This window comes from Brassica napus, chromosome C7 (genome assembly GCF_020379485.1).
Source record: "Brassica napus cultivar Da-Ae chromosome C7, Da-Ae, whole genome shotgun sequence".
In the NCBI taxonomy this organism is placed as follows: domain Eukaryota; kingdom Viridiplantae; phylum Streptophyta; class Magnoliopsida; order Brassicales; family Brassicaceae; genus Brassica; species Brassica napus.
The window spans coordinates 36,560,076-36,632,164 of NC_063450.1; the positions used below are offsets into that span (position 1 = coordinate 36,560,076).

Genomic DNA, 72,089 nt, shown 5'->3' on the forward strand with positions numbered 1-72,089 from the left:
AGTATTAGATTCTAGAGCTAGATGAATTTAAAATCGAAATTGATTTTTTATAAACACTATGAAAACTAGAGGCTCATGCTTTGTATTAAAGGTCCGCATTAGCCAAAAATAAATTGAAAATATGACCACTTGTTAGAAATATGAGAGAAGTGTTGTTGTGAAAGTTGTGTCTTTCTCATTAGCTCTCACTATCAATATATAGTGGAGGTTCCAAGGGTTTACAACAAAGGAGAGTATCTACACATTTATTACATATTGACCACAAATATCTAGACTTGGTCAAAGCTCATAAATGCTCCGGTTGAATGAGTCTTCATCTTGACTAGTCTTGGACGGATGAGACAAACCGGAGACGGGTGTAGACGGACCGGATAGTCGGGTCAGATGTAAACCTCCTTGATGGTTAATGGCAATCCACATATCCATATCATGGATTTATAACACTCCCCCTTGGATGCCATAACCATATCGGGCTTGTAATGTGCTAACGTTGCCTCATTAAAACCTCTCCCGGAAAACCCAAAACCCAATGTGGTAAAAAGGGAAACCAAGGACAGGAAAAAGAGTACAACACACATTACTCCCCCTGATTTGGACATCACTGAAGGTCCTTGAGTCTTCGCATGCCAATCTGCTGCGTAAGCTTCCTGAATGTGCTGGTGGGAAGTGACTTGGTGAAGAGGTCGGCTGAGTTCTCACTTGACCGGATTTGAGTGATGCTGACCTCCTTGGCTTTCTGCAACTCATGTGTGAAGAAGAACTTGGGTAGTATATGTTTGGTTCGGTCACCTTTGATATACCCATCTTTGAGTTGAGCAATGCAGGCTGCATTATCCTCATATATGATGGTCGGACCATTGTCCTCGACCATTCCACTATCTGATCGGATGTGTTGAGTCATAGACCTCAACCATACACACTCACGACTTGCCTCATGCATGGCTAAGATTTCTGAGTGATTTGATGATGTGGCTGCTATAGTTTGTTTCATGGAACGCCATGATATTGCAGTACCACCATGAGTGAACACATATCCGGTTTGGGACCGAGCATGGTGTGGATCAGATAAGTAGCCTGCATCAGCAAAGCCTACTAAACCATCTTTGGTTTCATTGGTATAAAATAGACCCAAATCCTTAGTTCCTTGAAGGTAACGTAGGATATGTTTAATTCCATTCCAGTGCCTCTGGGTCGGACATGAACTAAAACGGGCTAGGAGACTCACGGCAAAACATATATCTGGTCTAGTGTGGCTAGCCAAATACAGTAACGCTCCTATGGCACTGAGGTAAGGCACTTCTGGACCCAGGACATTTTCATTCTCGTCCTTAGGACGGAATGGGTCAGTGTCCACTCCAAGGGACCTCACGACCATTGGGCTGGTCAATGGGTGAGCCTGGTCCATGTTAAATCTCTTGAGTACTTTTTCAGTATATGCCTTTTGATGCACAAGGATTCCTCCTTTTATGTACTCAAGTTGTAACCCCAAACAGACTTTAGTTTTACCTAGGTCTTTCATTTCAAACTCTTTCTTGAGATATTCAACTGTTTGGGCGATTTCCCCAGGGGTTCCAATGATGTTCAAATCATCAACATACACTGCTATGATAACAAATCCATTGTTTGCAAACTTCTTTATAAAGATACATGGACTGATAGGGTCGTTCTTATAGCCAACTTTGGCAAGGTATTCGCTTAAGCGATTATACCACATTCGACCACTTTGCTTAAGTCCATATAAGGATTTGTTCAGCCTTATGCAGTGTTCTTCTCGAGAACCTTTATTAGCTTTGAGCTCAACACCCTCTGGTAATCTCATATATATTTCGTTATCCAGTGGACCATAAAGGTATGCGGTTACAACATCCATTAACCGCATATCCAAATTTTCTTTGATGGCCAGACTTATTAAAAATCAAAATGTAGTTGCATCCACCACAGGGGAGTATGTCTCCTCATAATCGATGCCTGGTATTTGTGAGAATCCTTGTGCAACAAGCCGTGCTTTGTATCTTACAATTTCACCATATTCATTTCTCTTCCTCACAAATACCCACTTATATCCCACTGGTTTAACATTATAAGGTGTCCGGATAATCGATCCAAAGACATTCCTTTTCTTAAAAGATTCTAACTCCACGTTTATGGCTTCTTTCCATTTGAGCCAATCTGATCTTTGAGTGCACTCTAGTATAGACGTGGGTTCATGATCCTCATCTAAGTCCATAACATCAAGCGCTACTTGGTATGCAAATATATCATTGATGTCGACATCTTTCCGGTTCCATCTTGTCCCAGACATTAAATAATTAATTGAGATCTCATCATTAGCACCTTCAGTACCATGAGGCTCGGCGTCCCGAGTCTCATTGGTTGGTACCTTAGGCATGGCCATTTCGGCCTTGTCTGGACAATCTATGACCTCAGTTTCTTTTGCACCTTTCTTTAGTTTCCGAGGTCTTTTATCTTTGGAACCAATTGGTCTACCACGCTTAAGACGTGCTTTAGACTCTGTAGCCACTTGATTGTGTCCATCTTGGACATCAATACTTATTGGTGCATTACAAGCTGGTATATAGGACTTAGTCACTCTTTTCGGGTCAGCAAAGGAATCAGGCAATTGATTAGCTAGCTTTTGCATATGAATTATTTTCTGGACCTCTAAATCACATGATTGAGTCCGAGGATCTTGCCATGATAAGGATGTTTGATTCCATACAATTTCTTTCCCCAGCTTGTTATTTTCTCCCCCTAATGTTGGGTACTCTGATTCATCAAAATGACAATCAGCATATCTGGCCTTAAATAAATCTCCAGTAGTAGGCTCAAGATATTTAATAATGGTTGGAGAATCAAAACCAACATATATTCCCATCCTCCTTTGAGGTCCCATTTTTGTTCTCTGTGGTGGTGCAATAGGGACGTACACAGAACATCCAAATGTTTTGATATGGGATACGTCTGGCTCATGACCCGAGAGTAATTGGGATGGAGAATATTTATGTTCACTGGATGGCCTTATGCGTATTAATTCAGCAGCATGTAATACCGCATGTCCCCAAGCTGATACTGGTAGCTTCGACCTCATGAGTAATGGTCGAGCAATCAACTGGATTCTTTTAATGAAGGATTCGGCCAATCCATTCTGTGTATGTACATGTGCCACGGAGTGTTCCACACTTACCCCCATGGACATACAGTAATCATTAAAAGCTTGGGAACTGAATTCACTTGCATTGTCAAGACGTATAGTCTTTAGTGGAAAATCTGGAAAATGGGCTCGCAGTCTTATGATCTGTGCCAATAGTCTTGCCAATGCTAAGTTTCTAGATGATAATAGACAAACATGCGACCATCTGGTCGATGCGTCAATGAGGACCATAAAATATCGAAATGTCCCACAAGGTGGGTGTATTGGTCCACATATATCACCATGTATTCTTTCCAGAAAGTTTAATGTTTCCTTACTCACTTTTCCAGGTGATGGCCTTATTATTAATTTTCCTTGTGAGCATGGAATACATGTAATGCTCATAGGGATAGTTATCCTATCTTTCAAGGAATGGCCAGTTGAGCTCGAGATTATTTTGCGCATCATGGATCTGCCAGGATGGCCAAGCCTTTCATGCCATTGTTTAAAGGCTTCTCTGAACTCATTAGGAATTGAAGTGTTAGCCTCACTCGATTTTATATTGGCACAATAGAGGCCTATTGATATAGCAGGGATAGTCTCTAGGACTTTCTTATGGCCTTGGGCATTTTCATAAATCAAGAGGAATTCTTTCTTTCCCTCGCCCCTAGTTTCAACATGTAGATCATTCATGCGAATGTCTTTGAAACTTAACAGATTTCTCTTTGATTTAGGAGAATATAATGCATTAGAATGCAAAGTCATAGAACATAGGAAAAAGACATGAAGCCAAATCAAGAATGCAAAGACAAAAGCAATATGATATCGAAATCTTCATATTCAGCCACTTGTAAGGAGGTCTGAAGTCTCAAAGTCCTCATGATCATCTTTGTCATGGGCTTGATCATCCTCATGATCCAGATCATTCTCATTATCATAATGGACCAAATTTGCCTCAAAGTTCTTGCCCTTTATGCTCTCCTGGTAGAGCTTAACAAGGTGTTGGGGAGTTTTGCATTTATTAGCCCAATGATTGGTCATCCCACAACGATGGCAAGCAGATTTGGTCGAGCTCGAGCCATGGGTTTTGAAGTCGGACTTATACCCACGGTTAGCTTGATGACCTCGGCTGTAGCCTCGGCCTCGGCTGCGACCAAGATGGTCTCGTGGTTGAAATCCACGGCCACGTGGTTGAAATCCACGGTTACGACCTTGCCATCTACCACGGCCTCTCATGCGACCATGGTATGACTCTCTTGGAGTCTCATCCTTTGGCTCTACGGCCGCATGTGCCTCAGGCAATGCTTTAGCACCAGGAGGCCTTAGCTCACTGTTCATCATGAGCAACTCATTGTTTTGCTCAGCTAGCAACAAACAAGAGATTAAGGCAGCATAAGTGGAGAAACCCTTCTCTCGGTACTGTTGCTGAAGCACAACATTGCTGGTGTGGAATGTGGAGAATGTTTTCTCCAACATATCAGCATCAGTAATAGTCTCACCACAAAGTTTCAACTTTGAGACTATTTTGAACAAAGCCGAGTTATACTCTTCCACAGACTTATAGTCTTGGATTCTCAGGTTTCTCCAATCATAAAGGGCTTTTGGCAATATCACAGTTTTCTGATGATTAAATCTGGTTTTCAACTCTGTCCAAAGTTCCAGAGGATTCTCAATTGTGAGATACTGGTCCTTGAGACCTTCAGCAAGGTGATGGCGAATGACAACAAGTGCCTTGTAATTATCCTTGTCTGATGGCTCAGTGCCTTCAGTGATAGTATCACCAAGGTTTCTGGACCTTAAGAGGATTTTGGTATCAAGCTCCCATTGGAGGTAATTATCTCCGGAGAGATTGAGGGAAGCATATTCAAGGTTGTTGATTTTCGACATCTGAATCAAATATCCATAAAGGAGTAAGGATTCATAATATAATTCAGGATTTGAATTTATATGCCAAGGAGTTTGATGATTTATAATAATGATGGTTTATTATGCATTTTATTTTCAGAAAATATTTTATATGCATTAAGATAAAAATTTTGTCAATCAATATGGATGGATTAAAATGCATCATGGACAAGACAAATAACTTTTATAATGTTCAAGATATTTGTAAACCAAAGTAGATTTTCAAAATCGGTTAAAACTTGGTTTATAATTTTGAATAAAGCAAATGTACTAGATTTTAAATGGAAACCGATTTTGTCTAACTATATGCAAACAGTGTGAATCATTTAGATGCAAACAACATGAACCACTTCAGACGCACTAGTATCATCATTGCTAAAGCTATGCGAACATGTATGTTTGGTTTCAATTATGTGATACCTATGTCCAGTTTTAACAATATGATAGTTGGATGCATGCAAAGGTCAGTTCATGGATGATTCAAGTTCGATCTAATGATTTACTAAATGATACTATCAGGTATGCAAATGATCCGTTCATAATTTAATCATAGAATCAGGTTCAAGGATGAAACTAGATCAAGTTTTATTTTAACTAGCAAACTATGTGATCAAAATTCAGTATGATATAAAATCAGTTCATGGTTGGTTTAATTAACAATATGATCAAATGATTTCAACCAGATTTTATTCTACCTTATGACATATCAAGACTATGGCTTATAAAACTTTAGAAATAATTTTCAGTCAAAGATATGCACTTAATAAATTCAAACAAGCATTTATAAAATCGATTATGCATTTATAAAAATCATAAAAGGTTTTTAAAACTTTGATAGTTACAAAGAAAATATTAATAGTCAAGGATATGCAATGAATGATTTTAATTTCGATTTTATTGATGGGTTGACTGATTTTTGGAGATCTGGCCGAAAATGGCACAGCAAGGGATTGATGGAATTTTGTTTTGGCCAGATTATACACTTATGTTTATCACATCTGGTAAAATGGCCAAACAAAAGGATTGAATCAAAAAGGTTTAAGCTTTCTCTAATAATTTTATGATTCATAAGTTTTTATAAACAAGATTCATGTAGATCTTTAGGTATTTTGATAAGTTTATAAGTTTTTAGAGAAACATAGAACCTTTAGAGAATTTTAAGTTTTATGGATTCAAGATACTTTTAGAATCAAGTTTCATATGGATCATATGGATCATAGAAACAAGATCAATATTTTAAATCCATAGATTGTTTATAAGTTATGGATTCATATAGATCCTAGATTTGTTTCAGACATAATGGTGTTCTATAGATTTCAAGGTTTTGATTTGTTTACCTTTTTCACCACAAGAATCTGAGAGGACCACCGTGAGAGTTGGCCGGAATTTGAGAGAGAGAGGAGTTTTCCGGCGGAGAGAGAGAGGTGGCCTGGTGGAGAGGAGGCTGAGCGCCGGTGGAGCAAAGGCTGAGCACCGGAGGAGCTGGCCGGAAAGAGGATCGCCGGCTGAGAGAGATTTCTCAGGTGGAGAGCACAATCGTGCTGATAACGTGTTAGAAATATGAGAGAAGTGTTGTTGTGAAAGTTGTGTCTTTCTCATTAGCTCTCACTATCAATATATAGTGGAGGTTCCAAGGGTTTACAACAAAGGAGAGTATCTACACATTTATTACATATTGACCACAAATATCTAGACTTGGTCAAAGCTCATAAATGCTCCGGTTGAATGAGTCTTCATCTTGACTAGTCTTGGACGGATGAGACAAACCGGAGACGGGTGTAGACGGACCGGATAGTCGGGTCAGATGTAAACCTCCTTGATGGTTAATGGCAATCCACATATCCATATCATGGATTTATAACACCACTACTGAATATCAAAATAAAAACGAATAATATATTCAATACAATTTCTATCTGGATATTGGGTAAAACACTTTGCATTTTGGGAAGAACTATTGCAGCTCAAAACTTGGTTATTGATAAGGTAACACACTATTAAAACGATTATATTAGAAACTTTAGTCTATAATCAGTTAAGTTTTGTAATTTTGAATGGTTGCAAACCAAAGGCTAGAGCACTCTATTTCATATGGAGAGTTGTATGGTCAAAATAAATGGGACCAGCATAATCATCATATGCATCGCATACGAAATGTGTTTTTATTTTCTTTTGTGAGATTTGTAATTGTTTCATCCAGGGCTCCCTGTCGAGGCAGAGGCGTGGGGGAATGAACAGAGAGATGTGACTTTTACAAATTACAATAACAAACTTTATGGTGTAACCATTATGCTGCTCACTTATTTGTACATTTTATATGCTTTCTCTTAGTTTAGTATCATATTATATGCCATAAATGTAGCCTTTATATAATGTTCCAAGTCACACACTCCATCCTTTTTAATTTTTATCATTACATCTCCATCTCCCACCAAGATTATGTGAGGAGTTTTACAAACTAAGCATAATATAAGGTTGAATATTTGATATCCACCTATGAAAGGATAATTTGGTAGACAACAATCGTCACAAGAAAAGACTTTTTATAGTTATTCTTCAAAAGGATAATTTTACAATCTTGTGAAGTAGTTAGTAGAAAATGTATTATGTTCATAAGTACAGTTTAGTTACATCTAGTAGTTTTTTGCAATAATATTTTTATATAATATTGTTTTTTGAATGACTGATTGTGGATCGTGGTAGTTATTCTACAATAGTATAAGTCATTGTCTTCTTATGAAAAAAATATACATGTTATTTACTACACTGATATATTAATATAACTTTGTTGTTTTGATATATATGTACTACATTACTGATTCTCCAAGAAAAAATAAAATTATAGGAAAAAAATTCCAAGAAAATCAAATGTTATATTATTGATAAATATTTATATTTCTAAATACTCCAGTTGGTTATTAATCTAGCTACTATTCCGTTGCACAAGAGAAGATTTCTCTAAGATCACTAGTTTTCTAGTAAGGAATAATTGTTCTTACAACTTTTACCATTACAATAAATATAGTGCAAATCTTATCACCATTATATGGTGTGATTTATGATTTAGCATATTTCACATTATTGATGACTATGGAGTATATATTATCGATTCTATTTATTTTTTAATAAATAAATAAAAAGGACCGAATAGTGGAGAGTAATCGTGGAAAAGGCCCACAAAAGGAACAACATCAATTAGCTCGTGGTTTAGTGCCATGAGAGGTTATGATTCCTTTGCCCCCAATATTGTTTAAATACTTCTTTACTCAATTTCTCTTTTCAGTTTTCAGTAGCACTAATGCTTATATATGTGTTTATATAGATATGAATTTTGTTCAATGTTTTCTCTTGAACATTTGTGTATTTGACCGCTCTAGCTGACAAACTATATATGTAGATAGATATTTTCGATATAGTATGAGACTTTTTGGGATTTGGATTTCTATACTATAGAGGGTTACTTGTCCTCGTAAATATGATTTTAATTTTACAAAAAACATGATTTTAACAAAAAGAAAAAGAATGAACCTGAACTATATATCCTTGTATGTAATCGAATTTTCAATATTCATAACCAATTCTACATTTAGCGCCCCCCCCCCCCCCCCCCCCCCCCCCCCCCCCCCTCAAGAAGAAAACAAATTGTAAATTGTACATGTATGTAAATGCAAAGAAGGCATCATCTAATATGCATGTATAAATAATAATTTATACGCACACGACCAAAAGTACTAATTTCTCTTTACAAATATCTTCTATTGACCATATCTTAAGAGGCGCATTTACACGTCGAGCTATTACAAATAATTGAACGATATATTGTTCTTTTTGAAAATATTTAAATCTAAAAACATGCTATCGTCTCGGTGGTGCAATTTGCATCATTGGCGTATAATATAATCTTAAACTTTCATTGCGTCTTAAGAGTAAAATCGCCAACCAGAGTGGCTTGCTTAAGACTTAGCTAAAAAATCCAATACTAAACAAAGCACAATTTGGATCTAACTTTGCACCCAAAAAAATAACTTTGATCTATTATGTGATATTACCAAGACTTTTATATTAACTATACATTATAATACATCGCCTAACAATTTAATTATTCAATTAATTTAATTAAATATTCAAATATTTTCTTAAAAAAATAACAAAAAGTTATTTATACAGATTTTTCTAAGATTGCAATCTAATAACACTTATCATATCTTTAAAATATATATAAATATACAGTTTAATAAAAATAACATTAAAATTTGATAAATAATATAAAATTAAAATCAATGATAACTAATTATTGTTTATAAAATAAATTAGATTTAGTTATTAAAATTAGATAAATAAGATAGATAATTCGGTAAAGTTGGAGATGCAAAAAGTGTCTCTGAAAGATATATATTATAGTACATCAGTGGAATATAAGCTACATATGGTATTTTATAAATATATTTTTTGATGGATTATTTCATCAATAATACTACATTAATCAAATACGAGATGGTTTTAAAAAACATATCAACTCATTTAATATTGAAATTTTATAAAACCAAATTTTGATAAGTGCAAGACAGGTCAAAAGATGTATTAACTCATTTTTATTTTATTTGTTAAGAAAACTAAAACAAATTCGAAACATGCTATGTGAAAAATTATTCTATTTTGAATCTTTAACTACTATAAATTTATATTTATATAAAATTTAATTTGACTATAGAAAATTTAAACAATAATATTTTTTTTATAAAGATATGTTATCATAAAATATTTGAAATCAATAAAATACATATTAAACTTACGAGGATTAATTAATATAATAACTATAATTTATTTCTGTTACAATTTACTGTTAAAATTTTTATATGACTATATTAACATTTCAAATTATCGTTTTTGCTTTATTTTATAAGTTTAAAATTGAAATCTAAACTTATACACATGTAATAAACCAAAAAAAAAAGAAACTTCTTATAATTATGTCATCTATTTTAAAAATATTTAAATTAAAAAAATCATTATGGTATAGTTTATAATGTTTCTTGAAATTTAAAATTAATTTTTAAAAATAATTAATTAAAAATAATTGACATAAGTTTTAACAAATAATATAAAAATTAAAATTGAAACAAATATGGATACAATTATAATTTATATGAAAATTGTAAAAAAAAGAAAAAAACTATGCTTTGAAAATGTGGATCAAAATCTAATATTCTTTTAAGTTTTAAAATCAAAACAAATTTCAATATTTAATATATTAAATAGATTAAAATAAAATACTAAATTATATAAACCATATACAAATTGTTTACTAATTGACGGCTCTTGTCACTAGCCTGATGTGTAGTGTCTTTTGTATGATAAATAGATGTATATATAGCTTATAAAATACCTTATCTTAATTGTAATAGTTCTCTGGGCTGGTGGTTTTCAGCTAACCTTACTAAATAGGCATGAAACGTCAAACTGCCTAATGTATGATGAAAATATGTGATAAGACCAAATATATTGAATATTGTAATAAATAAAAAATTCTAAACGAATGACAATAACATTGGAGTCCATTTCGCTCATACTTGTATAATTTTTGTTTTTGTTTCAGTTTCTTTCTAATATGTCATTTGCCTTATGACTATTTATACGTTGTGACCATGCTCAAACTAACCTGTGAATGAGAAAAAAACAATAACACTAAACAAAATTAAGCAGCTCATTTTACTCGTAATAAATTTTAAATGTAGATGTAGTGGCGAAATTGTTATTTTTAAATGGGTAAAAGTCAATGGTCAACCAAGCATGACTTGAAGTTCAAATGATTAAAAAACTATTTGAAGAATCAATAGTGTTTTAAATCATAGGTTAATAATAATTGGATAATACCTTTGAGAACGGAGACACAATAATTCTATGTATGATGTGCACTATGTCACAAGTCAAAGGAAATGCTGTATATCATGTAGATAATCGTTCGAATATAATTACCCGAACGAATTCAATACAATCAAAGAACCAAATCTATACAATATAATAAGGAAAATATAAATACAACAAGAGCGATTTTTAAGCCTTTGGTAGAAAAAACAAGAGAGATTTTTATATCAATGCATGTGATGTGCTGCGAAGAAATATTGGGTTTGAGATCAATTTATATTGCATTACTACGAAATTTACTGCCTAATCATAAAAGTAATATAAAATTTTGATATCAAAATCGGTAATTTCAAGTTTTCTATACGGTATAGACTATACCGTTATCTTTCATTGTTTTATTATTCATGTATCAGTTACTAGCTAGATACTCTTTATTATCGTTTACTGCTTTCTACCGCTAATCCGATGCGATGAGTTTTTCAGGTTATCTACAGTTAAAATGGGTGAAAGAAGAACACCGGCAAATCTATGCATGAAATAAAATATTAAACGTTTTTATTTTTATTATATACATAATTTTGTAATATTTTTTACTTAATCACGCCTCGCTCGAGAGGGACCAAAGATGTCGTGAATGGCACGCGTTTTCTTTTCTTGTTGTTTCTTACTGTGTTCAAATGATTGGTGAGTACTCTGTTTCGGTTTCCTGTTAAATCCTTGTCAATAACATTCAGCTTCTTAAACTTTTCGTACCAAACAGTCAACACACACTCTGTCTCTCTTTTTGCCAACGTGGCGTAGATTTTTACCGCGGCATCAGGCATGCAATGATGCAAGCCACTTTTTATTAAGCCATTTTTTTGCCATTGTTAGTTTGAATATGTAACGTCTATATATGGTATTATCTGTTTCTTCGAGATCCATAAGAACTAGATGTTTTTTTATCATCACAATGTATAGATTTGAAAAAGTATCGAGAACCATGAATTGTGTGAAAAAAAAACGTTCGTGTATTGTGTCCATATTAGAGAATGCTTTAACCAAGTGTGAAAAGCACTTTAGGCTTTAGTCCGTCAAAGCAATATCATGATTAATACCATAGATCCAAAGATAAAAGTGGTTTTAAAATAACATAAAGTTTGGAAATGAAGCGGAGAAATGATGATTTAGATCATCCCTATGAAACAGGCACGCCTATCTTTTGTTTAGTCTTCTAACTCCATCACGACGCCAGATTATTGTTCAATGGGCTTAAACAGCTCAATAACATTCTGACCAAGTTAACAAGTAAAACCGGAAACGGAGAAATTAGGCCCTTTAACGGGGTTCAAAGGCCATTTATTTAGAAGTAGAAAAATACAATCGCATTAATCTATTAAAAAAAAAAATCTGGCGTTCCAGTAATTTGTTAATTCTTTTGCTCTATTTGTTAGGGAAGTTTGTTATTATCTGTACTTTTTTTCTTCTAAAATTAAAAAAAAGATCTTTGATAAAGATGAAATTTATTCTAACGTATGCCAAAATAACATTCATCTATGTATAAAAAACATTCATCTATGTTTTACCTTAAATATAAAAAAATGTTATTTTGAGAGAGGAAAAAATAAAATAAAAATATTTTAGAACAAATAAAAGTGAGTAGGAGTAAATTTTCTTTAAAATGCTATTATAGTAAAAACATATGTAATTAAGTGGGTAGGAGATGATCTAAAGAATCTGATTATTTATAACATACAAAAATCAAATGTCCTTGGTGCATGCTCCAACAATGAGGTCACAAATCCACAAGTCGTGGAATCTAGTCGCCAGCATCTTCTTTCCGATCATCACTCTCCTCTTCTCCGCTCCTCTACTCGGCCACGCCTTGCATCTCTTCATCATGCATAACAACCACACGTACGACAACGCACCTGACTACCACAATTACCACACGAGGCCACGTGTCCAGACCCTAATCAGCCTCTCTCTCTCCTTGCCGTGTTCCTCCTCAGCAACGCCGCTACGTTTCTTAGGCCACGACGGCTCGGCTTCCCCAAGTACTTTCTAGTTATTGGTTTCATCATCTGCGTGGCTTACGCCGGGTTGAACGATCTGCGGTACAACCGATTGTTTTCTCCAGTACCAAAGTGTTTCAAGGCAGAATATCCTTCCGGACAACGCAAATGGGAACAATATCAAATGGTTAAGATAGAACAAAGTCAACGGTGTTTGCAAAGAGTTCAGTTACGTTTTGTCAGCAGCTAACTTCAGTGGGGGATGTAGAACTATTATTAATAGGGGGCACAAAATTCTAATCAACTCATTTAAAATATAAAAAAAAGTTTCATTACTAAAAAATTCCTTACAAAATTATCTTAGGAAATTTCATATTTTGGATATCCATTTATTCTTTTCTTATTTCCTGAATCACTAGATAAACTCTTTAAATCATCTCTAGAGTCTTTTTTTTTTTGGAGAAAACAAATCATCTTCGGAGTTTTCATATGTAAATGCAAATTTTTTTCTAGGTTTGATATATTTTCCATTATTTTTTTTATGAAAAAAAATTAGTACATTACTATAGTTTCTACGCTCTCATAATTTCTTATTACTTAAATCACACAAATCAAAATTTTATTTAGTTTTACGGTAAAAACCTTTACCTTTTAGTTTCTCTTTTGAACTTGTTAGACCATCTCCAATAGTTTACTCTAATTTTTACTCTAAAATATAGTAATTCTATAATAGATTTGAAGTTTGCTCTAATTGTATTCTATTTTACAGTAAAAAATAGAGTGACTAACAAAAAATAAACAATTTACTCTATATTTGGAGTAAACCTATTTTTACTCTATTATAGAATAAGAAATAAAATAATATTAGAATATTTTTACTCAAAACTCTATTTTAGAGTGAAAAATAAAGTGGGATTGGAAATGCCCTTAGGCACAATCTTTTTGTCTTCGGCGTTTAGATTTTTGTGATTAGGGAGAAGACAATGAAAAACGTGGATATAGCGTAATTAGGTAAATTTCAACTTCCATTATTATTTTCTTTACCATTTGATTGAGCTTTTTAAAACTGAACTTATATTTATTTTGGGCTACAATAGATTTGTCATATAATAATGTGTTATAGATTGTTTTAAGTTGAAAATATAAAGCTTTGTTTCTCGACCAATTACATAATTATATTTAATTAATATACATATAATTTTTTTTTTAAAGTAGTAGGGGGCATGTGCCCCCATAGTCACCTTATGTACATCCGCTCCTGACTAACTTACGACCCCTCGATAGAAGGGTGTTACCTTGCATCAAGTTACTTACGAATATTACTCAGTTTTTTTGTTAATTCTCTCGAATAAACATTTTTAAGTTTTTGTCATAAAAATAGTCTTCAAAAAAAGAAAATGACCAAAATGGCTTTTTTTATTTTGAAATTTTTAATATTTATTTTTTAAAATTTGAAACCATATCACCAAAACTTCATCCCTTACCTCTAAATCTTAAGTCTAGATTAGTTAACCATAGGGTAAAAATACATTTTTACTCTTTTATAAAACTTATTTTGGTCATTTTCTTCGTTGAAATCTGTTTTTGTGATAAAAACTTAAAAAAAACTATCTGAATTTCTCCTTTTTATTCTATAACCAAATTTAATATATACTCCTAGATATCAAAGTTTGACACGGTTTAAAATCGGCTTCAGATTTTGTTTGAATAGGTCGTTGTTGTTATTATTATTTTAAAATTTTTGGTTGGTTTTTATCCTCTCCGTTTGGTTTTTATCTTTCTTATAAAAAAATTACAGTATGAAGGCAATTTTGATACTTCGCATGTTTCAAACCACCTAAATGCTTCCTATGTTTCTGGATAATCCTTTATATGATTAACTATTTATAACAAACCAATGATCATCCAATGAATTCAACAGTTTTGAAACTTTGAAGTAAATATTGGAAAATATTGGAAACAAAATATCATATATGTTCAGTTGCCAAAAAAAACATATCATATATGTTTCTAACAGACCCAGAAAGCTACTCAATTTACCAGTCAAGTTAATTTTATGTGTTTTCCATCATTCAATGTTTATACTATTTCCGTTTCATTTTATTTGTCATTTCAGATTTGGATACACAAAATAAGAAAACATTTAATTTTGTATATTACTAAATAAAAACATCATTACCAATACACATAACCACGTTTCAACCAATAGAAAAATACATTAAAATATAAAGTCAATAAATTTTGCATCAAAATTATAAAACAACACTTATTTTAAACAAAAATTTTACTCTACAGGCGACGACTAAAATAAAACGGAGGGAATAATATTTTGTAAAACCTAAATGCATAATTCACAACAATTCTCCGTTTCTTTTGTACATAATTATTTTAAAACTGATAGTGTAATTATATGCAAGGCTTAATATATGGAAAATATGTTTTTACTTGATTTTTGCTGTTCTTTTGGTTAGACTGGATGCTGCATGCGACCGGGAAAATGCGAACTTGAGAGGGTGAACGCAACGTTGGGGATTATAAGAAACCGTGAAGGACCACCGTTGGATACGGCGGTGATATACGGTCGCCACGGTGGTGAGGCAACGATAAGAGATTATTACGATATGTGGAGGAACGAGTTAAGCGTGTTGTACTATGATTATATGACGTGTCAGCTCAAGATTATCAAATCTCCAATGCTGCGTAAATGGTGGCAGCTCGGTGTCTTCTTCTCGTCTATCACATGTCTGCTTAATTAGATCTCTATTCTGACATGATATTTTTAAGGAAAAATGATTGCCAGCTACCCGAAGTATCGGCCACTACATGAGTAACCATGCCAACTTTAAAAATGCACACTCAACTACACGAAGTATATGGATTGCATGCGAACATCCCTGGACTATATGTTGTTATGTTACTAACATCATTATCCTAATTTAATCTGTCGGAACCAGTCACGTGGACGTCAGAGATGGTAACGGCGTGTGATTTGCCGTTTGGTCAATTGAAACCCGACCCGACCCAATTAAAAAGAAAACCCGACCCAACCCAATTAAAAAAAACCGATTCAATTGCTTCTTCCTCATCCTTTTTGTCGAAGAAAAACTCATCCTCTTTGTAGCAGAAACCCAGAGGCCAAAATCAGCAGATATTAAAGTGAAGCGACATAATTGAACAGAGCTAAACATGTAAGATTCTTAGAACCCAGATGCTCGATGTTTAGTTTTTGATCGATTGTGATATGAGATTTGAGTTGTTGAATGGTTGTTCGATAGATGGATCTAAAATCAGGGTCATCAAGCAACAGTAGGAACATAGGTTATGGTGGTCGCAAATTGTGTTCTTGTCGGTTGCCAGCAAAGATTTTCACGGCTTGGACAGACAAGAATCCTGGCCGAAAGTTCTTTGGGTGTGAATTGTACAAGGTGAAAATCGAAAAAATGATTCTTGGATGTTTTAGTAGCAATGGGATGGGTTATAACATATTTTGTTGTGTCATTAGGAAGGAGGGAATGACCCTTGTTCTTACTTTGAGTGGTTTGATAAAGAAGAAGTCTATGGTTGGCCAAAGAGGGCTTTGATTGAAGCAAGAGATGAAATTCGTGAGAAGAAAAAACGGATAAGTGAACTAACTGCCACTGTCAATTTTCTTCGTATGGAGTTAGAGAAGCAGAAGCCGGAGAAACCAGGCTGTAGTAATGGAGATGAAGAGAGCATTTGTAATGAATTTGTGAAGTTGTTGAGCAAAGGTAATATCCATTGAGATATAATGTATTGAATCTTTCTAGTTGAAGTTTCTTTCTTTATCTATCATATGTAATTTATTAATGTATTTCCTTGAAACAATGAAGTTGAAGTTATGGATCATATGTAATGTATTGAATCTTTCTAGTTGAAGTTTCTTTATCTTATATATTCTTCATGCACATTCAACCAAAAGGAGACTTAATGTTATAAAGATGGAAGGTTTAAAATCATACAACCCAATGTCAGTGAATGTTAAGTCATAGAGACTACTTCACACATTTAATCCAAGACATCACACATTTAATCCAAAAAGAACTTAATACCCGAGAGTTGAAACATTTTAAAACCTTCAAACACACAAAAAGACATGATACCCGAGACTTGAAACATTTTAAAACAAGATCAACCAAACAACAATGAAGCCAAGCGACTGCTTCTACGGAGCACTTGAGTTGGTTGTGGTGCATTTGAAGAAACATCTTGAACTTCAGCCTCCTCGTGTGCTTCGTCTCCTCCTAACTGAGCCATGAAATCAGCTTCCATCTCAGCCTCTTCTTGTGCTTCATCATTTGCTTCCTCTTGAGCTTGTAGTTGAGCTTGAACTTCTCCCTCCAACTGAGCTTCCTCATTAATACGCCTTCTCTTCGCCCTGTCCTCCTGAGACTGCGATAACATAAATGTTACTGCGAGAACGTAGATGTTACATCAACTTGGGATTGAAAAGGAACAAGATAATACCTCATGTGGACACTTCCTTGAGTTATGTCCCTTACCACCACATAGACTGCAATGTCCTTCTCTTCCTTGACGGCCAACCTTCTTCTTAGAAGGTGATTCATGGACACCCTTGATCCTCGCTTTACCTTTTGGTCTACCTGGTGGTCGCTTATAAGGGGGTGCAAAGATGCGTCCTCCTCCAGTTTCTTCCCAAAACTTAGGACCATTAACCGGCTTCAGACCTCTACGATATGTCTCTTTCCACTTGTCAGTCAAATAGTAATCTGAGATGTAGTCCTCAACTAAGCCGGTGTTCTCTCGAATTGCACAAACAGCATGGCGACAAGGGATACCTGTCAAGTCCCATTTTCTGCATACACAGGTGCGCCTATTGAGATGAACTGAGTAGCCATTTGTCCCCTCCACAATCTCATATTTCCCTCCAGTACTTGAGACAGAGTAACAGTGTTGCGCTTCATCACAAGACTTCTCTATCTCCTTTCTTGCTTTCTTTGTGTGTCTTCCGATCTCCTTACAAGCTATTAGGTACCTATTCGATATTCTTTGCATCACATCTCTCCTAATCAGCTCCAGCATCTGCACAAATGGCTTCTTCCTTGCAGCCTTCAAAGTCCTATTGAAAGACTCTGTCAGATTGTTGTGAGTATCAGCACAACAACAACCGGTCCTAAAAAAAGCTATGCACCAAGTACGGTGATCTTTCTTCAGCAGATCGTCACACGCCTGCGGATCAAATTCTCTGAAAGTTTTAAGGCTTGCTTTGAAATCACCTTCGTTATAACTACTTGCAACTCTCCAAAAGAGGGGTTTCAAAGTGTCAGACTTATGCAATTTCTTCAGATTGGCGTAGATGTGTCTAGCACATGCTCGATGCTCAGCCTTGGGCAACTCCGTAACAACATCATGAATCAAACTCCTATGCATGTCAGATATAATCGAAATGTTGTCACCTTCACCCAAATCAAGTCAAGCTTCAACTTGTGAATGAACCATTCCCAGTTATCATTGTTCTCAGCCGACACTACTGCCCAAGCTATGGGATATATCTGATTATTCGGATCTCTTCCTATTGCTGTGAGAATCATCCCCTGGACAGGGTGTTTTAAGAACGTACCATCTAAGCCGATGATGGGTCTGCAGTTCTGTTTCCATGACCTCTTTAGCTTCTCAAAACAAATATAGATTTCCGAGAACATTTCCTCTCCATCCTCTCTTCTGATAGTGTTAATCTCCACGGTGGTGTTTTTATTTGTCCTGAAAAATACAGTGCAAACTGCTCGTTAGTTTATGCTAGGATTTTATGAACATTTAAGGTAAGAGAAACACACTTTGCCTCTTAATTTCAGCCTCATAATCTCTTAACCGTGCAAACTGCTCGTTAGTTTCAGCTTGGAGTTTATCAAAGACCATTCTCCTAGCAACTTGGGATTTTGGAGGTGAGATGATGATGTTGTACCTCCTCTTCATTTCATCTTTGATTTCCGGCACACTCATTTCAGGATCTCGTATGATGTCTTCTAGAAATATATCAGCTATTACCGGACTTTTGATCAGCTTACACCTCCCAACAGGGTGACATTGATGCTCATCCTCATAGGTTTTCACCATCCATTTCTCTATTGGGTTCTCCACTGAAAAATAGATGCGCCACCCACAATCATTCTCATTACACTTTGCACCGAGTTTAGTCTTCTCCCATCTATCGAAGACAACATTTCTCCTCGTCTTCAGAATGTATCGAATAACATTCTCTTTAAACTCCTCACCAGTATTGAACAATTGCCTTAGACTAAAAATCCCATCAGACATATTTCTTTTCACCAACCGCTCAGCTTGTTCTTCTTCGTCACCTGATGAGTCATCAGTGGCAGGGTATTGTTCATCCTCATCTGGAATTTGTTCTTCATAGTTGACATCTTTGAAAACTTCTATCTCCTCCTCAACTACCTCAACATCATCATCAGATTCTGATTTCTTGGACAACCCTGCCTCAGAATCTATACATTCATCATCTGATGCTTCGCCCTCATATGTGGCATCTTCAATTTCATCATCACTTCCAACCTCGCCACCTTCAGCCTCTTCATGACGCTCTTCAATGATCGCATCTTCATGACGCTCTTCAATGGTCGCATCTTCATGACGCTCTTCCATGATCGTCTCTTTATCCTGTTCAGGTACACTGTCTTCTCTTTCTTTATCATGTTCACTTGGTTCTGTTTCCTTCTTAGGTATGCTTGCTTCTGTTTCTCTTCCCGTAACATCCTTTTCAATGTAGAGATCAACTTCCTTATACCATCGACCTGCGATTCCCAATTTTTTCTTGTTAAACTCCACTTTTTCCCACAAAGGTTTACAATCTTCAAGACTTTCATACGGGAGCTTGAACCGCATTTTGCCAATAACGATTCTTCTCTCAATCAGCTTCGACATCAAAGAAGTGAAGACACAACCAGAATCTACTTCAAGCACAACTAGCTCTCCATCAACAAATTCCAAGTTGTCTCCTGTCTTTTTGAAAACTCCAGAATGATGACAATTGACTTTCACTGATGGTGAAGCCTTTTGACTGCAACAAATTTCAAACAAAACACACTTTAAAAACAAAAACAAATTAAAAAAAAACAAAACAATCTATGATATCAACCACATACCTCATTTTAACGCGATTTCACCGTCGATTCACCCTCGTCACTTAAGTTTCAAACGGACCCCTTCTTCTCTCTCGATTTCGAATGAACCCTGGATTCTGGGATTTTCCCCCTTTGTCGCGAGAAAGAAAGAGACCAAATATTATGTTAGGTTTTTTTGGGCCAAAAATCTCATTTGTGGCACAATAAAACTCTTGTTTAATAATGGTTGGGTCTGGTTTTTTTTTAATTGGGTCGATCTCGGGTTTCAATTAACCAAACGGCAAATCACATGCCGTTACCATCTCCGACGTCCACGTGGCGTTTCCAACACGAGGCGTTTCCGACAGATTAAATTAAGCTAATGATGTTAGTAACATAACAACATATAGTTCAGGGATGTTAGCATGTAATCCATATACTTCGTGTAGTTGAGTGTGCATTTTTAAAGTTGGCATGGTTAATCATGTGGTAGCCGATACTTCGGGTAGCTGTCAATCATTTTTCTGTTATAAATCCATGATATGGATATGTGGATTGCCATTAACCATCAAGGAGGTTTACATCCGACCAGACTATCCGGTCCGTCTACACCCGTCTCCGGTCCGTCTACATCCGCCCGAGACTAGTCAAGATGAAGACTCATTCAACCGGAGCATTTATGAGCTTTGACCAAGACTATATCTTTGTGGTCAATATGTAATAAATGTGTAGATACTCTCCTTGTTGTAAACCCTTATGAACCTCCACTATATATTGATAGTGAGAGCTAATGAGTAAGACACAACTTTCACAACAACACTTCTCTCATATTTCTAACACGTTATCAGCACGATTGTGCTCTCCACCTGAGAAATCTCTCTCAGCCGGCGATCCTCTTTCCGGCCAGCTCCTCCGGTGCTCAGCCTTTGCTCCACCGGCGCTCAGCCTCCTCTCCACCAGGCCACCTCTCTCTCTCCGCCGGAAAACTCCTCTCTCTCTCAAATTCCGGCCAACTCTCACGGTGGTCCTCTCAGATTCTTGTGGTGAAAAAGGTAAACAAATCAAAACCTTGAAATCTATAGAACACCATTATGTCTGAAACAAATCTAGGATCTATATGAATCCATAACTTATAAACAATCTATGGATTTAAAATATTGATCTTGTTTCTATGATCCATATGATCCATATGAAACTTGATTCTAAAAGTATCTTGAATCCATAAAACTTAAAATTCTCTAAAGGTTCTATGTTTCTCTAAAAAAACTTATAAACTTATCAAAATACCTAAAGATCTACATGAATCTTGTTTATAAAAACTTATGAATCATAAAATTATTAGAGAAAGCTTAAACCTTTTTGATTCAATCCTTTTGTTTGGCCATTTTACCAGATGTGATAAACATAAGTGTATAATCTGGCCAAAACAAAATTCCATCAATCCCTTGTTGTGCCATTTTCGGCCAGAACTCCTAAAATCAGTCAACCCATCAATAAAATCGAAATTAAAATCATTCATTGCATATCCTTGACTATTAATATTTATTTTGTAACTATCAAAGTTTTAAAAACCTTTTATGATTTTTATAAATGCATAATCGATTTTATAAATGCTTGTTTGAATTTATTAAGTGCATATCTTTGACTGAAAATTATGTCTAAAGTTTTATAAGCCATAGTCTTGTTTTAAAATTGATATGTCATAAGATAGAATAAAATCTGGTTGAAATCATTTGATCATATTGTTAATTAAACCAACCATGAACTGATTTTATATCATACTGAATTTTGATCACAAAGTTTGCTAGTTAAAATAAAACTTGATCTAGTTTCATCCTTGAACCTGATTCTATGATTAAATTATGAACTGATCATTTGCATACCTGATAGTATCATTTAGTAAATCATTAGATCGAACTTGAATCATCCATGAACTGACCTTTGCATGCATCCAACTATCATATTGTTAAAACTGGACATAGGTATCACATAATTGAAACCAAACATACATGTTCGCATAGCTTTAGCAATGATGATACTAGTGCGTCTGAAGTGGTTCATGTTGTTTGCATCTAAATGATTCACACTGTTTGCATATAGTTAGACAAAATCGGTTTCCATTTAAAATTTAGTACATTTGCTTTATTCAAAATTATAAACCAAGTTTTAACCGATTTTGAAAATCTACTTTGGTTTACAAATATCTTGAACATTATAAAAGTTATTTGTCTTGTCCATGATGCATTTTAATCCATCCATATTGATTGACAAAATTTTTATCTTAATGCATATAAAATATTTTCTGAAAATAAAATGCAAATAAATCATCAATCTCCTTGGCATATAAATTCAAGTCCTGAATTATATTATGAATCCTTACTCCTTTATGGATATTTGATTCAGATGTCGAAAATCAACAACCTTGAATATGCTTCCCTCAATCTCTCCGGAGATAATTACCTCCAATGGGAGCTTGATACCAAAATCCTCTTAAGGTCCAGAAACCTTGGTGATACTATCACTGAAGGCACTGAGCCATCAGACAAGGATAATTACAAGGCACTTGTTGTCATTCGCCATCACCTTGCTGAAGGTCTCAAGGACCAGTATCTCACAATTGAGAATCCTCTGGAACTTTGGACAGAGTTGAAAACCAGATTTAATCATCAGAAAACTGTGATATTGCCAAAAGCCCTTTATGATTGGAGAAACCTGAGAATCCAAGACTATAAGTCTGTGGAAGAGTATAACTCGGCTTTGTTCAAAATAGTCTCAAAGTTGAAACTTTGTGGTGAGACTATTACTGATGCTGATATGTTGGAGAAAACATTCTCCACATTCCACACCAGCAATGTTGTGCTTCAGCAACAGTACCGAGAGAAGGGTTTCTCCACTTATGCTGCCTTAATCTCTTGTTTGTTGCTAGCTGAGCAAAACAATGAGTTGCTCATGATGAACAGTGAGCTAAGGCCTCCTGGTGCTAAAGCATTGCCTGAGGCACATGCGGCCGTAGAGCCAAAGGATGAGACTCCAAGAGAGTCATACCATGGTCGCATGAGAGGCCGTGGTAGATGGCAAGGTCGTAACCGTGGGTTTCAACCACGTGGCCGTGGATTTCAACCACGAGACCATCTTGGTCGCAGCCGAGGCCGAGGCTACAGCCGAGGTCATCAAGCTAACCGTGGGTATAAGTCCGACTTCAAAACCCATGGCTCGAGCTCGACCAAATCTGCTTGCTATCGTTGTGGGATGACCAATCATTGGGCTAATAAATGCAAAACTCCCCAACACCTTGTTAAGCTCTACCAGGAGAGCATAAAGGGCAAGAACTTGAGGCAAATTTGGTCCATTATGATAATGAGAATGATCTGGATCATGAGGATGATCAAGCCCATGACAAAGATGATCATGAGGACTTTGAGACTTCAGACCTCCTTACAAGTGGCTGAATATGAAGATTTCGATATCATATTGCTTTTGTCTTTGCATTCTTGATTTGGCTTTATGTCTTTTTCCTATGTTCTATGACTTTGCATTCTAATGCATTATATTCTCCTAAAATCAAAGAGAAATCTGTTAAGTTTCAAAGACATTCGCATGAATGATCTACATGTTGAAACTAGGGGCGAGGGAAAGAAAGAATTCCTCTTGATTTATGAAAATGCCCAAGGCCATAAGAAAGTCCTAGAGACTATCCCTGCTATATCAATAGGCCTCTATTGTGCCAATATAAAATCGAGTGAGGCTAACACTTCAATTCCTAATGAGTTCAGAGAAGCCTTTAAACAATGGCATGAAAGGCTTGGCCATCCTGGCAGATCCATGATGCGCAAAATAATCTCGAGCTCAACTGGCCATTCCTTGAAAGATAGGATAACTATCCCTATGAGCATTACATGTATTCCATGCTCACAAGGAAATTAATAATAAGGCCATCACCTGGAAAGGTGAGTAAGGAAACATTAAACTTTCTGGAAAGAATACATGGTGATATATGTGGACCAATACACCCACCTTGTGGGACATTTCGATATTTTATGGTCCTCATTGACGCATCGACCAGATGGTCGCATGTTTGTCTATTATCATCTAGAAACTTAGCATTGGCAAGACTATTGGCACAGATCATAAGACTGCGAGCCCATTTTCCAGATTTTCCACTAAAGACTATACGTCTTGACAATGCAAGTGAATTCAGTTCCCAAGCTTTTAATGATTACTGTATGTCCATGGGGGTAAGTGTGGAACACTCCGTGGCACATGTACATACACAGAATGGATTGGCCGAATCCTTCATTAAAAGAATCCAGTTGATTGCTCGACCATTACTCATGAGGTCGAAGCTACCAGTATCAGCTTGGGGACATGCGGTATTACATGCTGCTGAATTAATACGCATAAGGCCATCCAGTGAACATAAATATTCTCCATCCCAATTACTCTCGGGTCATGAGCCAGACGTATCCCATATCAAAACATTTGGATGTTCTGTGTACGTCCCTATTGCACCACCACAGAGAACAAAAATGGGACCTCAAAGGAGGATGGGAATATATGTTGGTTTTGATTCTCCAACCATTATTAAATATCTTGAGCCTACTACTGGAGATTTATTTAAGGCCAGATATGCTGATTGTCATTTTGATGAATCAGAGTACCCAACATTAGGGGGAGAAAATAACAAGCTGGGCAAAGAAATTGTATGGAATCAAACATCCTTATCATGGCAAGATCCTCGGACTCAATCATGTGATTTAGAGGTCCAGAAAATAATTCATATGCAAAAGCTAGCTAATCAATTGCCTGATTCCTTTGCTGACCCGAAAAGAGTGACTAAGTCCTATATACCAGCTTGTAATGCACCAATAAGTATTGATGTCCAAGATGGACACAATCAAGTGGCTACAGAGTCTAAAGCACGTCTTAAGCGTGGTAGACCAATTGGTTCCAAAGATAAAAGACCTCGGAAACTAAAGAAAGGTGCAAAAGAAACCGAGGTCATAGATTGTCCAGACAAGGCCGAAATGGCCATGCCTAAGGTACCAACCAATGAGACTCGGGACGCCGAGCCTCATGGTACTGAAGGTGCTAATGATGAGATCTCAATTAATTATTTAATGTCTGGGACAAGATGGAACCGGAATGATGTCGACATCAATGATATATTTGCATACCAAGTAGCCCTTGATGTTATGGACTTAGATGAGGATCATGAACCCACGTCTATACTAGAGTGCACTCAAAGATCAGATTGGCTCAAATGGAAAGAAGCCATAAACGTGGAGTTAGAATCTTTTAAGAAAAGGAATGTCTTTGGATCGATTATCCGGACACCTTATAATGTTAAACCAGTGGGATATAAGTGGGTATTTGTGAGGAAAAGAAATGAACATGGTGAAATTGTAAGATACAAAGCACGGCTTGTTGCACAAGGATTCTCACAAATACCAGGCATCGATTATGAGGAGACATACTCCCCTGTGGTGGATGCAACTACATTTCGATTTTTAATAAGTCTGGCCATCAAAGAAAATTTGGATATGCGGTTAATGGATGTTGTAACCGCATACCTTTATGGTCCACTGGATAACGAAATATATATGAGATTACCAGAGGGTGTTGAGCTCAAAGCTAATAAAGGTTCTCGAGAAGAACACTGCATAAGGCTGAACAAATCCTTATATGGACTTAAGCAAAGTGGTCGAATGTGGTATAATCGCTTAAGCGAATACCTTGCCAAAGTTGGCTATAAGAACGACCCTATCAGTCCATGTATCTTTATAAAGAAGTTTGCAAACAAAGGATTTGTTATCATAGCAGTGTATGTTGATGATTTGAACATCATTGGAACCCCTGGGGAAATCGCCCAAACAGTTGAATATCTCAAGAAAGAGTTTGAAATGAAAGACCTAGGTAAAACTAAAGTCTGTTTGGGGTTACAACTTGAGTACATAAAAGGAGGAATCCTTGTGCATCAAAAGGCATATACAGAAAAGGTACTCAAGAGATTTAACATGGACCAGGCTCACCCATTGACCAGCCCAATGGTCGTGAGGTCCCTTGGAGTGGACACTGACCCATTCCGTCCTAAGGACGAGAATGAGAATGTCCTGGGTCCAGAAGTGCCTTACCTCAGTGCCATAGGAGCGTTACTGTATTTGGCTAGCCACACTAGACCAGATATATGTTTTGCCGTGAGTCTCCTAGCCCGTTTTAGTTCATGTCCGACCCAAAGGCACTGGAATGGAATTAAACATATCCTACGTTACCTTCAAGGAACTAAGGATTTGGGTCTATTTTATACCAATGAAACCAAAGATGGTTTAGTAGGCTTTGCTGATGCAGGCTACTTATCTGATCCACACCATGCTCGGTCCCAAACCGGATATGTGTTCACTCATGGTGGTACTGCAATATCATGGCGTTCCATGAAACAAACTATAGCAGCCACATCATCAAATCACTCAGAAATCTTAGCCATGCATGAGGCAAGTCGTGAGTGTGTATGGTTGAGGTCTATGACTCAACACATCCGATCAGATAGTGGAATGGTCGAGGACAATGGTCCGACCATCATATATGAGGATAATGCAGCCTGCATTGCTCAACTCAAAGATGGGTATATCAAAGGTGACCGAACCAAACATGTACTACCCAAGTTCTTCTTCACACATGAGTTGCAGAAAGCCAAGGAGGTCAGCGTCACTCAAATCCTGTCAAGTGAGAACTAAGCCGACCTCTTCACCAAATCACTTCCCACCAGCACATTCAGGAAGCTCACGCAGCAGATTGGCATGCGAAGACTCAAGGACCTTCAGTGATGTCCAAATCAGGGGGAGTAATGTGTGTTGTACTCTTTTTCCTGTCCTTGGTTTCCCTTTTTACCACATTGGGTTTTGGGTTTTCCGGGAGAGGTTTTAATGAGGCAACGTTAGCACATTACAAGCCCGATATGGTTATGGCATCCAAGGGGGAGTGTTATAAATCCATGATATGGATATGTGGATTGCCATTAACCATCAAGGAGGTTTACATCCGACCAGACTATCCGGTCCGTCTACACCCGTCTCCGGTCCGTCTACATCCGCCCGAGACTAGTCAAGATGAAGACTCATTCAACCGGAGCATTTATGAGCTTTGACCAAGACTATATCTTTGTGGTCAATATGTAATAAATGTGTAGATACTCTCCTTGTTGTAAACCCTTATGAACCTCCACTATATATTGATAGTGAGAGCTAATGAGAAAGACACAACTTTCACAACAACACTTCTCTCATATTTCACCCTCGTCACTTAAGTTTCAAACGGACCCCTTCTTCTCTCTCGATTTCGAATGAACCCTGGATTCTGGGATTTTCCCCCTTTGTCGCGAGAAAGAAAGAGACCAAATATTATGTTAGGTTTTTTTGGGCCAAAAATCTCATTTGTGGCACAATAAAACTCTTGTTTAATAATGGTTGGGTCTGGTTTTTTTTTAATTGGGTCGATCTCGGGTTTCAATTAACCAAACGGCAAATCACATGCCGTTACCATCTCCGACGTCCACGTGGCGTTTCCAACACGAGGCGTTTCCGACAGATTAAATTAAGCTAATGATGTTAGTAACATAACAACATATAGTTCAGGGATGTTAGCATGTAATCCATATACTTCGTGTAGTTGAGTGTGCATTTTTAAAGTTGGCATGGTTAATCATGTGGTAGCCGATACTTCGGGTAGCTGTCAATCATTTTTCCTATTTTTAATGGACTAATAGTTAAGCTTCGAGTTACTGTTTTTGTATCACGAGAACCTTTTTTCATTTTGTTCTTTTTGTCTTAGAAAAATAATATAGTTCTGATCAGTTTCTAGCATATGCATTTAAAATCTGATGCCAAGTTGCCATCCACACAAAGGTTTTAGTGGTACGAGACTTTGAGAACCCAAAACAATCTTACAATACTTAAATATGTGTGGTCAGATACAAAATTATGTTTTAGGTTTTATCTGATTATCCGAAGAGAAAATTCAATCTATGGTTGCACCTCATTTTAAAGATTAATTTTAATCTTTGCAATAGATCCATAATACCCCGAGTTAATAATAACTAGATTCTGAGTCGCCCTTTATATTTTTTATTTTAATTTTTTTTGAGAAATTTAATTTTATATTTGTGTTTTTTTGTAATTAATATTAATTTAATAGAATAGGTTATTTTGGTAATTATAGTAAATATGTCAAGTTACATAAATATACACTTGTGCTCTATGTATTTCAGAAATTATTTTTAGACTTTATTTCTAAAGTTTGCAACATATTATATTTTTTTAGTAATTACCTAACATAATTAGTCAAGAATATTCGTACCCAAAAAATCCGACTCAAAATCGACCTGAAAATCAAAATCTTATACTCTATTAGAATGTACTCGAACGGTTCTTAAAGTGTTATATCCAAAAACCGATATCCGACCCAACCCGCACCCGGAACAAATTTTTTGAAAAATGTTTGAAAATATAATTTTTAATATCTGATAGGATAATTATAAAACCCAAAACATGAAACCAAAGAACTAAATAATAGCTAGAAGAATTGGTTGTAATGTTCTGGAAAGGATAAATACCCTGGGTCCCACGTGTTGGTAAAATATCTAGAATGCATTACCTATTAGGACACATTCTTGACTTTCCTTACAACTTAAAGACACATGTTGCTTGAGAAGCACATTTTCAGTTTCTAAGGTGTATTTGGGACAGAAATGCCATATTTGGGTGAAGGAAAATCGTGAAACAAGTGGGTCTCTTTAGCTGTCAAGTTTGTGGGACCAAATTTTGTGGGGACCAAACTTAATGATATGCGGTATATCTATTTATAATAATAAAGGAGAGTTTTCTCTCTTGTTAAGCTTCCACCTCAGCATATACCATGAGCTTTTGTTGACATGTGGCGTCTTTACTTAAATCACGATCATAATATTCTTGACGATATGAATCCCATTGTAACCTCACTGTCTTCTCTGTAATTCAGTCGATTCAGTTTTCTCACCTCCATTACAAACCTAAGGGACTATATGTGTCGTCAAGGTTTTTCAAAACAAAATTTAATCGAATCATAATCTAGAAAAACCCTTTAAACAGAGCTTCCACCGATGGCAATTAACCAACTCCACTTTTCCAATTTGAAGGCTGGACGTTGCAAGGAGATAGTTGTGACATGTCTTCTTCGATTTTGGGAGACCAGTAATGTGAAGAAAGCATGTGAGCGTCTGGATGTGGATCTGGTTTTGTGGACAAGAAGGTAACGATCTTTTCCTTCCTTCTTTTAGTTAGATTTATATCTTCGATACAACTTTCTAAAATAAGGCGACAAATGGCCTTTTAGGTTGAGCTTTTGCTTGAAGTCACGTTAACCTTCTTGAATACAGTTTATTGATCCATGTCCTTGCTCACATAGCTTTTGAAGCATGCCGGATTCAAAACTTACCCAAGTTGGTGGAGGATATATTTCAGACATCGATAAACACAGATCCAGGTGGTGCGTTACGCCTTGTCCAAAGGCGTTCAGGCCTTTGTTGGGTCAGAGGAGAGTGGCTGAATGATATTCTAAGGTAACTGTTCTTACTAGGTTTCAAGTGAATCGTTCATAATTTTCTGTTATGTGAGTAAGACCCTCGACACTTCCTGTGAGCTCAAATTTTTCTTCCTGTGACTCGCTTCAGTGCACAAGAGTGTCTGGTGGATTACCAACTGTCATCTTGGTCTACTGTCTCCTCTATATTTGAGGAAGCTCTTTGAACACATGTGAACTACTTACATTAAGTTGGGCCAGGTAATTCATGTTGCTTAAATAATGTATAGCAGATTGTATCCTTTGGCGATGTGGACATTGGTTAACCGGTAGAAACATGTGAAATACATGTCTAACGTTAGCGTAGTTATTATATTGCTCTTTCTTATCAATTTCCCATTCTACCTTCTTTTCAATAATTTTTTTAATTCGTGGTTTATAGCTTCTGCACCAACTTTTTTCCCACCAGAATATGTCAAAGAGTTTCAGCAAAGCTCCTCCAGTTCCTTTTGAAGAAGTTCATAAAATTTTGCAAGAGGAACTTGGTAGATCCATAGACAACGTAATATGTTGACCCTACACAACTTGCATCAGCCTCAATAGCACAAGTATGTTCTTCTGCTTCTGGTTTTTTATCTGAATCCATTTTTTATGTACTCTTCTCTACTTAAAAGAACCATCATGAACAGGTCCATGAACCATGGCGCAGGGCTTAGAGGCTAACAAGAGGATGTCGTGATTAAGGTCTTGAAGCCTGGAACAGAAGATTTCTTAGTGGCAGGTTTGAACTTTACCTATGATGTTTCCCGTATATTTGAGTTCCTTAGTCTTGAGTTCGGCCGTACTTCACTGGTAGGCTCGCTCTCAAGTAGCTGTGAGAATCCCGTCTCCTCTGTCTTAATTTAGAGTTGATGCTAGGTTATTCTCTAAACATATATCCTTACTCTTGCTTAGAAATTCCGGAAGCGTTTTCATTACAACCATATGATCCAAGTTTTGATGTTTTGTTATCTGTATTTTTTTGGGGTTGGTCTCTATCATATCTAATGACATTTCTTTTTCCTTTTGTTGGTATTTTTCGGCCTGATTTCAGCTCTATACGCTCATAAATGGCTCGGTTCAAGCTTCTAGACACTACTATAGTTTGCCACACCATCAAGTAGTTAAGATATCTGCTCTTTTTGTGTGATTTTTCAACTTCTTTTAAACTAATATGCATCCCTATACTGCACATGGGGTATGCATTATGAATATATCATTGGTCTTAGTTCAAGTGATTTAGTTTGTTTAGACGTCTAAGATTATATACGCATCTCCTTAATGGCATTGGTCCATTAATATAGTTAAGTTATGTGTTTTTATATGTCAGGAATTATTTCTTACTAAATGGATTGGGGTGCAGTTGTTGTTGGGCACTATTCTTGGGTTTCTCATCAAACTACTAACATGTCTGATCGACTCATCAGTTTCCACTCCACGACCAAAAATCAGGTATGTTCTTAATTCTACTTTCTCCAGAAAAATGAGAGCACTCTGAGTTGTCTTGATCTTGATTCTTTTTATTTCCAAGAGACATCATGGTTTTGTATGCCATGACTCAAACCAAGACTGTCGACGAAAAAGGTTTAGATAAAGGCTTTCTGGCTCTTGCTTTTTGTTGTTTGTAGGAGTAAATGCACCTCCATTAGATTAGGAATACAAGGATCCTCATTAAACAAACTTTTTACAATCCCTGGAGCAACAAGAAGAGAAAAAAAGATCTTTCAAGGATTAAGGATGTTAGAGCTGGTGAAAAGGATATGGTGCTGCACACAGGGACCAGATCAACGTCCAGAGAGGCAGATGAACAAAACTGATATAGAGTTCCTGAACAGCAAGATCTTTGCAAATTTGTGGTGCATTGTGTGCTTTGGCTTCCGCTTATTTGAGTAAAATATGGATATGTTTCACAACACTGAGTATTCAAAGATTGTATATGATACCTATTTGAGACTCCTCTTATTTTGATATATGTGGAGAGTGCAAAGAAATCTTGGGGCTGGTTAAGAAAGCCGTATAGTGTCCACAATAATATATATGACCGTCTGGGTAAATAGTTTGCTTGGTTATCAAATTGTATCCAAGATTGAAAGTTATAGTCCTTCTGTTTCTCCATATTGATTTCTATAACACTTCAGAGACGTCAACCGAAATAACCCAAATGTCCACAACAAATGACTGTACAACCATTAGGAAACTGCCACTGTTGGTTTTTAAAATATTGACCTGCAACTACACTTATACTTCACAAACAGCTAAACACAACGCAAACCTACACATATTTTTAAAAACTAGAAGCGATGCTATACGAATAATGCAACACAAATGGACATACCGAACACAATACGAAACTCATACAGACAATCCAGCACATGGGCCCACATGAATTTTGCAAAAGGGAGAAAATTAAAATTACCTCACCAACACAATTATCCCTCACCAATATAGTTATCCCCACTGGCCACTGCTAGGCCACGCCAACATGCATAGCCTAATTTCATAATAATAATCCCCTTTCTTTCGTCTCAACTCCTTCACACATTCCTACCTGCCTACCTGCTTCAACAAATGCTACGATTCTTACCTTAGTGCCAAAGAAACCAGGAGCTTCGGCAATTACGGACTACCGTCCGATCTCTTGCTGCAACACTACCTACAAGGCCATTTCCAAACTTCTGGTGAAACGCTTAAAGACCATTCTAACGGAGGCCAACAGCTTTCATCAGAGGTAGACTACTCATTGAAAACACTCTTCTCGCTTCTGAAATCGTGCAAGGGTATCACAAGAATGGCGGCCAGAAGCGGATCACTATCAAGATAGACATAGCGAAGGCCTTCGATACTATCAGATGGGAGTTCATTTTCCAATGCCTAAGGGGTCTTAACTTGCATGACATTTTCATTCACTGGATTGAAGCGTGCGTGTGCGCTACTTCCTTCTCTGTTGGCTTTAACGGCTCGCTCCACGGTTCTTTCAAGGGTAAGCGGGGACTGCGACAGGGTGATCCTCTCTCCCCTTACTTATTTGTGATTGCCATGAACTGCTTATCTCTCGCTCTGAATCAGGCCGCCCGGAGAGGAGACTTTAAGTATCACTCAAAATGTGAAAGGACAGGCCTCACCCATCTATGCTTTGCTGATGATCTACTTATATTTTGTGATGGATCTGTGGAGTCTGTCAACTCTATCCTAGTGGTGTTGAGACTTTGAAGCCAGATCGGGACTTGGGATGAGTGTTGATAAAACATCTATCTACTATGCAGGGCTGAAGCCTCTTGAAATGGAAGAAATCTCTACGTCGACTGGTCTAACTGCTGGCTCACTACCGGTCAGATACCTGGGGGTGCCCTTGTGTACGAAAAAGCTATCGATGCTCAACTGCGCTCCATTGATCCAATCAATTAAATCCAAATTCCTCACTTGGACTGAGAACGCTGTCATTTGCTGGAAGGTTACAATTGATTTCAACTGTCATATCTGGAATTATCAACTTCTGGTCCTCTGCCTATATTCTTTCCAAAGCGTGCTTAGCGGAGATTGATGCTCTTTGCTCAAAATTCCTGTGGAAAGGGAAACTAGAAGGAAGTGCGGGTGCGAAAGTGGCGTGGGAGAAAGTCTCTGTTCCAAAACAGGAAGGTGGGTTGGGTTTGAGGAATTGGGTCACTTGGAATGCTGCCTGTGCAATAAAGCTCATCTGGCTTCTTTTCTTCTAAAAGGACTCGATCTGGGCGACTTGGTATCTTGCTGAGGTCCTTGATGGAAACATCAACAACTTCTGGGTCATAAATAAGAAGCAAAAGAACTCTTGGTTGGCTAACTACCTACTGTTACAGCGTGAAACTGTCTTCGATTGGATTAAGATGGCGGTGGGGAATGGCGAAACTTTCTATTTCTGGTCTAGTAACTGGTCACCTTTTGGGAGCATAACCAAATACCTTAGAGGACAAAGCACTCGTAACACTGGAATCCCGATAACGGTTACCTTGGCTGAACTATGGGAGCAAGGCGCTTGGCATCTACCCCCTGCGAGATCAGAAGGACACGTAAACATCCAGTCATATCTCTCTACCATAGAGCTGACTAACGAGGCAGACACCTATCACTGGATACCGCAGGGAAAGCTCTCAAAAGCCTACTCAACAAGAGATATATATAACCTGTTGCGAGTGCTCCATCAGCAAGTTCCTTGGTCCAAAGAAGTCTGGTTTTCGAATGGCATTCCAAGACACAAATTCCTTTCCTGGCTATTTGTTCTAAACAGATGTCCCACTAAAGATAGAATGGTAGAGTGGGGAGCTGATACTGATCCTGTTTGCATACTATGTAACTCGAGTCTTGAATCAAGGGATCATTTGTTCTTCAACTGCTCATACTCTTGGGAGGTTTGGAACTCAGTGGCAGCGAGATCAGGGTTCACTACACCGAGGGAGTGGGATGAAATCTTGACAGAGTTAGAAAAATTCAAAACCCCACATCACAACAGACTCCTAGCCCTCTTGGGCTGGCAAGCTGCGATCTATTGTTTGTGGGCAGAGCGCAGCGGGCGCCTCCACCGCAGTAGATTTCGAATCCCCCCTGATGTCATCAAGGAGATACACACTATCATCAAGCTCAGAATTGCTGCCATCCGGATAGGCAACCCGCAGCTTGCGTCGGTCCTTTTCCAAGCTTGGCACTCTTGACCGTTCACTGCTCGTGTAGCTTCATAACTATCCCACCTGCTAATCATCACATTTCTTCTCTTCTCCTTAGTTATTCACTTGGACAAATGCAATTTTTAATGGAGTATATATTTTGGGGCTGCTTTCAGTTTCGGGTTCGGTTCTTTGTAAGGCATTTGCCACTAAGTTACGCTTTGTAAAACATTTTCTTCTCATGCATTTTAATATAAAATATTTTAGCAAAAAAAAAAAAAAACTCCTTCACACATTCAAGCTTACTAGCATACAAATCACTTTCTATGCTACACCCAATAAATCTACAACCCACACATAATACAAATGTTAAAACCATACAACCAACCCTGAAGATATATACACATAATACATGTTCTACTTTCACTGATACAAACACATAGAAAAACCACACATTATATAACGAACAACATCACGCATCCCGGGCGTAGCGCGGACAAACCACTAGTATATATATATACCAACGTAAATGCAACAACATTTGGTTTAGTTGGTTTTTTATTTATATTATTATTTTTTTTTATTCTATCTTATGTTTCTATTGGCTTTTTCTAAAAGTTTAAGATATATGAAGCAAATATAATTGTTACAATAAATCACAATTATTATTTTCTCTATATTTGAACATCCATTTATATATATATATATATAATTTATATTTTAACAATTATAAAAAATGTATGGACATAAGAAATGTGGATGAACAATTGTGGACATGTAAAAAAAATACATGAACAAAAAAAGATATGGACATGGATGGATAAAAAAACAGAGAAAATCTCTTATATACAAATCACAATAGAAAATTACACTAAAAACACATTGTGGATATATATGTTGTGGATAACTACGCACGAACACCGACACATTTTCAAAATCCTACATGTTGATGGTGTCCACCAAACCAAATCTTACAAAGCTAAATGTTTTATATACCTACCGATCTTTGGATCTGTAAATAGCTTGTTCAGTATCAACATGTGATGGACTATGGCGGTTGCAACTTACCAGAGATATTAGTGATTCCGGTGGCGATCAGGTGATTGTTATGGTGATTACAGGTGCGTCTAAGCTCCGTTTGAGGCGTGGCCGGCGACTACGGCTTCGTCTCGTTGAGAGGAATATGGTGATGGTCTCAGAATTTTGATACAATCAACGAACTGAAAGATCGAGTCAAAATTATATTCAAAAGGTGAAGTTTCTCATGGCGAGCTCTGTTTGAAACGTGGTCAGAAGCTAGGGCTTCGTTTCGTCGAGAGGAACATGGTGGTGGTCTCGGATTTTTTATACGATCAATAAACTGAGAGATCAAGTCAAATGAAATGAGTTTGGGAAAAATAAAATTGAGACAGGAGAGAGACTGAACATTTGGATTTATGGAGGTAGTGATTTTTTTTTAATTGTTTTTTCTTTTAATTTTTATTTGTTTGTGTGGAAAGTAGCTTATGGTTTGTTATAGTTAGTTGAAGATATGGAAGACATTACACGTAGAAAAAGTGTGTGACATGAGAGAAATGTCTCAATGTGTAATTTGAAAGTGAAAATGTGTCATAGAGAGTAAATTTTTCAAATATATGTAAGTGGTACATGTATTCATAGAAGAATTAATAAGAGGACTATTATTTGAGTGAGCTAATATGATTACATGTTATACGACAAATTTTGTCGATCATCATTAATTTTTCCACTTAAATACATCTTTGTAACCGTAGAGGTGGGTTTCGAAAGTTTAAGAGTTAAAGTAAAGGTTACAAAAATGTATATTAATAATAAGTAGTATGTAAGGCAGTTTTTATAATAATGTGGTGATTAGTTTTTAAATAAAATTAGACACATATAAGAGAATAATAAGTGGCTCTTTAAATAAAGTGAATAAATAGTTGGAGATAACATTTATCAACAGGTATGATCCTATTTTAATAGAATAGATATTATTTTGCTTTTAGATTTATGAAATTTAAAGTATATATGAATTTAAAGATTTTTAAAATAATTTAAACGGGTTATTCGAACCCGAACCAAAATTAAAAAAATACTCAAATGGAACTGAAATATTTAACCTTGAAAACCCAAAACCTGAATAGACCTTAACCGAAACCAAATGGAAACTCAAACGCTCACCTATAATTTCTATATAAGATATTGTATAGGTTTGGACACATTTATCCTGAACCAAAGAACCAAAACCAAATGCAAACCAAAGTTATAAATAACCAAGTAAATCTTATATCTCTGGAACCAAAAAATTGAAATTGAACCGGAACCAAACCGCAGACCGTATCCAAATTTTTAAATAAATTATATACCCACAAATATTAATTATATTTAATTTCTAAGTAACTAAATATAGTAAAAATACTATTTATCAACCAAATTACTCGAATATTTTTATCCATAAATATAAAACATAGTTATTTAAATTTGGTATAATTATTTATTTATTTGTAAACATAGTTATTGATACTATGAATATAAATGCTATTAGTTGTTATTGATAATATATATAGAGAATGGTATCAGTAGGGGTGGGCACTTCAGTTATTTTCTCGGTTCGGTTCGAGTTCTGTTCGGTTTGGTTAGTTCGGTTCTAGTATTTTTCCAACTGAAGTAAACCATAGTTAGTTTGGTTCGGTTTATATTCGGTCTGGTTTGTATTCGGTTCGGTTTGTATTCGTTTCGGTTTGTTTTTTTTATCGGTTTAATTAGATTCTTCTTAGTTTAATTTTTCTAAGAGAAATTATGTTTTACAACATAAATAATGTAAACATAAACTATGTGAACTAAATTCAATATAAAACTGAAAGAAAAACCTTTAAGAAGTCACAAAAAAGTATATATAAGAATTAAACAAATGAAAGTTAACTAAAGTAAAAACAACAACTTCATTAGTAATGTATCTTATATCATTAAAATTAAAAAGCCTGCAATGAATGAAATATTTTAAATCAAATATTTTGATGATTACATATTAGGTTAGAAGAATATATGTTAATGAATAAAAAAGGAAAATGTGTGGTTTAGTATTAGAATTTAAGTGTATTGGTATTACTAATATTTTTAATATAAATAATTACGAAAACACATCGGTTTCTTGGTTCGGTTCAGTTTAAAACCGAACCGAACCATTCGGGTTGGGAAAATCTTCAAGCAAATGGTTTAAAATAGACTTTGGTTCGGTTCGAATCGGTTTCGGTTCGGTTGGTTCGGTTTGACTCGGTTCAGTTATGTTTTTTTGCCCAATCCTAAGTATCAGGCATGGGAAAATCAAAGCATCTAATAGATAAATTGCTTGTTGTCAATGATTGTAGTCCAATATCGTTTCTTTGCTTAGATTATAGTTAATGTCTACGTGAATTTTTTTCCTACTCAAAGTAATGCATCCCGAATTTATAGGAAGTAAAGGGAAGGGGGAGGTTATAAAATACCATGTCTAGTTATAGATATATATATTTTAAATACTGGCAGTTAATTATTTAAAACCATGGATTGTAAATAATTAGACCAAACATTTATCAATTGGACATATTGGACATGTTGCTGTTTTAATAGAATAGATAAAAAATCGGATGCCACTTGGTACGGCTATGACATCTATAAAGTGCACAATATAAGAAATTAAAAGAGTTTTCATGCTTTAGCAGAACAATGTTTTTGTTTTGTTGCATTTCAATATATTATTTGTGAGTTAAATGATCTGGTCTAATGTAAAATACTTAAGGATGTAATGAAATCTCGTCATCTCTGGTCCTTAACATTTTGATTAACACAAAAGAAGAAGCATATTCACGTTGTTTTCTCAATTGATCTATGTATTCATATATTTCAATGACAATTTTATGTTATGTACACGTACATTGATAAATAATAAAAGTGGTAACTGATCACATAGCAGATTTTGATTTGATACCTAGCTACAAAATAATAAATTAAAATGAAAACCAGCTTAAAGGCCAAAGTGGTCGAAGAGGCCGAGAGATTCCTGAAAGCAAAGTGTCTGTGCAAGGCTTCTCTGTCAACCTACATATATTTGATCTCCCGTCACCGCGATCTATCAAATCATGGCTATATAGGGGCTGTTTGTTTCACCATTTGTCATCTTCATCTAAATGATTCATTTGTATGACCTATTCAAATGATCCATTCAGATTTTTGTGATTGTTTGTTTGTCCATCCACATAGTTCATCTAGATGAATCATTTAAATGAATCTTATGTTTGTTTCTTTATTTTTATTTTCATTCAAATGAGTTTAGTAAAGAAATTACCAAAATATCCTTGTGTTGATTTAATCATATGTTTAATATTAATTTTAACTATATTACATTTAATTATTTAGTTTAATATATTTACATTAGAATTATTTCAAAATTAACGAGTTTTTTTTTTGCGGTTTGGGCAGGAAAACAAGTTTTTTCGGTTTTAGCGAGAAAACACATTTTTTATGTTTTGGCGGAAAACAAGATTTTTCGGTTCTGGCGGGAAAATGATATTTTCCGGTTTTGGCGGGAAAATACAAATTCTTGGTTTTGGCGAGGAAACAAGTTTTTGCGGTTTTGGCGGGAAAACACGTTTTTGGCGAGAAAACACGTTTTTGCGGTTTTGGAGGGAACCACGTTTTTGCGATTTTGGCGGGAAAACGCATTTTTGCGATTTTGGCGGGAAAACGCGTTTTTTGCGGTTTTGTCGGGAAAACACGTTTTTGGCGGGAAAACGCATTTTTTGCGTTTTTGGAGGAAAACAAATTTTTGCGGTTTGGCAGAAAAACGCGTTTTTGCGGTTTTGGCGGGAAAATGCATTTTTGCGTTTTTGGCGGGAAAACGCGTTTTTGCGGTTTTGGCGGGAAAATGCGTTTTGCGGTTTCGGCGGGAAAACACGTTTTTGGTGGGAACACATTTTACGGTTTTCGCGGGAAAACGAGATTTTTCGGTTTTGGCGGGAAAATACAAATTTCGGTTTTGGCGAGAAAATACGTTTTTTGGTTTTGGCGGGAAAACACGGTTTTGCAATTTTGGCGGGAAAACATGATTTGCGACTTTGGCGGGAAAACGTGTTTTTTTGTGTTTTGACGGAAAAATGTATTTTGGGGTGTTGGCATGAAAACATTTTTTTGTGATTTTGGCATGAAAACATGTTTTCGGTTTTTTGCGGAAAAACACGTTTTTGCAATTTTGACGTGAAAACATTTTTTCGCAATTTTAGCGGGAAAACGCGTTTAGGGGTTTTGGCGTGAAAAAGTAGTTTTTAGCACGGTAAAAAGTGTTTTTGTAGTTTTGTCAGTTTTCATTTGTGACAAAAATGATATTATGTTTAGGTTTGTAATTTGTGAATTACATTAGGAGTATAATAGACATTATACAATTTTGAATGAACCATCTCCATTCAAATGATCCAAATTGGTTCAGCTGAATGAACTTTAAAATTAAGTCTAAATTTTCAAAAGTCATCCGGATGATCCATCTGAATGAGTTACACTTTTAGTGACTAAACAAACAAAACTCTCATCTTCATCCGGATGGTCCATCCAGATGGAGAAACAAACAGGCCCATAATATATTCCCTTCCTTTTTAATAGAATACTCTTTGTCAAAATAACATTTAGGTCGCTACAACCACTGTTCAGATTCAGAACTTCACATCGTTATTTTATCTTGTAGGGCTGGAGAAACTAGTTGGTTTTAGATCCAAGCAAATGAAAAATGAATAGAAGGAAACTCGGTAATTAAAATATATATATAAGAAAAAGATACAATGTAGTTAATTAATTAACCAAAAAGAGAAAGAGAAGACACTATAGTATAGCATAACAAAGAGAGACTCGCCTAAACAACACACAAGCTTTCATAGTTACCTACATAACAGATCTCTTTTTCATGGTTTCATCTTCTTTGTTCTACCAAAAATCATACGCGACGCTTTTTAAGGGAGTGTGGTTGGCAGCAACGTTTCTACTCGCATTTAATCGACCTGTAAATGTGGCGGACGAAGAGGAGAGCTGCACGGAAGCCAACTGTTCCGAGCATGAGGAAGAAACCGTAACAAATACAAGCCATGTAACCGAAGAAGAAAGAGGTTTGCATGAAACCAGACATGTCTGATCTCGCGTAGTAATAGTATAAGCAGTACGCGTAGATGAATAAACCAGTCGATCCACCACACAAGAATGATCTGCAACAAAGATTTAACATAATTATAATAGATTCAAAATCTCTGCAATTATGTAACGCAAGTGCAACGTGATCTTACCTCCACCACCATTCGTGATCTTCAGCGGCGAGCTGGAAATAAGTAAGGGCAACGGTTATAAAGGCGGTAACGATCAAGAGGATGATGAAGACGATGAAGAGGATACTGTAAATGGTGTAGATCCTGTGACCCCAAACACTGGCAAAGATGTAATATAGCTCGATGTAGATGGCACTGAAAGGAAGGAAACCAGCCATGGCCATCTGAGGTATAGCACTCCTGTACCACGGGAGTGGCGGGATCTCCCTGGGATACTTAGTGGTGCGGACTGGAGCTTGGAACTCCGCTTTGCTGTTTTTACCGGCGATACCACCCAATACAAGTAAAGGAGAAGTCACTAGTGTCCAAATGAGGACGATCACAACAATGGTTCCAAAGGGAAGAGCTGCGGTTGCGCTGTAGGCGATTGCCACGGTGTTTAGGAAGCAGAAAGTGAGGAAGAGCGGGCCACAGAAGAGACCTCCAGTGAGCAACAAGTTCCTCACCTGAGAGAAAAGCGAGAGGCTTTATTATTTTCTGTTTAAAAGAAATATTTGAGGGAAATGGGTTTGGTGTTTGTTTACTTACCCAGTTCTTTCCTTCGAGTTGACAGTAGAAAGAGGAGGCGGTGTATCCGGCGATTCCAGAGGTGAGAGCGTAGATAACGACCAAAGCTGTGAAGAGTGCTCCTCGGTTGTATGGATAGAACACTCCAACAAGTGAAAGAATGAAGATGAATATGGTCCTGATGACATATGAAGGAAGTTAGTTAGTGTTTGGCAATAAAGACATGCGCAAGAAAAGCATGTCAGGAACTGAAAAGGGACTTACAGAGTGAACAGCTGAGTCCCGCTGCCGAGAGATGCAGCAAAGAGAGATTTGTGCTTTGGGAACCGGAACACATCTCCATGAATGTACTTCCATCCAGTTTCCTCTTGATCATCAGCAGCTTCCTCATCTTGAGCATACCTTCAAGGAACGGGACAAAAAGTCTATAATCTTTGAGTTCATGAAAGAGTAGCATTTTAAAAACTTACTTCATGAAATCATTCTTGAGGACCCGCATCAAGATCGTCGCAAGGAAACCAGTCAAAAGAAGGACAGTAACACACGAATTGATAATCGAGAACCAGTGAATCTCCAAGTGATGCGGAAGAGAAGAAGACATGGCGTACTTATCCATCCTCTTCTCGAAAGGAGTCTCAGTCTCCTTCCACTTCACAGTATACATAAACTCCGCATCAACTTCCTTGTCCTCAGTAACATCCACAAGCGAATGAGGATCCATCCTAGCATTGATTTCAATCACCCGGTCGTTGTTGTACAGAATCTCAAACTGGATGTGCTTGTAAAGGAAGTACTTGAACTCCGTCGGATCAGATTTGCCCTCTTTCTCAACCTTCCCAATGAATCCCCAGATAGGCAGATCATCGTAGTACATCTGAAAGTAATAGTCTTTCTCAACAGCTCTTCGGAACTGCTCGACTTCTTCTCTGCTGAGCTTCTTTTTGCAGTACGTCTCAGAGTCTTTCTCGTCTCTGAAGTTGAGCTTGTATGGAGCGCTAACAAGGCGGTCACCGTTCAATACCTCACCGAGAGCTTCCTTCTTATCTTTCACTCCCTCTGTAAAACCAACAATGAACAACAAATCTGAATCTTGCACAACATAGAGCTTCTAAGATCTCGAATTTAATTAAACCGACAGCTAAACCGACATTTACAATTCTAATAACCACCGGTTAGTCTAATAATCGTACCTGGAACACAGAAGGGGAGATCGAAGTACCGATACGTCTCACTATAAACATCATCAAGCATTATTGATTAATAGATAGACGAAATTGGAATACTATCGCATGTATAGCTAACGATCAATGCATTTATTCAAATAGAATCTCAGATCTAGCACTAAAATTGAGAATCGTTGTTACCTGGGATTGTGAAATGGGCCGACCTTGTTGGCGTAGAGAGGGACAGAGTCGCCTTCCTTGTAACGGTGATCGGAGGCATCGGATCTGACGATTCCGGCGGCGGAGAAGAGGAGAGCTCCGAGGAAGAGGAGCAGAGTCGTCGGTGTGCTCATGGTGTTTCTGTGAGGTGAAGAGAATCGTGAGATCTGAGTTTGCTTTTATGTTTTGGGAAAATGTAAATGGGAAAAGGCCGACCAAATGACTTATCTGAATTTTTTTTTTAAAACTTTTTACCGAATTAGATCTACAATATAATTTTATATTTTGTACGTAAAAAAGATAGTGCAAACAAATAAAATATGTAGCTAATAAATTCAATTTCTTACGACACTTTATTATACATTAAAATATTTAATTTACTAAACTAGATTTTTATTGATAAAAAAACTAGATTTTATAAATTATTTGATTTATCCTAGTATATTTTGTATTCCTTGGTGTTTTTTATAAAATTATAAATTCGTTTAATTTTTCTTTTAACTAAATATATCAATGAATTAGTTTTTCAACGCTTTGTGGAAAAAAAAAACTTGTGAAAGACAGATAGAAAAATGGTAGATAATCTGAAGCAATAAAATTTATTTAGTCAGATTTTCGTTGCAATGTCACTATATTATCTTTCTAACTATAATATTTTTCTATTGGTAGATTGGTTTCCATTCTTTCGTAGTTAAATGGCAACAAAATACATTTTTGGGTATGAAATCAACATTTATTGTCTGAAAGTAAACACTTGATGCCAAAGGGACAATGTCGTCCAAAGTAACTCTTACGTTTTAGAGGAACTTGTTTTCTGCTAAACCATTCTACATAACGTTTCGCATAATGTAATTTTTTTTAAAAAAAATTAACTTTGTAGCTCCGTAGTTTATTAAAGCGCCAATAAAGCAATTATACTTTTGAATACTGCATGTTAATTACACGAACTTTGTTGAATGGTAAAGCTAGTTTGGAAAAGGGCAAATCTCCAAAATAGCACATTTCTAAGTTTATATCACAAAAATAGCACTCAAAAACTAAAATGACCAAAATAGCACCTTTCTAAGTTTATACTTTGAAAATTTTAATTATTTTATTTTTCAAAATTTGAAATCTTATCCCCAAAATCTCATTTCTCAACTCTAAACCCTAAACCCTAAACTCTAAACCCTAAACCCTAAACCATAAACCCTAAACCCTAAACTCTAAACCCTAAACCCTAAAATCTAAACCCTAAACCCTAAACTTTAAACCCTAAACCCTAAATCCTCAACCTCATCCTTTAACTCTAAACCTTAAGTTTGTGACTTTTGATAAAACATTAAGTGCTATTTTTGTGACTTTTGACCTTGAGTGCTAGTTTGGAAACAAAAACTTGATTTATTGCTATTTTTATCTTTTTCTTTTTGGAAAAATACTAAAAACTTCCAGTTCAAAATCTACCATCTCAGATTTTATTCACTTGTATAGTTAACTGATGTAGATATTTAATTTTCATTGCGAACAGCCAAATCTATATGGCGTCGATAAACATGTTTCTTAGTCGGTCGGATCTTGACCTTGCCAAAGACCTCAAAGTTATTAAAAACTATTGCATGTTGATATATTTTACTATTAAATTAATAGAACATTCATCTGGTAAGTTAAACGAAAAGGTAAATAGTAACGAGCCTATTTGGTTTAAAATAAGTTTAAGACCCAAACATAAATAGCTTTTATTAAAGGCCTGCCATCACTTTATTTGTTTTCTTTTGTTTGTGACCCATCAGTCATACTGTTGGTCAAATAAACGGAATCCGGAAATCCGATCCGATAAAAATAAATTTGAACCGATCCGAATCCGACATAAATATCAAATATATTTTTTATGATATTTCGGGTTATTGGTATTATCCAATTCTAACCCGAAACTAAATGGTTATCCGATAAAACCCGAAATATTCAAAATCTCAAAAAAAACTTGTACCAAACAAGATCTTAATTTAATATTTATCCAAATACACTAAGATATTATTGAACATCTAAAATAATTATCTAATACATGAAGGTTGATAGTTGAAGGTGGCGGTTGAAACTTGAAGTTTTTATATTTTGATTTTGTTTTTATTGAATAACTAGATTTTGACTCGCGCTTTGAAAACGCGGGATTATCTCTTTCTTAAATATATTATTTTATAACATATTATATTTATAATATTTATATTTTTATAATTGTTTTTTATATGTGTAGTAGTTATTTATATATTTAGGATGATATGTATTGAGATATAAATATAATAATATATATAATGACTCGTATTTTAAAAGCACGGGATTTGTTTCTTTTGAAAATTAAATATTTGTTAATTGTAACCTTATGTGTTATTTGATAACTATTTTTTTTAATAGTGTTGATGTTTTATAGTCATACAAAGTAATTCGAATAGTTATTTTTTTTAAAAAAGAGTTCCTTGTATTAATATTTTTAGTTTATTGTAAACTATTAAATCCCAAATATCCTTTTCGTAGCATATTTTAAAAGGTGATTAAAAGAAATACAAACAAAAACTTGAATCCATTTTTATGTTTTTCTATTTTTAAAATGGGGTTTCCAATTTTTTTTGTCAATAAAGATCAAGTATTTAAATGAGCTTCGGTCTATAAATTCGTGAAACCCACCCACAAGTAATCCAACTTATTCGACGGTCTTAAAAAAAAAGAAATGGAAAGTAATAATAAAAGATTATATTCAGATTTTTGGCATGACTAAATTGCTAATACAATGTAAATAACATTTATGTCATAAATCGATTTTAGTATAGATCTTTGAAGTATACGTAAAAATGATTATAATCTTATTGGGTTTCTAATAAAGCCGAAAAGAGCTTGAAAATCCCAGATTTTTTTACTGCCGTAATGGGCTCGTAAATTCGTTTTTAAATACTTGTTTCAGACTGGTGCAATTAATATGGCCGAAAACCATTTAAATTTTTCAGAAAGATAATAGCAATTTTTGTAATTAATTGAAAAATCATGGGCATAATCCTAAGAAAGATTCTGCTTTAATAGTATAGATGTTTCTCATTTCATGAAAACTTGGTTTTGTTTTTTGTTTTCATTTATTTGATTTTCTTTCTATCAATAACTAGGTTTACCTTTCATTTGATTTTGAATGATCATGTTTGATGTTCATTTCTTAATTTTTAATCGATGTTACTTATGTTTTGGTTACAAAATAGGTACAAATAAGGTATTTTAAAACCGAATAACCAATTTTACTTATGTTTTGGTTACACAGTAGGTACAAATCATGTAATTTTAAACCGAATAATCGACTGAGACCCAAACCCGAAATTACATCGGGTTGTACCGGTTCTTTGAAGATTTACTAACCCCGATCTGAACTTGATAGAACTCGAACTAGTCTCGAACCGAAGTTTCATATAACCTTAATGGAGCTGAATTTGATAAACCCAAAAAACCGAGACCCGATTGGACAAAACCGAAATCCGATTGAGACCCCAAATGCCAAGGCCTAGTCAGTATATTCTTTGAGTTAGGTTATTCTAATTGCCTTTTTAATAAGTTATTCTAATTGCCTAACTGCTTATTCATATTTTCTTCTCTGTTAGAAATTATAAATTGCTTATATTAATAATATTTCCTTGCTTAACAGCTTATGATATTTCCTTGGTTACATGAAACATGTTCATCCTCATAGTGGCTCTAAGACTTGAAATATTTACCATACGAGTGTTCATGCAGCTTACTAGGAGATGCTTGATGAGGGAAGAATATCTAAAAATACTACTAATATTTTGATGCGGTCCGTAAGAGGATAAGGTGTTGGATCGGGTTTCTACGGAGTCTTATGTGACTGGACTGGTCTACAACTGCATGTTATATTCTTGAGTTGGGCATGTTTGCATCCGTGTGGTTTGTTGGGTGTCGACGAAAATTGATGTTGGTTCTGTATTAAAATGAACATCATCCAAATGAATTTAAAATTTTAGTCTAAAATGAGATGCATTTGGGTGATTTATTAAAATGAGTTTAATTGGTGTATCTAGATGGAGATAAACATATTCAAAATAATAAATGCAAATTTAACTCATTTCTAAATAAAAGATTTAAATACAAATTTTAAACAAACAAATAATCATGATATAAATCACTATTTTCCGTTAGAACCATAAAATCAAACTTTCGGACCAAAAATACAAGTTCATATTTTTTCATCAAAATCATATTTTCCACTAAAACTGTAAAATTGTATTTTGACCAAAAACTACAAAACCATATTTTCACCAAAACCACAAACTACATGTTTCTTACAAAACCGCAAAATCGTATTCTCCCGCCAAAACTGAAAAACGATTTTTCTGTCAAAATCACAAAATTACATTTTTTTCGTCTAAACCGTAAAATTATATTTTCCGCCAAAACCATTAGCAACTAAAAAAAACTTGAAAACAGAGCAACAAATAAAATACATACATATATCGTTTCTTGGTTAGGGTAATACAAGTTGAAAAAAATAAAAAAATAAAAACTTGAAAACAGAGCAACAAATAAACATATATCGTTTCTTGGTTAGAGTAATACAAGTTGAAAAAATGGACAAGGCGATCCACAAGTCTTATCTTTACGTCGTCAACAAGCAGAGAAATCGCTATCGAAAAAGATCAGATTGTCGTTGTACTTTGCTTATTATATTAGTTCGCTTATTATATTATCCGTTTTATTTAATTTTTCTCACAATAAATTAAAAAAAAAAGTCGTTGGGAAAATTAAAATAGAAAACAATCACGTCACGTCACGTCTTCCAAATAAATAAAGAGTAAAGATGGAATCTTAAATCGAAGCGAGAAGGATGGGCTCCATTGAAGAAGAATCACCTCTCATCGAAGAAGGTTTAATCTCACAGGTTTGATCATCACTTTCGCTCTCAGGGGTTGTTTCTAATCGCTTGAATTTAGGTTGTCTGGATTGTGATTTTTTCGCTCTCTCTCAGGGTTTTAATTTCTCCAAAATCTTGACTTGAGATTGAGTTTGGTGATCTTATGCATGTTTCTTTCTGGGTTTGTTGAGAGATTTTCTGGGTAATTACTGTTTATCATCTTCCATGTATCTGTTTTTGAATCTCTGATAACCCTTGAGGTTGATTATGATGATGATTCAGATGTTTGAACTTTGCAAGTACAGATCAGATTATATTTGAGCTAAAGCTATTTTGAAGCTTGATTCCATTAACACAGTATTATTGTTTACTGCAATGGTCTTTAGCTAAAAGATGTAATCTTGAATTTTATATAACCAGGAACCAAAACTGTATGCTCAAGATGGTTCAGTGGACCTTCATGGAAACCCACCGTTGAAGGAGAAGACAGGCAACTGGAAAGCTTGTCCTTTCATTTTAGGTACATTTTTGTTTCATTTCAATTCTTACAAAACTTATCCTTCTTTGTGTCTAACCTTTTGAAAATGATATTTTTTTAATGTGTAGGCAATGAATGCTGCGAGAGGCTAGCTTACTATGGTATCGCTGGGAATCTGATCACTTACCTCACCACTAAACTCCACCAAGGAAACGTTTCAGCTGCTAGAAACGTCACCACATGGCAGGGGACTTGTTATCTCACCCCTCTCATTGGTGCTGTCTTGGCCGATGCTTACTGGGGCAGATACTGGACCATCGCTTGTTTCTCCGGCATTTACTTCATCGTAAGCACCTTTTGATTGGTTTAGTTGGTTGTCTCTTATCACCCAATTGATTTGAAGTTTGAGTTTTGGTTTTCTTTGCTCTGTTTTTTGTATAGGGCATGTCTGCGCTAACTCTCTCAGCGTCAGTTCCAGCATTGAAACCAGCTGAATGCATTGGCGGTTTCTGTCCATCAGCAACACCAGCTCAGTACGCAATGTTCTTTGGCGGGCTTTACCTCATCGCCCTCGGCACTGGAGGCATCAAACCATGCGTCTCATCCTTCGGTGCAGACCAGTTCGATGACACGGACTCGCGCGAACGAGTTAAGAAAGCTTCCTTCTTCAACTGGTTCTACTTCTCCATCAACATTGGAGCGCTAGTCTCTTCTAGTCTTCTTGTCTGGATCCAAGAGAACCGCGGCTGGGGTTTAGGTTTTGGTATACCAACAGTGTTCATGGGACTCGCCATCGCAAGTTTCTTCTTTGGCACACCTCTTTACAGGTTTCAGAAGCCTGGAGGCAGCCCTATCACTCGAATCTCTCAAGTGGTGGTCGCCTCGTTCCGTAAATCCACTCTCAAAGTCCCTGAAGACGCAATGCTTCTGTATGAAACGCAGGACAAGAACTCTGCTATTGCTGGAAGTCGAAAAATCGAACATACCGATGATTGCCAGTAAGAGTTTCATCTTCTTTATTGGAATGAACAAAAAAATAAAATATATATAGCTTTGCTTTGTTTAACATGCGGGGTCTATACTGATGCAGGTATCTTGACAAAGCTGCTGTGATCTCAGAAGAAGAATCCAAAGCCGGAGACTTTTCCAACTCGTGGAGACTATGTACTGTTACTCAAGTCGAAGAACTCAAGATTCTGATACGAATGTTCCCTATCTGGGCTTCAGGGATCATCTTCTCAGCTGTATACGCACAAATGTCCACGATGTTTGTTCAACAAGGCCGAGCCATGGACTGCAAAATAGGATCGTTCCAGCTTCCTCCTGCAGCGCTCGGGACGTTTGACACAGCAAGTGTCATCATCTGGGTTCCTCTCTACGACAGATTCATCGTCCCTTTAGCTAGACGGTTTACTGGAGTAGACAAAGGATTCACTGAGATACAAAGAATGGGGGTCGGTTTGTTTGTCTCTGTTCTCTGTATGGCAGCTGCAGCCGTTGTTGAAATCATCAGGCTCCATTTAGCCAACGAGCTCGGGTTGGTTGAGTCTGGAGCTCCTGTTCCTATATCTGTGTTATGGCAGATCCCACAGTACTTCATCCTCGGTGCAGCGGAAGTGTTCTACTTCATTGGGCAGCTGGAGTTTTTCTATGATCAGTCTCCAGATGCAATGAGAAGCTTGTGCAGTGCGTTGGCTCTTTTGACCAATGCGCTTGGGAACTACTTGAGTTCGTTGATCCTCACGCTGGTGACTTACTTTACGACGAGGAACGGTGGAGAAGGTTGGATATCAGATAATCTGAACTCGGGTCATCTTGATTACTACTTCTGGCTTTTGGCTGGTCTTAGCCTTGTGAACATGGCTGTTTACTTCTTCTCTGCGGCTAGGTATAAGCAGAAGAAGGCGTCCAAGTTATAATGTGGTTGCTCTCTCTCTCCCTCCTTCCATTACATACAATAAGTATGTTTCTTTTCTTGTGTAAATTGTGTCTGTTTAAAAGAACAACTGTTTGTGTACTCGTTTCTTTCAGTTCCAAACAGTCTCTCACATTTGCTTTTGCAGTGTTAAATCAATTACAATCTTCTAACCAATAAGTCAATAACTCTCTAAATTGTGTAGTGTTAAATTAGTATATGTATACAAGATTATAAGTTTTTTTTTTTATAACGCTGGATATTATTGAGCCATCACGGCAAACACTTGAAACAAAATTTCACACCGAGGGAAGAACAATAACCATACCAGTAGGCAGGTGCAAACAAATAAAGTATAAAATGGTTGTCTAAAAAGACAAATTGTCTAAAAAGACAAAACACCATAGCAAACCACTCGCTTCAGAGGTGAAGGTGAGACAGGGGTGTTCCCATTTAAGGAGAAGGAGTAGCGTTCCTTGCTTCATACGCAATTAGATCTTTCAACCAGTTAGGGCCACCAAAAGCTATGTAGGACTGATATCTGCGTTCAGAGATTACACTATTGGCTATTCTCTGTGCTAACACATTCCTAGCTTCCAGAACGTGATCCAAAGACCAAAATTGAAACCATTGTACCATATCACAGATTTTCCCCACAAGTTCCACGGCTCCATGGCATGAATTTGGGCTTAGGAAACATGCTCTTGCGCGCTCGCAAGAGGATTCAAAGATGACCTGACCCTTACGCATGGATTTCATGCTCTCGATTTCCCAAAAGATTGCTAAGAGCTCTTCTTGTTCTCTGGTCTGCACAAAGGAATATGATCTCCTGCCATGCACTAAAACTTTTCCTCTGCTATCCCTTACGAACCAAGCGGCTCCACTCTTGCGAGAAGATTCAGACCAGGAGGCAGCAATGTTACATTTTAAAATGTCATCAGCTGGTGCCTTCCAAGATGGTTTGATAGCTCGAGACGGTTGTGTAGGAGCTGTGGGGCTAGCGTCAGGGTAGTTCAGCTCAAACCAAATGTTGGATTCTTCCTCAGCTTTCCTCATAATAGTAGCAGGGTCCATTCTTATTTTTTCAAAAACCAGAGCATTGCAAGCTTTCCATATATGCCAAAGCACCCAGAGGATACTCTATCGGAGTTGAGTATGGCAGTCTTTACTTTTGGTGCAAGCTACTAGATGGTGCATGTTGAGGAAAACAGAGTTTTGAGAAAGCCCTCTCTCCGGGAGAGGCAACCCTGCATCAGACCATGTATCTCTAGCCGTTGGACAATTGAATAAGGTATGACATATTGTCTCCTGTTCTGCTCCACAAGCTTTACAAGCTCGCTCTACTGGAATGCCTCGGTAACGTAATTGTTCCGCTACAGCCAGAGCACCTGCCAAAGCACGCCAGATGAAATGCCGAATCTTTGGTGTTGTTTGCAATTTCCAAATATTTTTCCATAGACTCTTCTCAATAGGGGGAAGTGAACCATTCCCAGGTACTTGCAGATTCTATAGGGTATCAATAAGTTTGTAACCACTCTGTGACGAGTAAGAGCCTTCTCGAGTGAAACCCCAGCATAGTCTATCCTCCTTGTGGATCATCGGTTTGATGTTTAGTATTGAAGCTGCGTCTTCTTCAGTAAAAAGCTCATTAATCTTCTGAGTGTCCCATAGACCCGTATTGGGAATAAGAAGGTCTGCGACACACAGAGTTAGATCCACAACGCTGTCCTGCCTATACATTGGTGCTCTTGGAATAGGATTTTGAAGCCAGTTTTCCGTCCAAACTCTTGTTGAGTTCCCATTTCCTATTCTCTTGACCATGCCTTTAGCTAGTAACTCTCTGCCATGAAGTATGCTTCTCAATGCATACGAAGGTCACGTACCTTCCCCACATTCCATAAAGGATCCATTTCTCCAATACTTACTCTTGAGGACCCTAGCTACCAACGAATCAGGTCTTTGCAGTATGCGCCATGCTTGTTTCGCCAACAACGCCTGGCTGAAACTACTGATGTCGTGAAAGCCCATGCCACCTTCTTCTTTATGTTTACAAAGGCGTTGCCAAGCTACCCATGCTATCTTCTTTTTATTAGATCCATTACTCCACCAAAATGCGACCATGGCACTGGTGAGTTTATCACAAAGATCCTTTGTGAGTTTGAAAACAGACATGGCATACACTGGAAGTGCTAACGCAATCGATTTTAGCAAAATTTCCTTGCAACCTTGTGATAAGGCTTTAAGGAACCAGCCCTGAAATCTGCCTTGTAGTCTTTCTCGGATAAAGTTTAACAGCTCCTGTTTGAAGCCATGGAAGCACTCCGGTAAACCTAGATACGTTCCATCTCCACCTTCTTTATCTATTTCCAGAATCCGCTTGATCTCAGCTTTCCCTTCTGCAGGAACCTTCCCGCCAAAGATAACAGAGGACTTCATTTTATTGATTTCCTGACCAGACGCGTCGCCGTATTGCTTTAAGAATTACATGAGCGTCAAGCTTTCTTCTGTATCAGCTCTGCACATCAGTAAACTATCGTCGGCAAATAAGAGATGGTGAACTGCAGGTCCATTTTTGTTCAGCTTGATCCCCTGAAGTTTCCAATTCTTCTTAGCCATATTCAGCACGTGAGCCAAGGCCTCAGCACATAAGATGAACAAGAAGGGTGATAGTGGATCGCCTTGTCTGATGCCACACTCTGGTTTAATGAGTCCATGTGTCTGGCCATTCGATAGAATCGTGTATGAGACTGTTGTAACGCAGCTCATAACCCATCGTACCCACTTGTGATCAAAGCCCATATTTTCAAGTAATGTCTCCAAGAAGGACCATTCAACGCGATCGTATGCCTTTGACATATCAGTTTTGATCGCCATAAACTGTTTGCCTATCGACTCATTCGTATGGAGCCCATGCACCATTTCATGTGCAACAATGATGATGTCGGAGATGAGGCGTTCTGATACGAAGGCACTTTGAGTGTCTGAAACCAACTCTGGAAGTATTGGCTTGAGGCGTTGACACAAAATCTTAGAGATGATTTTGTATTGAACAGAACATAAGCTGATTGGTCGCATGTCCTTCATCACTGAGGGATTTGGTACCTTGGGGAGTAAGCAAAGTTGGGTGTGATTCCACCCCTCTGGAATAACAGCAAAACTAAAGAAATTCTGGATCTCTTGTTATGCTTGGGCCAACTATGTGCCAGAATTTCTGGTAGAAAGCCCCCGTCAACCCATCCTCCCCTGGCGCGCTACTTGCTTTGATATGGAAGGCCGCTTGTTTAATCTCCTCCAGCGTTACCGGTCTTGTGAGCTTTTCATTCATCGCAGGTGTAACTCTGCTTTCAAAGCCATCAAAAAGCGCTTCCATCTCGTACGGATTTGTACTCATGAAAAGTTCACGAAAGTACTCCGCTGGTAGGTCCTCTTTTGCTCCTTCCGAGAACAGTTCCTCTCCAAGGTCATTTTTAAGCATAAGAATTTTGTTCCTGATCTTCCTGCTTTTGACGCAATTATGGAAAAAGGACGTGTTCTTATCTCCTTCTTTTAACCATTGTTCTCTGCATTATAAGTTATGCATGTTATATGAAATATATTTGAAAAAAACTGAAAATATCTTGTTTGAGAAAACCACCAAAGATACTGAAATTTAAAAAGAAACAAAAATGCGAAGTTTCTTTTTTTTTTGAAGATAAAAATGTGAAGTTTCACTTGAGACATTTTCACTTTCAACCTTTTAAATAATTAATTTTAATCTTTTCTAACTAAATCGTTTTAGATAAGTGAAAAATTAAATGCTAAATCGATTTAACAATGAGTTTTGTATATCTAAAACAATTTAGTAAAAAAAGATTAAAATTAACTATTTAACATTTGAATGCTAAAATAAATCAAACTAAAAGTTTATGATTTTGTTTGGCTGTGTAAAGACCAGTTCTCGTGCAAAGAATAACAAGGTGGATATGACTTAGCCTGCAGTTCTCACTTCTCAGAATCCGCCATCGGTAACGGTTCATCTTTTGTATAATTTAAAATGTTGTCGAGAAAAGAAATCAAAAGACCATTTGAATTAAAATTTGGGCTTAATATATCAATTGAGCCCATTTATAATGGGCGCAATATGACCCGGAACAAAAAACCTGACTATGTCCGGGTCAAGCAAATCGGAGTCGCCAAAGAGGAAAAAAAGGAGAGGTTTGGGTAGAGAGGGGATCGCGAGACGAAAATGGAGGTTCCAGGTTCATCGAAGAAGATGATCGCAACGCAGGAAGAGATGGTCGCAGCCAAAGTACCCCTCGGATACAGAGATCAGTGCGCTCATCTCCTGATCCCGCTCAACAAATGTCGCCAGGCTGAGTTCTTCCTCCCGTGGAAGTGCGAGGACGAGCGCCACGTGTACGAGAAGTGCGAGTACGAGCTCGTCATGGAGAGGATGCTCGCGATGCAGAAGATCCGCGAGGAAGAAGCCAAGGCTAAACAGGATAAGAAACAAGGGAACGGTGTTCCTCTGATCCCTAAGACCGCTAATGCTTAGCCCCTCCTCGATTCGATCTTCCAGGTTTCCGGTTAGTCTCCGGTTCTTTAATTGGCTGGGTGATTTGAATGAGATTGTTTGGTGTTAGATTTGAACATTTGACTAATATTGGATTTGATGTCAAAAAAAAAAAAAAAAAAAAAAAGACTAATATTGGATTCAGTTTTGAGGAAAGAATTTTTTGTATCAGTCATGCTTGAGAAATATCTGGAAATGTCTTCTTCTTTGCATTTGATTGTTCTTTGTAAGCCATCTCAATTTTAGCTTAAAGTACTACTCAGTAGTGAGTGAGCTTGTAAGTTGTTTCTCAGATCTTGGCTACAGTTACTTTGGTGTTGTTATTTATAAATCCTTATGACGCTTTGTACACTACACACTTAGCTCTGTTCTTCTGCTTTAAAGATTCTGCAAGAAGATAACACTCCTGAAACCTTTAGGTACTTTTTTACTAAAGCCGGAATAGGGATTTCGCTTATTAACAGGACTCAGCTCAATTTGCTAGACTATATGTTCGGTTTGAAAGTCTTATGCTTGGTCATTGTTTGAGCTTGTTAATTGTGTCATAGAGATACTATGGCTACAGTCATTTCGTGTTACTTGTTGAATCCTTCACAGAACGCATTTACCTCTGTCTCAACTCTGAACCTCTTCTACTTTAACGATTCTGCAAGAAGATACACTCCTTTATTTGGTGGATTATATATATACAAACATATAGCATATGTTCAGTAGATCCATTCCTCTGAACATTTATGTTCTCTAACATCTAGGTTTACAAACTCTTATGCTTTGTCAATGTATGAACTTGTAAACTGTGTCTTAGATTTCGTGGCTACCGTCAATATGTAAGAAGAAATGTGAAATTACAGCACTCACTACAGATTTAGGTCTGTGTCTGAACATCTTCTGGTTTAAAGATTCTGCAAAGAAGATACACACACTCCTTGATTTGGTGGATTTTATATACATATGTCAGTCAGTGTCACAACAGCTACATTAATATTCTCTTTATTTATACTTTCTCACTTGCCATTGAGTACTACAATGTTCATTGTCCTTGCCACTATGATTTGACAGTAACGGGTGTTTCTCTGCTCTATAGACAGACACCCGTACTAAATGTTTGGTCTAAGATTCTCTAGCATGTCAATGATTTTGTTTCACCCGACTCTTTTGCTCATTCTTCTTCTGTGTCCTAATTCATACTCTGAAATATTTGGACAGGGAATCTCTGGAACTGTGAAGAAGGTGGGGCTCTGCTTTTCAGTATTTTCTTCTTGTTGGTGATGAAAAATTTGTTGCTACATTCTCAGATGTTCAAAGATTATATCTCTTTTCGTTTTTTTTCTTCCTCTTGTTTAACTTTGTGAAACTGTTTCACAGAAAAGAAAAAAATAAGATGCAAACACTCATCTTTTTGTTGGTTTTCTATCTTTAATCTTTGAGAGAGAAAATTGAACATATTATATACAATATAAACAATTTCATCGAGTTAAATTTATTCAGCCAATCTAAACTATTAAAACAGGAGTACATTTAGTACTTGACCCTGAGTTTTCCTCAAAAATTACTATTCTATGCCATCACTACTATATAAAAGGAGCTATTTTTGGAGCTTATAAGGGGTGCCACATATGCAAAAATATTCTCCACCAATCAATCTGCCATGTTATTACGGGCTGGGTCACAAATCAATTTCAAGTTCCAGCCCAAACTTGCTCCATTCCGGCCCAACCTCAGATGCTTCTTATTATATGTGGGACCCACTATGTACTTATTAACTTAAGAAATCGCATGAGGTTGTTTCTGGGCCATAAGTTTGATTTACGATGGTAATCCTTAGCCCATTAAAAAAACGCTCAAGGCATTGTCCGCTCTGATCTACGGTTTCCAAAACCATTTTTCCTTTCGACGAGATGGTTGTGTCTCCGCCCTCCCCCCTTACTTTAAGATACGTTAATGGGTATTTATGGCAGTCTTAATTTTCTACACCCCTTCCATCTTCCTTATGATACCCTTAATGACTCCCCTGTTTCAAAACATCAGCCATAGCCCTCTCTATATAAAGTCGATCCTCGAGACCGGGATTAAACATCGCAACTCACATCCCTGCTTTCGTCATCCGCAGTGGCTTATACTACAGACGTGAAAATGTCTTCCTTTGCTGTTTTTGGTGCTCAATCAGCCGGTCCCCACGCTACTTTCTACGATCTCCGCCTTTGTCGGTTGTTGTCAGCCGTCTCTTATGCTTTTGGGACTCCCGCAATATCAATAAGAATGGCGAGTTCATGGGTAGCACCATACTCTTCCTAGATGAAAAGATGAACAGGCATGTACATCTACTCTCTTAGATTAATGATTTACCTAGGAGTTTCTTGATCTAGAGTGTAAAATTATAATTACCAAAAACCCTTATGTCTGTTTGTGACATTTGAACGCAGCTGATGTAACTTTGTCTAGAATATATATTTATGCTAAATCTGCTGCTCAAAGGTATAGTCATTTCAATACGTATCACTCATTTGTAACCTAAACTAAAACATACTTGCTCTTTTCAAGGTAACTATATATATCTGAACTCCACTCCGGGCACCAAGTTCTACTTTGACACCACCATCCCCGCCATTGAAGCATTCACAGAGAGGTCCGTCTAGGGAGCTTTGGAAAAAAAAAAAATTTAAATGCTTCCTTTATCATTTACCCCTTATTATGTAGTTATCTTCTATAATGCTTTTTGTTACACAATTGTTCACCAACTAGCTTGGGAGGTGCAGCAGGAGAGGTTTTTACACGGGTAGAAACCCATGCGAGGTATTAGAAAGAAAGAACTTGTGACAATTGGTGATCTTCATACCTACCTGTCCAACTCCAACGCCCAGGTTAGTATAGCTATTTAATTTCATTTTTGTAAAATCACATTCTCAATGTGTTACTAAATTTATTCTTCTAATGCTACGTCTATTTTTGCTATAAAGAGCCAGGAAGCTGATTTCCTCTACAAAGCTAGGATTGTCGGCGTCCTCCAACAGAATGGTTGGACTTATGTCTCTTGCACCGGTTGCAGCAAGAAGCTGGACAAATATGGCACCTCATGTGTTTCACATATGTCCATGTCCAAAAGTAAGAAATAGAAAGACTCGCCCATGTCCAAAAGTAAACTCAAGATTGTAAATGATCATAACACCTTAATGCTACTTTATGCAGGTTCCGTGTAGAGCTTGCCGTTGAAGATGGCAAAGACAATGCAAACGTTTGTGGTCTTTGATACAGAGATGTCTAAACTCACCAAAACGGAAGCAGCAACACTAGCTCTTGAGAAGGTTTGGGCTCTACGTTAAAAAGCCATTCATTTACGGTTTTCAAATTTTGGGGAACGTTGGCGAGTATTATCATATTTGCTGTCCATTTACGTGCCCTTCGTTTATCCCATGCATACAAATACATATGTAACTTTAAAAAATCACTGGTGGGGTCAGTTACAAATGTGACTAGATTAAAATAAAACTATGCAAATGGTTTAGTAAAAATAATGGTTCCAAACGCACATTTTAGTTGGAGTCACAACTAAATACGTACTACGATTTAGGATTCCCTTCATGGAATCAATATATAAACGGAAAGATTCTGAAGCTGTATAAAATTTCTTGATCCTTATACGTGGTCTAAGTAAATGAGTAGTATTAGCACATAAATGCATCTAATTTGGATATATTGATCTATGTAATGCTAAATACTTATTTACAATGGTATCAGTAGAAGCTCCGCCAATGCCATTTCTCACAAAAAGAATTCAATTGAAGGAAAAATTGAAACAAACCAACATAACATTTTATAAAATTTTAGTACTCACACAGAAGTTCAAGTATTGTTAATCCCACAACGCTTGAACTCAACATGCGCTACGGTGAAACGGTCACGCGCACTCAATCACTCCAACTCATTCTCAATAATCATACATTTAAGGTTTGCGGTCATAAATTCACACGAGCAAGCACCAAGAGAGTCATAACCGGTACATGTCAAGTTTTATAAATCAAGCTTCGCATTGCATCCTGAATACCACAACTATTCACTCAAAAAACCTATGTCCCCGACCCCGCGCTTGCGCGGGGAACCGCCCCTAGTTACTGTAAAACACGGTCGTTTTACATTAATCGCTAACCAAATCGTTTTAATTCCTAGACTATAAATTCGTTAACCAAATCGTTTTACATTCCTAGACCATAAATTCGTTAAAAACCATAACTTTGCACTATCTACTTATGTGTTACTAAAACAATTAATGCAATCGTGATAAGACCTCGGTGTCTCTTGGTCTACTTAATCAAAACCATCAATAAATACATTTATACATACATTTTCATAACATGACTAAACCATCAATTTCCATTGGGATAATAATATTCTAATCTTGATCTGCAGAATCAAAACCAGTATATTAGATAGATACAAATTCATTTGATTACATTAAAAACAAAGTTGTGTTCATTGGTCTATTTGTTTGTCATATTATGATCGTAACATTATCAACAACATGTTTCTCATATAAGTTTTGTTCTCAATTCTCATGTTCCTTTGTATGAACAATCGTATGGTTCATCAAATATGTATAAAATAATTTATTTGGTTCTATACACTTAATTCGGTTAGTTAATACCTAAAATAATATAGTGCATATCATTATATATTCACGGTGAAAATATTTAAATTAATCAATACTAATTTTTTTTTCTTTAATAACATTCTAAAAATATTCCTATTTCTACTCAAAAATAAAAAACAAAAACGATATCAATCAATTAACACAATTTTATTATTAAATTGACAAAACTTGCAAATCAAGTATGGATAATCTCTAAAAACAAATATACTATATATAATTATTATTTCTTAGTTAACTCAATAACATTCCAAAATATACTCCTATTGCTACGGAATAACCATAACAAAAACGTTATGAAGATGTGTGGGTAATCTTTAAAATCGCATATATTCTTTAAAAGGAACGTATATTAAATTACTGAAAACATATATTCTCTTTTGAATGCATTCAAATCATATCATAACTAACTAAAGATTTTGTTATAATTTCTCATTTACCCTACACTTTCCGATGCCAACTATATACATCTCATATCTATTGAGTAAAAGGAAAATCATTCTAAGCAGAAAACCTAAACACATGTTTAAGATTACAGCTTTTACTCCTCACAAAACTCAGACCTTTTAAAAACTCATGGCAGGTTCAAGTTAAATGTTTACGTTCATGGAAGTAACACACATCGTTTGGAGGAAGTACCTTCAAGATTGTTTTAGCCAACCAATTGGTATCTTATGTTTCTAAAAGTTTGTTACATTCTCTGCACTTTCTTCATCTAATATTTTCTTGCTATTATCTAATATGATGCGTGTTTTGATTGAAGGGTAACAAAATCTATGCTACTTGCAAAAGAACTCACATGTACCGAGTTCAACGAGCTGCAATGTTTATAACGATTTCGATCTCGCCTAACAAACAATTTCAATTTTTACTATATTTAAAAAACAAACGATCTTAATGTATCACTTTATGAAGGTCCTGTTAATATTTTGCACAGAAAGAAATCAGAATTGGTTTGAGAATGTAAAACAATTAGTTTAGTATTGTATACTAACCATCTTATTAGTCAGATACGATCAACTGCAATAATCCATAGATAAGCATGATCTCCTTCCATTATGACACAATTGATGTTTGCTTTTGTTGTCGGTTTCTTCTTACATTCTTCTTTTTCTAAGAAAATATATATCTATCAGTAATTCAGACCCTGTCCTGGAAATAGATACGGGTAAACTAAACTGAGTTAAAATCAGTCAGCATAATAAACCAAAAGCCGAAGCGTTTTAGTTGATTCGTTACTAATCTGAGACATGCATGTTTTTTTTTCGGGTTTAGTTTGCTCATCATGTCTAACCTTGAGGTCAAAAGCGATGGTATATAGCAATAGCTATCTGATTAATTATACAATACTAGCCATATTTCTAAAGCGTATAATAAATAAGATCGCGGAGCAAAGGATCCGGTGAAGAGAAAGAGACAAGACAAAGAAAGAGTTCAATGTAAAAAAGGAAGTCAGTGGAACGAAACAACCGACGGTAACCTACTTTCTGTTTTTTTTCCGAAAAAAACATTGAAAAAAAACATTTTGGGCTTGGCCATTACAAATGAACGAGGTCCACAATGTTTGACAATTTTTTTCATATATTGGGCGAAATTTTAAAATATATTATAATATAACTAATTTTCAAAGTAATACCTAAGTTTATTTATCTAATACTATAAGTTTATCACATTTAATCATATACAAACTATCTAATTTTACAATTATACATAAATATAAACAATCAAAACATATAACAAATAATAATATTGTTTTAAATCATATATAAATTGTCTTAAAATAAAATTTGAACTATATATACAAATTTCAAGTTCAAATAACCATCTTTAGATTTAATAAAGGACAATTCTCTCAAATAGTTTTTTTTAAGTTTTTGTCACAACAATAGTCTTCAAAAAATAAAACCTATTTTAGTCATTTTCTTCTTTAGAAAACTACTTTTGTGAAAATAAACCAAAAAAACTATCTAAGAAAATTTATCTTTAATAAAATAAAAAGTATACTTAGAACTTTAATATGCTTCGTTTTAGTGTTATTTTGTCAAAATAAAATAAGCAAGGAACTCAAGCTGTTGAAAACAAACAATCTCATTAAGATGACAAAAAAAATTTCAATAAGAAATAAGTTTATTAGCTAAACATTAACAAACAAGTTGAGGAAATTCTAAAAACATATAAATATGGACATTCTAAAATGTTAACCATACAAAATTGAACAATTATCCGCGCGGGCGCGCGGATCCAATCCTAGTTATATTTAATATAGACAATCGTCTTCAACGAGTTATATTTTTTTTTTTTGGTCAACGATCGAGTTATACATTTATTCAGCCAATTATAAACAATTGCTTTTCTATAGGTTCCACATTTTCATCGAGTTAAATTTATTCAGCCAAAAAATTGCCTTCAACATTTTTTGTTTGTCAACTAAATTGTCTTCAACATGATAAGCGAAATCCCCTATATTTGACCCTAAATATTAACTTTCATATAATAATCTACAATTTAACTTATTTTATACTAATGCGTAGATGGATGCACATGTTACTACTTTGTAGCGTATCTCCGTGATATATGATGAGAAGGCCAAAAAACATGGAATGAGAGATTAAAAGAGGTTATGCTTTTTTTGAAACAAAAAGAGGTTATGCTAAGAAAACATATTAAACCTAAATTCCAATCCCGAAGGATGAAAAGTCAAGAGTTGTTTGGTCCTACTTCCAATAATTATGCACTCACTACTCTAAACTTTTCACATAGCCATGCATTAAACTTTGCCTTTGTAATTTATATATTTGACTTTTGTGGCCCATCCATTCCTAAATCACACTTTTAAACTACTATCTTTCACTTTTGTTCTTCTGTTTACTGTTCTCAAGTGTGAAGGGCTAATTCTTATCCCTTCTCTCTAGGTGTTTTATGGATTGCACCCTTTTTATATTATTTATTTATTGTCTCGGAATTTGCCTTGTTCTCGCATGTGCTATGAGTCTATGACTGAACTTAATCAGTGGGTGATGAGAATATTGACCCCCCAAAAAAATAAATATTAACAGGTATCAAATCTATAGTTTGGTGAGATTTGCACATCCAAATAACAAAAAAAAGGAATTTCATCGTTTTGGAATCCAAATCCAGTTGGGTTACATTATCTTTACATATATGTATAAAGTCTTGGTATGATAAACAAACAAACAAAGAGAACTACTGAATGTTTTGATTTTGGTAAAGCCATGAATCATGGACCTCTATAGTCAATTTACTCGTTCAATTTCTCTTGGAGCTATTTGTCAACTGCCACACTCATTAAATGTATTGTTTTCATTTTTTTTATCCCACTTTTCCTTATTTTTTTCTCACTCAATGAAACTTATATCACCACAATACCTTGAATTGGTTCTCTTTTATTGTTTGTGTTGTAAAGTTTGTTATATAGTCTAAAGCAAAAGCACGTTAATTTTAAGAGTGAACTGGCTTTGAACCCAAAAAAATGGTGAAATTAGCAAACTACCTATGATGGGATAAATTTTAGCAAATTACCTATGATTGGATAAGTTTTGTGTCTATCAACGAAGGTATCATGGTGTGAAATTTAAAGTATTGACTTAATTAGGGCAAAAGTTGTGTATACAGGATGCAATTTCACTTCTTTTTAACTACTTCCGTTTATATATCAGGAAAAACCATGTCATATAACAGTTAATTTAAGAAAAAAATGGTGTGATTGGTGACCATTTGAGTAACACACTAGAAACAAATGAAAAAGGAATGAAGATGAATATAATTAAAGGAATGAGCGGGAATGATTGTTCATTCTCAAAACTAATGAAGAATAATTTTGTTTTGTTATTCTCTACAAAAAAAAAGAATGATAAGGAATAGAAAGAAAAATTAATTCCTTATGAATAGTGTATTTTTATGGGAACCATAAAGAATTGCATGTTCCTTCTCATTCCCTTGGTCACCAATAACACCAAGTTCATCCCTAGGGTGAACTTTTAAATTCACATCTCCTTCCAATCAAAGTGCCACGTAGATAATTAATTAAAAAAATATTAAATTTATTTAAAGTAACTAAAAAAAAAGAATAACACCAATTTTAACGACGATAACGCCGCTAGCTAAACTTTAAACCCTAAATCTTAAATTCTAAACCCTAAACCTTAAATCGTAAACCCAAACCCAAAATCCTATACCCTAAACCCAAATCCTAGACTCTAAACCCAAATTGTATACCCTAAACTCAAACTGTATACCCTAAACCCAAACCATAAATCCTAAACCCAAACCATATACCCTAAACCTAAATCCTAGACCTTGAAACCAAACCTTATACCCTAAACCTAAATCCTAGACCCTAAATCCAAACCTTATAGTGCCTTGGTTTAGGGTTTGGATTTTGTGTTTACAGTTTGGGTTTTAAGTCTAAGATTTGGGTTTAGGGTATACGGTTTGGGTTTAGGGTCTAGGATTTGGTTTAGGGTATAGGATTTTGATTTAAGGTTTACGGTTTGGGTTTAGGGTCTATGATTTGGGTTTAGAGTATATGGTTTGGGTTTAGGGTCTAAGATTCGGGTTTATGATATAGGGTGTGGGTTTAATATTTACTGTTTAGGGTTGAGAAATTAAGATTTCGGATTTACGGTTTAGCAGGCGGCGTCAGCGTTGTTAAAATTAGCATTATTCTTTTTTTTAGTTATTTTTAAATAAATTTAATATTTTTTAATTAGTTATCTACCTGACAGTTTGATTAGTCCTGGAATGAAAGGTGAATTCTAGGGTGAACCTAAATTTTGTTCTTAATTTAAATATCAGTTTAGGAAATATGATCCAGAAATTTTCGTAGTCCTGGATGTTAATAGTGTTTTATAAGGAATACAACAAGACTACAAATCTCTCAAGGTTTAGCCTTTTTGAGACTTTGTTATGTTAGTCCAATAGTTTGATCATTTGGAATGTCTCTCTTTTGATTATTTATTTCTAACAATGATCATAACCTAGCTTTCTGTAACATTCTTCTGGTGAAAATATAGATGATATACGTAACTTCGGTATATTTGAAAAGCTGGTGACTGAATATAATATTCTAATTAGCAATTACCGTCTAATCAAACAATAATCTTTTTTCAACCATCACTACAAGAAAACACACCGAATTCCGACGGAGGTTCCGACGGACACCAAGGTCGTCGGACATTTGTGACGGAATACTGACAAATTTCTAACCAAATCCAAAAAAATTAAGTCGTCGGAATTCCGTCGGTCATTTCCGACGGAATTCCGACGAAATATGGTTCGTCGGAACTTTCCGACGACTTTTCGACGACATTCCGATAAAAAATGTAACCGTTGTAGTCGTCGGAAGTTCGTCGGTATATTCCGACGAATTTCCGACGACATTCTGATTAACAGCAAAGTCGTCGGAAGTTCGTCGGAAAATACCGACGGAATTCCGACGAACCATGTGATCGTTGCCGACAAATATATATGACCGTTGTATAGCCGTTTGAGATTGGAAAATACCGACGGAATTCCGACGGACTGCTTTACATCCGTCGGAATTCCGTCGGAAAGTCGTCGGAGGTCCGTAAGCAATTTCCTATAAATACAACCCCTCCTCATTCAACTCATTCACACTTCATTCTCTCTTCATTCTCTTTAGTCATAACAATTCCGTGAAAATCATGTCTTCAGAAGTTTATTATCGTTCGTGGATGGATAAACCTCATTTGGATCCGAACACCAATTTGCTTACGGAAGAATACGTTCAAGGGATTGGAGAATTCATGAGGCTTGTTCAACAGCAACCGGATGCAAAAAGTGGTATGTTAAGATGTCCCTGCTCTTCTTGCAATAATAATAAGGTTATAAAAGAATTTGATGTTTGGACTCATTTGTATATGAAAGGGTTTTCACGTAATTATAAAGTTTGGTACCTTCATGGGGAAACTGGTTATGAATATGGTAGTACTAGCGAACCTCAGCCTGTTAGTGAACCCAGCCTGATATTAGGTTAGAAGAATCTAGAACGGATATAGATTATGGTGTAGGTACTGAGCAGATGGTACATGATCATTATAGAGGGGAAGAACCAAACCCCGAATCTAGGAGATTTTTTGACATGTTGGATGCAGGAAAACAACCTTTGTATCAAAATTGTAGAGATGGTCATTCAGTCTTATCATCTGCAACTAGATTAATGGGTATTAAGACAGACTATAATTTGGCTGAAGAATGTATGGATGCGATTACTGATTTTGTCAAAGGTATTCTACCTGAGGATAACCTTGCACCGGGTTCATACTACGAGGTTCAGAAACTTGTTGCAGGTCTTCAACTACCGTATGAAGTGATAGATGTATGTATTGACAACTGCATGATCTACTGGAGAGCGGATGAGACACGGAATGTATGCAAATTTTGTGGGAAACCTCGTTATCAGGAGACGAGGGGAAGAGTTCCGATCCCATTCAAAAGAATGTGGTATTTGCCTTTGACGGAAAGATTGAAGAGGTTGTATCAGTGTGAGCGCACAGCAAAAGCAATGAGATGGCATGCAGAGCATTCCACAAATGGTGAGATTAGACATCCTTCAGATGCAAAGGCTTGGAAACATTTCCAGTCAACATATCCAGAATTCGCGGAAGAGAGAAGAAATGTTTATCTTGGATTATCTACTGATGGTTTCAGCCCATTTGGAAAGCATGGAAGGCAGTATTCTCTATGGCCAGTTATTGTGACACCGTACAACTTACGGCCGAGCTTGTGCATGCGACGAGAGTTTTTGTTTCTCTCAATTCTCGTCCCCGGGCCAGATCATCCTAAAAGATCACTAGATGTGTTTCTTCAACCACTAATATATGAGTTGCAACAACTATGGGCGCATGGTTTTGAGACATACGATGTTTCGCGCAAAGAAAACTTTCAGATGCGGGCAGTACTTATGTGGACAATAAGTGACTTTCCAGCATATGGTATGTTATCTGGATGGACAACACATGGGAAGCTATCATGTCCATATTGTCAAGATGACACAGATGCTTTCCAACTAAAGAACGGAAGGAAAACGTGTTGGTTTGACTGTCACAGACGATTTCTACCACCTGATCATCCATACCGCAGGAGTAAGACTTCGTTTACGAAGAACAAGCAGGTGTTTGATGGTCCACCTGAGGAAGTTAGTGGGAAAGATTTGTTGAAGCAGTTTAGGTATTTTGATGCAGAAAGGACGCCAGATGTAGGTGGACATGAAAACATTCGAGTCAATGCGGTTGGAGAGCTACATAACTGGCACAAAAAGAGTATTTTCTGGGATCTGCCATATTGGGAGAGTCATCTATTGCGGCATAATTTAGATGTCATGCATATTGAGAAGAACTTCTTCGATAATCTGATGAACACAGTCCTTAACATCCAAGGTAAAACGAAGGATAATTTGAAGTCAAGGTTGGATTTAGTCGATATTTGTGATCGTTCTGAACTTCACGTTGATGAGAACGGTACGGCCCCTTTTCCCATTTATCGGCTGGATGGTGCTAGAAAAGAAGAGTTCTTTGATTGGATTACAGATAAAGTGAAATTTCCTGACGGATATGCATCAAATTTGGGGAACTGCGTTGATAGAAGCGAAGGAAAGTTTACTGGCTTGAAGAGTCATGATTGTCATGTAATTATGCAGCGCCTCCTTCCGTTTGCTTTTTCAGCATTATTGCCACGTAATGTTCATGAAGCAATTGCAGGTATATTATATTTTTACAATTTAATTTATTTTTATATTTAACAATTATGCTTATAAAAACTTAATACTTACGAAAATTATGTCTTTTATCTATGTAGGGATTAGTGTTTTCTTCCGCGACTTATGCAGCAGAGTAGTGACTGAAGAGGGTATTAATAATTTGAAGACAAACGCACCAGTCAGCATGTGCAACCTTGAGAAGATATTTCCTCCATCATTCTTTGATGTAATGGAACATCTTGCTATTCATCTCGCAAGAGAATTGGAACTTGGTGGTCCTGTGCAGTACAGATGGATGTATATTTTTGAGCGTTATATGCATCATCTGAAGAAGATGGTCAAAAATCAAAGCAGGGTGGAAGGATCTATAGTGGCACAGGTGATCAATGAAGAAACTGCAATCTTTGCTGAAAATTATTTTCCACCAGAAGTGCATACAAAACACCGAAGACCTGCTCGGCATGATGATAGAGGGGAGAGAGCAACATATCATGTTACTGTCCCAAGCATGTTCAAGGAAATAGGACGACTTAGTGGAAAATTCACGAAGCGGAGACTTACGGACACTGAGCACGCTCATTTGCAAACATATTTGCTCACCAACTGTGAAGATGTTCTACAATATGAGAGGTAAAAATATTTATTCATTTATTGTTAGATTAATATTCAATAAATTTATTTCATATTGATAATATTTTTGTATATAGTGTATATATGGCGGAGTTGCGTATGACTCACAGGCATGCAACAGAAGATGAGCTTCGACAACTTAGAGATAACGGATTTGCTGCGTGGCTTCGTAGTTATGTGAGTCATATATCATATTACCCTATGCAAATGATTAGTTTAATTTAATATATATAAACTAATTAACTTTTCAATCATATATGTTTTTAATTTATAGGTGAATGATGGTTTGGCCAGAGGTCTTGTGTTCGATGATTGGATACGCGAATTTGTGCAGGGACCAAACTATGTGGTCAAATCATATCCTAAATTTTGTACGCGAGGATATGCATTCACAAGGAAAGGTCATTCTAAGACAACATATGATGCTGGTGTTTCATCTTCTTCTGGTGACGATGTCTACTACGGCAACATAAAAGAAATATTGGAAATCCAATTTCCTGGAATGGTTGGATTGCGTTGTGTAGTATTCTATTGTGATTGGTATGACACCACCCCAGATAGAGGAGTGAAGATTGATGCGTTTGGTGTTACATCAGTTCATTCGCGGCGGAAACTTCAATATTATGATCCCTTCATTCTTGGTTCGCAAGCTGATCAGGTATGTCAATCTATTCATAATTTTTTACCAATATAATTAATTAATGTTATATATTTTACTAATACTTGTATAATTGATATGTATAGGTGTGCTACATCAGTTACCCTCGGGTGACGTACAGAGACGATCCATGGGTTACTGTAACGCAAATCAACCCAAGAGGACGAGTGGATGGAACTTCTGATGATGATGAACCATTGCAACCAGAGTCTACCAGCAACGCCCAGGCAGTTGAAGATTTGGAAAATGTTCAACTCGTTGAGAATTTGACTGTGTTTGGACATGATGCTGTCGTACATTCAGAGCCGGAAGCCGAGGTTGGGGAGTTTGATGAAGATTCAGAAGATTCTGATTAGTTTTTTTTTTTTTTTTTTTTAATGGTCCGTCGAAAATCCCTCGCAATATACTGACGACATAGCGACGACAATGGGTTTCATTGAAAATTGGAAAGGTCGTCGGTATTTCGTCGGAAAATACCGACGTCATTCCGACGAACTTTTCAATCATAAAAATCTATAAATTTAGATGCCAAAACTATGAAAATAACACATAATAAGTGTTTAGTATAGTATTAGATCGCAACCGTTCTAATATAACAACTCATTAAAATATTTATGTATGCATATCATTGTTTTCATAACATCTCATCTTAACATTATATACTTATACAATCATATTTATATAAGCTTACACTACAAAAAATGTTATTGTGTAAAATCATGTTATAAAACATTTTTATTGTTAAATCTTTATGCAAATACAATATATATATTATCAAAGATTTGGATTTTGCATTTAGAAACTTGAAATCAACACCCTAAACACTAAGTCGTCGGAATTCCGTCAGAATATACCGACGGAATGTGTCCGTCGGAATATACTGACGGACACATTCCGTCGGAATTTAAATTTGCCCGGGAGAACCAAACCGCTTGAAAATTTTCGCGAATTGGCATTTGGTATATTTTAATTATACCGACGGAATACCGACGAACCCGTGTCCGACGGAATACCGACGAACCCGTGTCCGTCGGAATCGTCTGATATAATAACCCTCCTCCTTCTTTCTTTGTTATCTCCGCATCTCTCTCTCTAAATTCCTCTCTCCACCGGCGATTCACCGGCGATTCCTCCCCCAAAACCGGCGATTCATCCCTCTACACCGGCGATTCCTCCCCCAAACCCTAAATCATGTAAGAATCATCCCAAACCTTCTTTAATCTCAATTGTTTAGGGTTTTGGATGTTAGATCTCGGATTTTAGGTTGTTTGATTGATAGTTTAGGATTGTAGTTTAATTTTTTTTTGGAACATTTTTTTATTTTTAAAAACGTTTTTTGATTTTTAAAAACGTTTTTTGATTTTTTAAAACGTTTTTTTTTATTTTTAAAAACGTTTTTCAAGTTTCCAGTAATGAAATATATATAATAAAACGTTTTTAAAATTTTTTAAAAATATTTAACAACATTTTTCTATATTTATAAATTTTTTATAATTTTGTATACATATACATATATGTAAATCATGTATAATATTTATAATTTTTTATAAGTTTCCACTAATAAACTATGTATAATAAAACGTTTTTTAAAAAAATATAAATATTTAACAACATTTTTCTTCATTTATAAATTTTTAACAACATTTTTCTATATTTATAATTTTTTATAATTTTGTATACATATATATATATGTAAATCATGTATAATAAAAATTTTAAAATTTTTTATAATTTTTTATAAGTTTCCACTAATAAACTATGTATAATAAAACGTTTTTTTAAAAAAAATATAAATATTTAACAACATTTTTCTTCATTTATAAATTTTTAACAACATTTTTTTATATTTATAAATTTTTAATAATTTTGTATACATATATATATATATATATATATATATATATATATATAAGGTTTAATAGTTTTTTTTAAAACGTTTATAAAACCTTTTGTAAATATATAAATGGAAACATTAAAAATAGAAATGATTTGAGAATATGTTTGATGTATTAATTTTTTTTTTAGGGCCGAGGATGAAGCCCGCCCCGCAGCCCGTCTTCGACGTAGTTCGGTGAGCAGTTCCCGTGCATCGGGATCGTCTCATGACTCGGTTCCCGCATATATTCCCGCTCCAGCTCCCTCTGCCCCTCACGCTGCCCCTCACGCTGCTGCTCAACAGGATCCGGGGGTCATGCCGGTTCATCTATTGGTTCAACAACCAGGTCGAGAGCATCTCCCGTTTCTCCAACCCAACCCACGACGAGGCCATAGCACTTGGTTAGTATTTTTTTTATTTGTACCGTTATATTTTTTCCTTTAATTAACTTGCTAACTTGTATTTTTTTTAACAGGTTCACCAAGTCGAAAAATGGCATTAGCCGGAGCATCAACCAGATGATGTACTCCATGCTCCGTTTTGGATATCCAAAGTGGAGTGTGATCCCTAACGACGAACGAGAGTTGTGGTTTCGTCAGTTTGCGGTATAGTAACTCTTCATTTTTTTAAAGTTTTTACATTTTTTTAAATATATTTACTTATTAAATTGTGTTTGTTTTGTAGCAAGAGTTCAACTGGCACTCCGATCTTACGGAAACAGTCCGTAAGAAATTCAACGAGAAGGCCATGGACTCTTACACAAAGCAGATAAACGCGTGGAAGACAGTTTGGCAGAAGAACAAGAAGCCACGGTTCATCAACGGGACGGTGTGGGAGCAGTTGATAGGTCATTGGGAGAAGGAAGAAACTGCAGAGACGTCTTCTAGGAACTCCAGGAACCGGAAGAGCGATCGTGGCGGGAAAGGTATGTATGTGCACAACCTCGGCGCTTGCTCTATGTCTACTAAGGAGGATGAACTTGTAAGTTTTTTATTATTATTTATCTTTATATTTTTTAAATAAATATTTTATATATTTCTTGGCTAATAATGGCGGTTTTTTTAGATCGAAGCAAATGACGGTAATCCCGTTGATCGTCTCCAACTCATTAAGGTGGCTCACACTAACAAGACGACGGGTCAAATTCAGGACCCCGTGATCAAAGGTGTAGTTGATTTGGTGGAAGCTGAAATAGTTGCCCAATCTCAGCCTCTCTCTGATGACGGCGAATCCACGGGAGCTTCAACCAACCTGTCTCTATTGCAAATAAATGAGATGGTTGAAAAGGTAATTTTTTTTATTAATATATTTTTTTTATAATGTCGATTACTTACTTGTTCCTATTTACTTAATTTAAATATTTTTGTAGGCGGTTCCTAAAAGGAAAGGAGGCCGTTTAGTTGGGTTGGCCTGTCGTGCTTCTTCGTGTCCGGCATCTTCTTCGCAAGCTCCGTATGCCGATCCCATGATTCTCGAGGAGCTACATGACAAAGATGAACGGATTGGGGCATTGGAGGAGCAGAACACCACTATCCTTTCGGAGAATGCCACTATCCGTTCGGAGAATGCCACTATCCTTGCTGAGTTGGCATCCCAGAAGAAGTTCAACACCGAGATTATGCAGAAGCTAGATCGTTTGATGTCTTCGAGTTCATCTTAGTTTATTTCGGCTTTTTAAAACTTTCGGAATGTTTTTTTTTTCTATTTCGGTTTGTATGAATTTTAAACTTTATGAATGTTTTTTTCCTATTTCGGTTTTTATGAATTTAAATTTTATAATATTATTAGTTTTAAATTTCTGATTTTTTAAATTTATTAATATCGAAAAATATATAAAAATGCAAAATTAATTTTTTTTTTAAAATGGGTATATACCGACGGACAGTGGTCGTCGGAATATACCGACGGACATATATCCGTCGGAATTTACCGACGAACCCCATTTCCGTCGGAATATACCGACGAACCTCGTTCGTCGGTATATTCCGACGACCGTTGTCCGTCGGTAAATTCCGACGCCTAAAGTTCGTCGGAATACACCGAGGAACACTCTACGTCGGAATTGTCTGAGAAACGTTCTCCGTCGGTACGTAGTTTTTCCGATGAACTCTGGTCTCGTGTATCCGCATCGTAATATCGTCGGAAGTTCGTCGGAAGTTCGTCAGAATGACGTTTCTCGGTATTCGTCAGAAAGTCGTCGGAAGTTCTGACGAAATTCCGACGAATTTTTTTTTTCCGACGAAACGATACCGACGGACGGGTTCGTCGGAAATTCGTC

The 72,089-nt window shown here is 36.1% G+C and overlaps 6 protein-coding genes and 1 long non-coding RNA gene across 14 annotated transcripts; 5 read left to right on the forward strand and 2 right to left on the reverse strand.

Annotated features, from left to right (window-relative positions):
* Window positions 1–12,213: 12,213 nt before the first annotated feature.
* LOC106380403 (tetraspanin-14) lies at window positions 12,214–16,293 on the forward strand. The gene is given in 5 exon segments (XM_048763678.1): window positions 12,214–12,860; window positions 12,863–13,143; window positions 14,158–14,199; window position 14,413; window positions 15,366–16,293. Coding segments are annotated over 5 exon segments (825 nt in total). The 5' UTR covers window positions 12,214–12,644; the 3' UTR covers window positions 15,651–16,293.
* A 10,686-nt stretch (window positions 16,294–26,979) lies between these two features.
* LOC106444002 lies at window positions 26,980–31,535 on the forward strand. 7 transcript variants are annotated; one of them, XR_001288135.3, is made up of 6 exons: window positions 26,980–29,270; window positions 29,427–29,580; window positions 29,692–29,801; window positions 30,010–30,148; window positions 30,230–31,031; window positions 31,208–31,535. It is a non-coding gene; the product is annotated as an uncharacterized LOC106444002 (long non-coding RNA). The 7 variants fall into 7 exon arrangements; XR_007326581.1 differs by having other exon boundaries at window positions 30,230–30,702; window positions 30,910–31,535; XR_007326584.1 differs by having other exon boundaries at window positions 26,983–29,270; window positions 30,230–30,321; window positions 30,634–31,535.
* Window positions 31,536–32,808: 1,273 nt separating this feature from the next.
* On the forward strand, window positions 32,809–34,261 carry LOC106442201. Its single transcript, XM_013883915.1, has 3 exons — window positions 32,809–33,049; window positions 33,102–33,238; window positions 33,296–34,261. The coding sequence occupies exons 1-3, from the start codon at window positions 32,809–32,811 to the stop codon at window positions 34,259–34,261; spliced, it is 1,344 nt and encodes a 447-aa protein (XP_013739369.1).
* A 5,723-nt stretch (window positions 34,262–39,984) lies between these two features.
* On the reverse strand, window positions 39,985–42,680 carry LOC106439291 (transmembrane 9 superfamily member 3). The gene is made up of 7 exons (XM_013880696.3): window positions 42,426–42,680; window positions 42,252–42,292; window positions 41,532–42,117; window positions 41,326–41,463; window positions 41,083–41,239; window positions 40,516–41,000; window positions 39,985–40,437 (listed from the first exon to the last, which is right to left on the reverse strand). Exons 1-7 carry the CDS (start codon window positions 42,575–42,577, stop codon window positions 40,218–40,220), a joined length of 1,779 nt encoding a protein of 592 aa, XP_013736150.3. The 5' UTR covers window positions 42,578–42,680; the 3' UTR covers window positions 39,985–40,217.
* A 4,476-nt stretch (window positions 42,681–47,156) lies between these two features.
* On the forward strand, window positions 47,157–49,850 carry LOC106439292 (protein NRT1/ PTR FAMILY 8.3). The gene is made up of 5 exons (XM_013880699.3): window positions 47,157–47,349; window positions 47,743–47,842; window positions 47,929–48,146; window positions 48,242–48,798; window positions 48,891–49,850. The coding sequence occupies exons 1-5, from the start codon at window positions 47,296–47,298 to the stop codon at window positions 49,717–49,719; spliced, it is 1,758 nt and encodes a 585-aa protein (XP_013736153.1). The 5' UTR covers window positions 47,157–47,295; the 3' UTR covers window positions 49,720–49,850.
* A 318-nt stretch (window positions 49,851–50,168) lies between these two features.
* Window positions 50,169–50,789, reverse strand: LOC106442202. The gene has a single exon (XM_013883916.1). It carries the CDS (start codon window positions 50,787–50,789, stop codon window positions 50,169–50,171), a length of 621 nt encoding a protein of 206 aa, XP_013739370.1.
* Window positions 50,790–53,843: 3,054 nt separating this feature from the next.
* LOC106439293 (NADH dehydrogenase [ubiquinone] 1 beta subcomplex subunit 7) lies at window positions 53,844–59,801 on the forward strand. 2 transcript variants are annotated; one of them, XR_007326585.1, is made up of 3 exons: window positions 53,844–54,280; window positions 55,474–59,576; window positions 59,673–59,801. XR_007326585.1 is itself a non-coding variant. In XM_013880700.3 (2 exons), exon 1 carries the CDS (start codon window positions 53,941–53,943, stop codon window positions 54,247–54,249), a length of 309 nt encoding a protein of 102 aa, XP_013736154.1. In that variant the 5' UTR covers window positions 53,855–53,940; the 3' UTR covers window positions 54,250–54,280; window positions 55,474–55,680. The 2 variants fall into 2 exon arrangements, 1 of the variants encoding a protein (XP_013736154.1); XM_013880700.3 differs by lacking the exon at window positions 59,673–59,801 and having other exon boundaries at window positions 53,855–54,280; window positions 55,474–55,680.
* The last annotated feature ends 12,288 nt before the right edge of the window (window positions 59,802–72,089 follow it).

Bases quoted from the DNA above. Each gene is read 5' to 3' on its own strand.
- LOC106442201 (XM_013883915.1), top strand. From the start codon at position 32,809: ATGAGTGTTGATAAAACATCTATCTACTATGCAGGGCTGAAGCCTCTT. The intron at 33,050-33,101 runs GTCATATCTGGA...TTCTTTCCAAAG, and splicing joins GGTTACAATTGATTTCAACT to CGTGCTTAGCGGAGATTGAT. The intron at 33,239-33,295 runs GTCACTTGGAAT...TTCTTCTAAAAG, and splicing joins GGTTGGGTTTGAGGAATTGG to GACTCGATCTGGGCGACTTG.
- LOC106439291 (XM_013880696.3), bottom strand. From the start codon at position 42,577: ATGAGCACACCGACGACTCTGCTCCTCTTCCTCGGAGCTCTCCTCTTC. The intron at 42,118-42,251 runs GTACGATTATTA...TTGGTTTTACAG, and splicing joins TCTCCCCTTCTGTGTTCCAG to AGGGAGTGAAAGATAAGAAG. The intron at 41,464-41,531 runs GTAAGTTTTTAA...CGTTCCTTGAAG, and splicing joins CTCAAGAATGATTTCATGAA to GTATGCTCAAGATGAGGAAG.
- LOC106439292 (XM_013880699.3), top strand. From the start codon at position 47,296: ATGGGCTCCATTGAAGAAGAATCACCTCTCATCGAAGAAGGTTTAATC. The intron at 47,843-47,928 runs GTACATTTTTGT...TTTAATGTGTAG, and splicing joins AGCTTGTCCTTTCATTTTAG to GCAATGAATGCTGCGAGAGG. The intron at 48,799-48,890 runs GTAAGAGTTTCA...ATACTGATGCAG, and splicing joins GAACATACCGATGATTGCCA to GTATCTTGACAAAGCTGCTG.
- LOC106442202 (XM_013883916.1), bottom strand. From the start codon at position 50,789: ATGGACCCTGCTACTATTATGAGGAAAGCTGAGGAAGAATCCAACATT.
- LOC106439293 (XM_013880700.3), top strand. From the start codon at position 53,941: ATGGAGGTTCCAGGTTCATCGAAGAAGATGATCGCAACGCAGGAAGAG.